The sequence below is a fragment of the Peromyscus maniculatus genome, chromosome 12 (genome assembly GCF_049852395.1).
Source record: "Peromyscus maniculatus bairdii isolate BWxNUB_F1_BW_parent chromosome 12, HU_Pman_BW_mat_3.1, whole genome shotgun sequence".
In the NCBI taxonomy this organism is placed as follows: Eukaryota; Metazoa; Chordata; class Mammalia; order Rodentia; family Cricetidae; genus Peromyscus; species Peromyscus maniculatus.
Genome location: NC_134863.1, coordinates 21,055,435 through 21,127,523, shown reverse-complemented (window position 1 = coordinate 21,127,523; position 72,089 = coordinate 21,055,435). Strand labels below are relative to the sequence as shown.

The following is a 72,089-nucleotide window of genomic DNA, read 5'->3' as shown; positions in this document are numbered from 1 at the left end:
CCTTTAATCTCAGGAAGTGATAGCCAGAAGCAGAAAGGTATATAAGGTGTGAGGACCAGGAACTAGAAGCTTTTGGCTGGTTGAGCTTTTAGGCGTTTGAGCAGCAGTTCAGCTGAGATTCATTCTGGATGAGGACACGGAAGCTTCTAGTCTGAGGAAACAGGATCAGCTGAGGAACTGGTGAGGTGAGGAAGCTGTGGCTCGTTCTGCTTCTCTGATCTTCCAGCATTCACCCCAATACCTGGCTTCAGGTTTGTTTTCATTAATAAGACCATTTAAGATTCATGCTACACATTAATATAGGAAATGTATTCTCTATCAGCTCCCCCATTGTTTATATATGTATGGTGTGTATTGGTTAACACTGATTACGGGGAGTTTGTGCCTGCCTGGGAAATCAAACCATAATTTGTGATGTTTCCAGGATCTAACTAATAATTTTGACAAGAACTTTCCAAACCTAGCAGAGTTTTAAACTGGGGACACAGCCCGTTTCACTTAGAGAGCATGGGAGGCCACTGTGGCCCTTGTGGAATGCTGTAGAAATGCTCCAAGCATCACCCAGGCCTGGCGTTTCTTGGAGAAAGAGTGGTTGAATAGCTGCGATCCATATCAGGGCCAGCTATATAGAGCGCTTGGAATGTTTCCAGGCACTTCATGCTTTTCACAGAGGAGAGGAGCATGTGGTTGGAGCATGCGTCCTCTGGTGAACAGCCTTCCTCTCTGCCTTTGCCGGGCTATATTAGGCTCAATTGCAGATTCAGTAGGTGTTGTCCAATTTCTACAGGCGTCAGGAAAAAATGGGCTTTTTGAACCAACCCGAGCAACGCTGAGCACATTAAGACAAGGAGGAAGGGAGGGAAAGAAGTAGAGGGCAGAAGTAAGGGAGGAAGTGAGGGTGAGCCTGACACTGAAGACCAAAAGAGACATGCGCTGTGCAATACTTCACTAAGGGAGCAGTGGAGAGAGCAGTGGAACGGGACACAGGAAGCTGTGTCGCCTCACACTGTATGGACACGCGGATCTGCGGGTCCCCTCCTAAGAAACGCAGCATTCCCGCTGCAGAGAGGGTTGTTTAAGGAGCGCTGATGAGAAGCATGTATTAAAGGGTCCTTTTGGATGGACGCCATTTCAGTACCTTTCAGCTTTGTGAAGGTAACGTGAAAGAGCAGCTTGCTTCCAAGGGGAGGCTGAGGCAAGCCTTTGCTCTGGAGGGTGTGACCAAAGTGTGTTTGAAATTTGCTACTTTGAAGACTTGCAAAAGTAACATAGCTTCCCCCACCCCCCCCCCACCCCCCACTGCCACCCCCAAGCCGGGATACCCCCGCTACATAGTTTCTATGCTCGAGCCTGGAGAACTGGAGGGCTGGAGGGCTGGAGGGCATGCTCCTTTATAATGGTAATGCAGCCGCCAAAGTAAGACAATTCACAATGCGATATCATTACCAATAATCTTCGGTTGCTACTCCTGTCTCGCCAGCTAATCATGCTTTCTATGAAGGGTGGGTCCAGCTCCTCAGATACAAGTACCCCTCCTGTCTCTTCATCTCCTTCACTCCGAATAGTTGTTCCCTTGGCTCCTGTAACTTTGACGCTCTGACTACTGCATATGGATTTTATGCAAATATCCCTCAGTTTGGATTTGTCTGATACTCCCTCCTGACTAGATGTAGGTCATGTGTCTCGGGCAGGAGCACCACAGAGGTGCTACGGTGTCCTCGCTATGTCTGAGAAGGTGGGGACTGATTCCCTGTGACCCCGTTCCTTGCGGGGATATTCATTTTGACCATGCAGTTAAGGTCTGCTTCATTGTGAAGTGACTACTTCCCTTTGCTGTCTCTAAGAATTGGAGGTGGAGGTGCTTGGGAATTGCACATTTCACATTTCTAATTAACTTTTCACCCGCGGGCTCCCTGTCTGCAGGTGCTCTGGATTGAAATACTTATTTCTCTATTGGTAACTGAATAATTGTTTTTAAAGTTTTATCCTTTCTTCATTTGAGGGTAGGAGTTTCACTGCCAGGAAAAGCTCTCTTTTCCATTATATTGTCCTCATGCACATTGGCATGGGCTTGCATTCCTGTTTTACTCAATGACTCCAGTGCATTATTATCATGGTTATAGTCCATTGTTATCTCCATCTGTCAATGTCATTGTTTATTTTGATAAATGGTCAAAATCATTGACCGGTGGGTACCCTTTCTAGCTGTATTTTTGCACAGCTCCACTGTGACGCTCTGGTAAGCGTAGTAGATTAGGGGATCTTCACAGAGTCTGAAGACCTCTGTTGTAGACTCCTTGGCTTCCTTCGTTTCTAGTTGAATCTCCTTGAGGGAGTGGCCCTTCTGCTCCACAGCTTAAAATAGAGGTAATTAGTGCCTGCAGCCATCTGGAGCGGTTGTTGTGAAATTCAGCCTAGAGGGGGAAATTATAATATACCTAACTCTAATTCCTAGAAACTTCTAGAATCGTTGCATGCGCCAGTGTTTCATAATGGCCTTGTCAGTTGAGGAGATACCCTGTGGATCACCTGTCTACTTACCTCGTTGGTAGCCTGAGTTTATTTCCATCCGGTACGTGTATGTTCTTGACTGTCTCCTTCATGTCTCCGTGTCTGGTGCCATGAACATGGCAAAGCTTTCTGCAGAGGTGCTCTGGACTGGAGGATGCTGAGTTCGACATTTCCCGGGAGGGTGAACCCCCAGTCCCTCCAGCCCCGGAATGATGTCTGCTTTATCTTTCCTGCCTTGCAAAGTCCATCCTTAGCTGACTCGGAGCCTTACAGACAGACGGAGGGAGGTACGGGTAGGCACAGGCCTCCAAGCCATGTCAAGGGAGTTGTGCAGAGGCAAGAATTCAGTCAGGAATGTCCCTGTGGCTTTTCCCAGGTGCAGGTGGCAGGTAGAGAGGTAAGACAGACATGCAAAGCCAAATTCTTTTGCAATCTGGCTTCCCAGCTTGGTTGCCAAGCCTTAAAGGAGTCTGCGGCTGGAGTGCCTGGTCTAGCGTGTCCTGCGACCACCCATCTTCACTCTCCCACGGCCAAAACCTTGGTTTGGTTTTGCTTTCACGGCCCCAGTCTTGCCCACCTGCTCACCTCACCTGCTGATGGTCTTTCATGTTTCCCCAGCCCTTCCAACCCAAGAACTGAGAGGTAAGCTTGAAATTAGTAACATGGGAATTAAAACCATCAAAAGGAAGCATGGTGTGAATCTTAGTGATGAGGAAAAAAAAAAAAAAGTATTTCCTTAGAGAGTAACCCAGGGTTAACTTTTCCTAGACTTCTGTGATGATTATTGAAAACACTGTAGAAAAAAAAATTAAAATCAAACAGTTTATTCACACGCAACTCTATTTAGGAACAATATTTCTAAAAGGAACTATGAATGTGTTAAAAATGAAAGGTGGTATTTGGTGTGAGTATGCCTCTGAGGTGTCTAAAGTGTCATAGAGGGCGGGTCAGTTGGCTCAGCAGGTGAAAATGTCTGCCACCAAGCCTGATGACATGAGTTCAATCCCCAGAACCCACACCCACGTTGTAGGTGGAGAGAACTGACTTCCAAAAGTTGTTCTTTGACCTCTACACAATACAGTAAATTAATGTGATTTTTTTTTTTGTTTTTGTTTTTGTTTTTCAAGACAGGGTTTCTCTGTGTAGCCCTGGCTGTCCTGAGACTAGCTCTGTACACCAGGCTGGCCTTGAACTCACAGAGCTCCATCTTCCTGTGCCTCTTGAGTGCTGGGATTAAAGGCACATACCACCACACTGTCCGGCCATACATTTTTTAAAAATTGGCAAAAATGACATGGAGCCAGGCTTGGTGGTACATGTCTACTCGGGCTGAAGCAGGGAGATGTCCAGTTGGAGTCTAATCTGGACTACACAAGTAAATTCAAAGTCAGACTTAGCTCTGTAATGAAACCCTACCTCACAATAAAGTGAAATACATAAAATAAAAGGGAGTGAGGTGTAGGCCCCTCCGCTCAGCCTTTCAAGGGCTCACCATGAACCTAGCTACATTTGGGCAGTGAGCCTATATTCCAGAGGGCAAAACTAAAGAGGCAGAATCCCAGAGTTCTGCAGAGAAGCAGCGAGCCCTGTGCCGAACTGTAGGTGTGGGCCTAGCTGATCCCCCCCATAAAAACAAACAGTTATCAAAATAAAAACAAAAACAAAAAAAAATGAAACAAACCAGAAACACAACAACAAAACAAAGCACCTTCCGGCTCTTGTACCCGTGTAGAAACCCCGCCTGAGGACGGCAGACCCCAGGATCTCTCTCCACCCTGGGGTCTGAGGCTGGTGCACTTCCCTGGGCTAGGATTCTAGATGTGATTTATTTAGAACAGTACTTTCTGCATAGGCCATAATCAAGGACTCAGCCTCTCTCATGGCTGGTGTCTCCTCTGAGAGGAAGCAGGCCAGTCAGGTTTTGTGAGCTGGCATTCTCTCCGCTTGAAACATAATTGAGGCCCTGCCCTGGGGACCAGATAGAGAGAAAGGCAGACTTCCTTCCCAGTAGTCCATTAGTGCGTCAGTCAGTAGCCTCTACCTTTAAGATTTCTATCCAAGAGAGGAACACTGGAGAGGAGGTGTTTTCACTAAGGCGGGTGTTACTTTTTCATGGTTACTATAACCAATGACTACAATCTGGGCAGCTCAGCCCTACAGAACTTTATTCTCAAATAGTTCTGTAATCTAGAAGTCAAGTTGTCAGAAGGGTCACAGGTTCTCTCCAAAGGCTGTCACAGAGAACCTTCTTTTGATTCTTTGTGCTCTCGGGTCTCCCGGTTTCATGATGGAATCATGCCAGCCTCACCTCTGTCTTCACTTCCTGTCTTGTAAGGCCACTTGTCACTGAGTGTAGGCTGTGTCTAGTGACCCAGGATGATCTCATGGAGATCGCCTTACTTAATTACATATGCAAGTACCCTTTTCCAAATAAAAGTCTACCTGTATGTACTTGAACATGTCTTCTGAGAGGCCACCGTTTAATCCACTACAGGTGATATGACTGCTGGGCCCATTGGCCTTCCCTGAGTTCTAGGAGCCCCCCAGTGATAGTGGTTAGAGGGGACCCCCGTTGACAGTGTCAGCAAGAGGAGAAGAGGTTTCAAGGAGATGTAGGGAGAGTCCACATGACCCTGCTGACTTTTGCTCATCCTAGAATCTGTGACTCTGCAGGCTAGTGAGGGCCGCTCTGAACACCCACATCTCTCTTATTTCCAGGGAAGAAGATGTATTAGTAAGTCAGGTTTGATTCTGCTTTATAAGTAATAAGTAAGTTTCCAAATCCCAAGATTTCTAACACTGAGGAGACCTTCTTGCCTGGCGCCCTACAGGTTGACTACAGCCCTGATCTAGTTTTCCTACACTGTTCTGCCTGGCTGATGGAGAGATGGATCTGGGGTAGGGCCAACCTTGAGGCAGCAAGAAGGGCTCTGTCTTAGGTTTCTATGGACGCGAAAACACCATGATCGGAAGCAGCTTGGGAAGAAAACGGTTTATTTCACTTTACAATTTACCATCTCTCACTGAGGGAAGCCGGGGCAGGAAGCTGGAGGCAGGAGCTGATAGAGAGGCCATGGAGGGGTGCTGTTTACTGGCTTGCTCCTCATGGCTTGCCCAGCTTGCTTTTTTATACACCCCAGGGCTGCTGCCCAGGGTTGGTACCATCCACAGTGGGCTGGGCTCTCCCACATCAATCATCAATCAAGAAAATGTCCCACAGGCCAACCTGACAGGGGCATTTTGTCAACTGAGGCTCCTTCTTCTCAGAGGACTCGAGCTTGAGCCAAGTTGACGAAACTACCAACCAGCACAAACTCTCAATAAATCCTTCCCAGGTGCTGTGGGCAGAGCTCGCCTACCTGCTGAGGTACTGTCTGGCTCCCCTCCTGCTTCTTCTCCCAGGTGTCTTTCAAGTCCTGTGCTGTCTGCATGTTTTGGCCGTACCCCTGGCCTTCTCCTTGCACTTTCTAGCCCCCCCCCCATGCTCCCCATCCCCCCCTCTCCCAGGAAAGAAAACAACTGAATTATATAGCTTCATGTTGCCACCCTGCAGAACCACTTTTGGGGAGTGCTGCTTTACAAACAGAGCCTTAACTGGCCGCCCGTGTATCAGTCATTTCCACAACGTCTGTGGGAAGGACACTTGGCTTCTTCTTCGACTCACAGAGCCTGCGCCCAGGAGTCAAGGCCTCTCAATTGCTTGAAGCCAATTCAGCAGGAGGAGCTCTGGAGAGAGGCAAGTTCAGTTTCCTTGGCTCTAGGGGTCCACAACAAAGGACCCCGTGAAGCCCCTACATGGTGAGGACAATGACATCAGTTTTGCAGCCAGCACATGCGTACCTTCTGGAGCCAGGAACCATAGCTTATGTTGGAATCCCAAAGGCTTTACGAGCCCAGGAAGATTAAGGATTAAGATGTCCACTCTAATCTCTTCATTGAACTGTTGATATCAGAATTGAGGTACGGACGGTTCCTTGTGCCAAATAGACTGACCTTATTTAAAAGAGCTCCATCCAAAGCTTTCCCCTGAACCTTGCTTTCTTTCAGTGAGCTAATTTCTCTACTATTACAATCTACTCTGGGAGAGAGGAGGATGCTTGGGAAAGTTACATTGCCTTTTAAAGCCACAGGGGTATCGTTTGGTACATTCCTGCCCAAGCAATTATTACCTTCTGAGAGCCTGCCGGGCCGCCTCCTGCCTTCCCTTTGGTCTCCGTGGGGACTCATTATGTTTCCAGCAGGCAAGTATGAAATCGTACAGTGCTGGTTTACCAGAAGGCTTTGCTACGGGAATTTCACAGACAGGACTGCTTCTGTCTTAAAGGAATTTACATCCCACGTAGCAGACGAGGGGATGATTGAGGCAGATCATGATGATAGGACTGCATTAATATTAAATGATGCCTGCTAGGCAGAGAACCAATGGATTCCAATAGCACAGATCTATGTATCACCCTCTCCCCAGGAAGCTCGGTTGGGGGGGGGGGGCAGTGTGGTATTTTCTCTCTACAGATTAGGAAAACATAGGCTCAGCATTCTGTTGTTCTCCTGAGCAGGAATTCTTAGCAAGATCCCCAAGTGAAGATGACTGGGGATTCCCGAAGCGATCTGCTAAGGCAGGTCAATAATCGATTTGTTCGTGGGTGCAGGGTGGGTGTGATTTTCCTTACAGTCTGCAGAATTCTGTGCCTGCCGATGATTCAGAACCACTATGATGGAGAGCCTCCTCTTGTACACTAGTTAGTAAGTATTATGGTTTGGATATAAATCCCTCTCCTGCCGTGGCTTGTGTGTGGAAACCTTGGTACCCAGCTTGGTGGGCCTAGTCATTTGAAAATTATTGGATCCTGAGGGCTCTAACCAAACTGGTGGATTATCCTTGATGGATTCATACTCTGATGGTATTATTGGGAGAGACAACCCCGATGGAGGAAGCATATGCTGTCTCCCTAACCCTTCCTGCTTCCTAAGGGCCATCACGTGAGTAGCCTTTCTTCTGCTGTGCCTTTCAGCCATGACATCTCTGCCTTGCTGTACACTTCAAGCAATGCGGTCACCTGACGATGGTCTGAAATCTCTCAATCTGTGAGCCAAACACAAAACAGGACAACCTATCGAAAACAAGACGAAATGTCCTCCTTCTAAATGGCTTCTGCAGGCGTTTTTATCACAGTGTTGGAAAGGCTAACACAGGAAGTGGGCCCCATCAATGTCCAAGCCTACATGTTGATGTCTTTTCTCTGGTTGCCAACCTTTCTAATAGTAGACAGAATTGGCCCTAAGAACAATTTTTTGGACTTTTGGAGGAGACACGTTTACATGCTTCCCTTTCCTAACTCTGTTCTGGACAGTTGGAAGTCTGGCTTCATATCAAATACCTGCCACGTCCAGTGGCGTTAGTTACTGTAATGCAGAGTGGGAAACCTCTAAAATCTTCAGGCTGCGCAGACGGGGAAACTGAGGCCCAGAGGGTGGCTCGTGTCCAGACAAGAAGTCCGTGACCGAGTCAGGCACCATGCTTATTCCTTTTTAAGGACTCCAGCCACAGTTGGATCCCCTTGCCAATATTTCTCAACAAACGACAGTACAATGTGACTCATTTTTTGACATTATGCAAATGAAAGGAACAAGACTGAGTGCCCTTCTGTCCAGAGAGCAGGAAATGAAGGCTGTCTGGGGCCGCATGTTCCCGGGGACATACAGTGTCACAAGGGGGCGCGCGGAGGGGGGAGGGGGTGTCCTGGAAGAACCAGGCCTTTGTTCTCTTGTGTCTTCGCTCAGCTCCTCTTCTCGGCCACGGCTAGCAGGATTGGCACCAAACCCACGCTCACAGCGTCAACCAGAGACTCTTAGGAGGACACTTAGGTTGTGCTCTCTGTGGACCTGCCAGCAGAGACTCCTTCCCTTTCAACTGCCCCCCTACCTCCCCCCACCCTCCGCTCTGCAGCCCAGCCCAAGGCAGCATTTGCTCTCTGGGAGAGATGTTTCTAACCAATTGGTCCCTCCCTCTATAGACAGTAGAGCCATTTGCCACAATGGACCTTATATTTTTGGTCAGAGAAGGACTGAGTTGGTGCTGTTAAAGTTTATTGGGTTTTCTTTTTTAGCCCTCTCTCCCCCCCCCCCACCCCTTACAGGATGACTTCATCCTGGCTGGAGTGCCCTCAACCCCGGAGGTTCCTGTGAGGGACAGTCTTTGTGCGAGCCTCGTGAAGCAGGGGTCAGTTGTGGAAAGTCTGGCTTCTTTCAATTAGGCATTAACAGTATTTCATCGGAGTGGCTTGTGGTGGGAACAGCCCAGAAAATGGACGGTGCTTTCCAGAGAGAGCAGGCAAGCTGGGGGAGCTTCTCGATCGAGAGCATTAGACACACGAGGAACCGGTGACCCAGGGAGGAGCAAAGGTCATGAGGTCACAGAGCCAGGTGGCTGCCACTGGACTACAAAGACTGGAACCTGGGCCTCAGAGCTGAGCTGGCACACCCTGGGTTGCACACCTGTCTTCCAAGATGTCTTCATACTCCTGATGTACACCATCAGGTTGTTTTTAAATTGCACTATTGGTTAATGTAGAGATTCGGCACCCACCCCCACCCCCGGGGGGGGAGGGGCAGTGTCAAACACTGAGGGCTGGAGAGATAGCTCAGTGCTTCAGAGCTCATACTGCTCCTGCAGGGGACCTGAGGTCGGTTCCTAGCACCCACAGAAGCAGCTCATAACCATCCGTACATAACCCCAGCTCCAGAGGAGCGGATGCTTTGGCCTGGGGCACCTGTACCCACATGCATGTATGTACACACAGACACATATGCACAGGCATAATTTAAAATAAAAAATACTTTTAAGGACCAAAGGATAAAAGATGTTGACTAACTTCTCAGGGGCTTTTGAACACACTCTCCTGGTGGCGGGGTGGGGTGAGGGGAAAGCCCCCTGCCGTCCCTTTCATCGGAGTCTTTACTCTGCTTTGACTTGAGTCCACTGGACCCAGGCCAGCCCGGCACCCGGGGCTGCTGCTGGGGGTTGGCTGTACCAGGCTACCCATGCCCAAGGGTCCACTGCTGCTCTTGGGGAAGCAAGTTCTCTTAATCACCTGCCACCAGAGACTTTCAAACCTTCCCTCGCCCCTCCCTTCCCGGCTCCAGCCTGGGAAGTGTTGTGCAAGAGCCAGAGGAATTTGTGATAATGGAGCCACATGCCCAGGCCCAACCCAGGCCCAAGGAACTTGACCTGAAGCAGGAGGGTAAGCAAGAACGTTCCTAGCTCCCAGGCTAGAAGGGTGGCCGGCCGGCAGCCACAAGGAAACTCCTAGTTCTTCTGAACGCTGCCAAGGAGAGGAGGCTTGCATTCTTATTTATAGCCTTGCGCTTGCAGAGGGGGAGAGCTCGATCTTTCTTGAGTTTGGCACATGATTCATTTCCCCCCGGGAGCTGCGGGCCGAGGCAGGGCGTGCGCTCCGGCAGCCTCCGGCCAGCCGCACACTCCGGTCTGCTCGTTTATTTATGGTGCTTTATCAGGGGCTGTGCACCGCGGCGATAAAGTTTATGAAAAGAGGCGGCGTCTCCGGCGGCGGGCTGGGCCCCGGCGCTCCTTTCCCACACTGATTAGGATCAGCCGGGGCTTTGGAAGCGGCAGTTAAGGATCAGGGTGCTGGGAGCTGGCTCTCCTTCCTGCCGCGCCCAGCCTGGCCGGCTGCTGGCCCGCGTGGGTGGGAGGTCCGCGCTGTGACCCGGCACGGGGCGGGCGCAGGGCAGCTTTGGAAATCCAATGCCCAGATCCCAGCTGAAGACGTGGAACCCGGCTCAGGCGCCATTTCTCCTCTGAACGTGGCAGCTCTGATCCTGTGGGTTTATTTTCCCACCTACCGATTCTTTTCCTGAGTATTTACTCTCCTGATGCGTTTGGGCCCATCCCTTCCGAAGACTCAAGTCTCTACTGTGAGAACGCCTTTCATCGCTTGCAGAGATAAATTCAGGATTACTAGCTCCGGTCTGGCCCCTTTCAGAGTCACAGAGGGTGGATTACGGAGTAACCACAGCCTAGGGTTATAAGGCTCCAAAGCAGGCACTGAGGCTGACGAATGCCTTATTCCCACTGACTTGCTTAATCTATGGTGACCTCAGGGAGGTACCATTTCTAGCCAGAACATTTCACCGAGTGATATAAGATGACTCAGAAAGGCAGTGGCTGAACTTCAGTTGGACCTTAGAGACAGGGGATGTGGCTCAGTGGTAGGTAGAGTCCTGGCCCAGGGCTTGATCCCCCAGTACTACACACACAAAAGCAGACAGTAGCAGAGCCCACTCAACTTCTGAATCTCCCAACCCCTCTAGCAGCGAGAACGCAGTGGCCAGGACCGCCATCCTGCCTGGGAAGGTCACTGAGGTGCCATGGTCTTCAAAAGGGGGCCATGTCTTCGCTGTCGGTGTGACTGGTTTTGAATCACCTACCAGATAAGACGGCGGTGACTTGTGGGGAATGGATGTTTTCAGGAAAACATCTTAGGAAGACCCACCCTGAATGTGAGCACCATCCTATGGACTGGGAGCCTGCCCTGAATTAGAAGGAAGAAGCGAGCGAGCTAAGCATTACTATTCATCTTTTCTCTGTTTCCTGACTGAGATAGATGCAAGGTGGCCGGCTGCCTCGAACACCTGGTGTCAAGCCTGCCTCGCTGTGGTGATATTCCTTCAGACCACAAGCCAAAATGAACCCTTGCTTCCTGGATATTTTTTATTGTTGTTATTGGAGTGGGAGGGCAGGAGGGCAGAGGCCCTGAATTCTGTAACAGTGGGGTTGACTTCATAGCCTACTTCCTTGATCTGGACCGTTCTGCCCACAGCTACTGAAATCCCACCACCTCAACCATCCAAGAACAACTCAATCTCCTCCTCCTATCCCTCCCAGACCCACGCCTTATCTCCCTGACTGAGAACAAAGTCAGTCCTTCCTTTTGCCTCCCTCATCCCAAACCTGCCTCTCTGCCCGAGAGCCCTGTGGGGTGGGGCTCCACCTGCCTGTGTTACTAGACTGCCCTGGTCCATAACAGTCCTCCTCTTCACACTTGCCCCAGACCTGGTTTGCCGTTCTGCACACAGGAGGTGCTTGGTAACTGTGGTTGGCGAATACATAGGGGCCTGTGTGGTGGGGGGGACTTCGGATCTCACAGGTATCTTATTTATTATCCCTTCGTGGATTTCACAACCAGGCAGGCTCAAAATGGACATTTGTGTCCCCACCAGGGAAGGCTTGGATCACTCTGCCAAGAGGACACAAAGACCAGAACGGACCTAGCAACCAGGCTGGCTGAGGCGAAGTAACCCAAGCTGCTAGCCCTTAAAATCCCTCCAGACACGAAGCAGGATTAGTCGCAGGGCCCGGACCTAGCGACGAGTCAACAAACGGAAGTCGTGTTGCCCTAGTTATGGGGGAGAGTGTTGTGAGGGCCTCGAGCCAGGCCTGGCATTGCGCAATCCACCTTGAATGCACTGAAGCATTCCATGGAGCCAGGGCATGCTGGACACTTGACTCCACCGGGCATGGATGGCATCAGCAATAGGCACTTTCCAGGCCCACTGCTAAGGGGGTTAGGGCTGTGTTTTGTTCTTTGTTTTGATTTTTTTTAAAGTCGATTTTTTAGAAGATTAACTGGGAAAGTAATATATAAATACACTTTTAAAAGTAGAAGGAGTGGCTAGAGAGCTGGCTCAGCAGCTTAGAGCATTGCTCTCCCAGAGGACTGGGGAATCAATTCCCAGCACCTACATCATGGCTCATAATTGTCTGTGACTCCATTGCCAGGGTATCTTGATACCTTCTTTTGACCTCTGTGGGTATCAGGCATGAACAAGGTGCACAGACATACAGACAGACAAAAGAGTCATAAAATAGTCAGTTTTGATTTAATAGGAATCAAGCCCTAAATAAAATAAAAATAATTTTATTTGGGGAGGCAAGGGCAGGCCTCTGTGATCTCTGTGAGTTCAAGGACAGCATGGTTGGTCTACATAGCAAGTTCTGGGTCAGCCAGGGCTACAGAGTGAGGCTCTGCCTACAAACAAACAAACAAACAAACAAACAAACAAACAAACACAGAGCCAAAGAGGTATACAAAGAAAATTCTACACCCAATCATATACAGTTTAACTAATCATCTCCCTCCAAGGTACAGCCATCACTGAGAACTTTTTCAGAGCTGTGGGTGTCAGGTTGTAGAGTATTTTCCTAACAGGAATGAAGTCCTGGGTTCAATTTCCACGTCCATGTAAAACCAAGCACAGTGACACACACCTGTCACACTAGCGCTCAGGAGACAGAGGCAGAAGGGTTGGAAGTTCAAGGTCATCCTCAGCTACGTAATGAGTTTGAGGCAAGTGCAAGCCATGTGATACACCCCTTCCCATGTCTCTCTCTCTCAAATAATAATTTCTTTTTTGAAAGATCTGATATGCATATACATATATATGTATACACAATATCTTGTGTTTTTATGACAATCTCAAAAGGTTGTTATGAAGCTTGTAGGCAATGTTTACAGGATGATCACTGGTATTCTGGAAACAAGGATTATGGTACATTGGTTTTGAAAATCGTAGAACTAGTCTTGCATAGACTGAATGATGCTAAGTATTAAGACTGTCTGGATTACTATGCTCTGGACCTCTCCTGCACTGCCTAGACAAGGCGGTGTGAAGCAAGGACAGTCGAAGAAAGACCCAAGGAGTCCCGGTTGGCCACAACGTGGATAGATACTGTTAAGCCATTTAGTAAGGGCCAATAAGCTGTCAGGATGGCTCACAGGAAGATAGCTGATGCCGATACAGCAATTACTTGGTGGGTAGATGCTCACTGAAGTATTTATAAATGTTCTGTGGTTACTCTGCTATGTCACGTTTGGGGGAGCAGGAGTCATGGCGATGAGTAGGAGAAGCCAAATGTCCTCATGCAATGAGAAAGCAGAAGCTGCTGCTTTGTGGAGCCGCTGTGCAAGCTGGCATCATTCAGTCCAGAGAAGGAAAGAATACAAAGAGGCACGGCAAAGTCAGTTCAGTTCACTTGGGTTCTCAAGAACCAGTGTCCTTCTAGAGGGTACTGTACCCCCACGGTCTTCCTAGAGCAAGAGCTGGCTAGGCCCAGGAGTTTCCCGAGTATCCCCAGGGCCCTGCTCCTATGGGGCTATCCAGCCATTTGGGACCCTGTCTTTCCCACTCCTGGGTGATGGTCCAGTATCAGAGCTCCCAGCTCGACCCCTCATGCCATGTTTCACACGAGACCTCACTAAGCAGTCCTGCCAGTTCTTAACTATGGTCTGTTGCTCCCCAGGGGGACTCAGACAGAAGAGCAAAGGGTACTCAGACCAGTTGCTCTCCCCTCCCCCCCCCCAGCATCTAAGACTGTCTTCCTGGATTAACTAGGGCTCTGTCTCCTGTCCCACAGCACAGGCTACTTCCCAGGAGACCAGGGCCTCACGCACAGCTGTCAGACATGCTCAGACATGTCAGAACCCAGCTCAAGTTCAGCCTGGGCTCTCGATTTGCCCTAATAATAACCAGCAAGTGTTCAGATATTTTGACAAAAGAGTCTAATGAAGTATTCTATAATGGGAGGCTCTGGGTGCAGACTGTTACAGGGAAGGATTTCAGCCAGTAAAGAAGGTTTTCTCTCCTCCCTCCCTGCTTCCTTCCCCCTTTCCCTCCTTCTTATCCTCCTCCCTTTACTTGTTTCTTCTTTTTAATAGTTCTAGGGATTGAGCCTAAGGTCTCATGCCTGCTGGGCACTGAGCTATAACCCTCCTTCTCCCTCCTTCCTTTGCTCCTTTGTTTTTGACACTGGGTCTCCCTGAGTTGCCCAGGTTGGCTTTGAACCCACTCTGGAGCCCAGACAGGCCTGAACTTGTTCTCCCCTGGGTCAGCCTCCCAAGTAGCTGGGGTTATAGACTTGTGGCCCCCCGACCTGGCAAAGGATCTCTTTCTTATATCAGCGTGATAATGAGGCAAGTTACTGGGTGAAGTCTAGTGTTTTCTTGTCCTCGGGATTCCTGGAGTGAACTGAGGAAGCCCGGCTTTGAAATGGAGCCCTCCTGGTCCTCTCCTTCACCCCATGTAACGGTCCCACATAGCTGTTTTCCACACATTTTTCTTAAGTCTTGAAGCTTTACACCTTCAGGCCACAGGTGTAAGGAACAAGCGGCGAGCATATATGAGTGAGGAAGGCTGGACATCATGCTGGACTGTGGCTCTTTTTAAAGGACATGCGTGTGAGGTTTTATGCAGCCGGCCCACAATGCAGACCTATTTTCTGTTAAAATTCTTCCTGGTTCACAGGATGGAAAAATAAAACAGACCGTTATTCCCTGGTGTCCCTCATGTTTTGGAAAGTATGCTGTGACTTCATTCTCTGTCACCCGAGCATACTCCAATGCTAGGCTGTAGGCTGAGGCTGAGGGACTGGATCCCTTCCCCTCCCCCCCCCCTCCTGCTGTTTGCACCATGGCCTGGACTGACTCCCCACCTCTGCCAGGCTAAAGATAACCTCTCCATCTGGGATATCACCCACGGGCTAAATTTATTCTCAGGGGTGAGTTGGGGCTACCCTGACCTGTGACCCTAGGCAAGTACTAGGGGGACTCTTGGCTCTAAGGCAACTGGAGAGGTCCAATGGAAGGAGAAGGGGAGGAACGAAAGATCCAGAGATTAATGGGAAGCAGCCAAAAAAGCCTTCAGAGAAAGAGGGCCACACCCGCACCACACGGTGATTTGAGACTAAGCCAGTGAGCCCCGGAGGATTTAACTGCTCCTGGCAATGGGCTCTTTGCTGTCAGTTATAACGTTACTGTAACACAATCCGGGAGGAAAAGCCCAGTGCTAATCAGGGCTCGAGAAGTCAGTGGACTTGATGTACAGAATGGGGTATTTAATTTTATGATGTGGCTATGGGTTCCATGGGAGACTCATAAAAGAACTCCATAAAACATGGCTTGCAGCAATGGGGTCACAGCTTCTGCCAGAGGGGCAGCTCGGCTCAGAAGTGGTTTCAGCCTGGAGCTGCTCTCTGGCTGGTATGTGCTGGTGTGGTCACTCTGGTTCTGAAACTCCTGCAACCCTTCTGTGCCCGTGGTTAAGGCACTGCGGCTCCTGGCTTCCCCGAGAGCTGCCCTGCTGACCCAGCCTGTCTAGCCTTCACCCCAGACATACTCAGGATCCAACCAGCAAATCCAGAGAGCCCGCAGACCCTGCCCTATACTACGTCTCTAATGTCACATGCCTCTTGAGAGAATAGTACCTCTGCAGAATTGTTTGGTGGCCCTTTAAATTTCACCCATTCTGCAAGCCTGTTCTTATGCGGCTGGGTCTTCCAGATGCCTGAGGGACAGATCAGGGACACAGGTCCGCAAGACTGTCTTGTAGCAATCCCTTAGCAACTATAGGCTTTCTTGAGGAGTGCTGCAAGAACACACCCAATCTTTCCCTTGAATCATACTTGGCAACCTTGAAGGGGAGCTTTAATAGGCCCAGAGATGACCTCAGGGCAGAGGAACACTTGGGAAGAAACAGACAATTTACATAAGATTGCCCAACTCACTGAGGTTGCCATATAGTTAGAATCAGGAGGATGCGTGCAACACCCTGAGCCCTCTATACAGCCAGCACAGACAGACCTTTCTGTGTCACTGTCCCAGGAGACTGATGCCTTCTTCTGGGCCACAACCATTGCCATGGAGCACAGCCCCTTCAAAAGAAATCTGCTGTGTGAACCAGCAGGGCCCAAGGCCTCCTAAAGAATGTCAAATGTGAGCCCTTCTGTTGAGCGGAAATCTTCCTATAAGGCTTGAACTTCAGGCTCCAGTCTAGATAGAACTGCAAGTCCAAGGTTGGCCACGGCGGAGCATGCCATCTATAACACACACTGTGTTAACCAGAGAGCGGAGAATGGATTTAGCAAAACCGAAGCGCTAGGCAACAGGTCTGGCCTGGAGTCACCATGAACAGGAAGTGATTCTGTTCTGAGAGAGCACAGGGCCCTGGAATGGTGGGAGGAGACCTAGGGACTTGGGCTGATCATCATCTTTGAACTCTGTTCTAAGCCCAGGTCCATCCCGAGTGACTCTAGGTGAGAAGCATCTATCCTCTGGTCCTCCTTTGATACCAACAGCCTATGAGGCCGCTGAGAAGATGAAGGCCTCATTTTATAGACTCTGGAATGGAAATGCCAAGCTCTGGTTACGCCTCCTCCACGGTGCTCTCTGAAAACTCCTATGAGACTCACGTGTCTACTTCTAATGAGTTTTGCTGAGTGAGCAATGGGACAGAATCATTCTTTTGTCTTTCATCAATAAGAAGCATTAGATGAGGTAGACAAGAAAAAGATAAGTGATTTATAAATATAACGTCTAATGATAACAGTGTGGTGTTTATCCATGCAGACTTTTCTTTGGTTTTATTTAATATACCTATAGATGTAGGAGACACACACATAATATATCCATACATACACCTTTTCAGCCGCTGATTTTCCTTATAAACACAATTTTAAATTTTAACTACATATTTATTTACTTGTGTGTGTGTGTGTGTGTGTGTGTGTGTACATGCACAACCATAGCATAACATGTATGTGGAGGTCAGAGATCAAATTGTAGGAGTTAGCTCTTTCCTTCTACCATGTGAGCCCTGAAGTTCAAACTAAGACTGTCTGACTTGGAGGCACACACCTTGACCCACTGAACCATCTCACTGGCCCCTAAACACAATTTTAAAGTAAATCCAACTAGCCCAGGATGTTTCTTTAACACACACAACTTTGTGTAGACGAATTTCTAAACGGTCTTATTTGATTGGATTAAGGGCGTGCGCTGCCTGACTTTGTTTACTTAAAATGGCTGGCCTTTTCCCCCTGATCCCCAGGCAAGCTTTATTCATCAAAGCACAAATAAAATATCACCACAACTTTGAAGATTTTTTTTTTTCCTCCCAAGAAATCAGAGGATAGAAGTTCAATCATATCAATAGCAAATGAGGAACTAGCCGGGGTCAGCAGATCAAGAGGGTCCTTTATATTCAAAGACAGGTTGTGGGCTGTCTAGGTTTTGTTAACTCGGTCGATTTTGTGCCTCCTTTCTCAGCTTGCGGCTGATAGTTCTGCTGATGGGAATGATGGAGGCAGATCCTGGAGAAGGGAGAGTGTGTCAGACCTTTTGTTGCTATGACAAATTACCTGACATAAAAAACAGAAGTGGGGGAGGTTTATTTTAGTTCAGAGATACAGAGGTTTAGGACCATAGTCACCTGGTCTGTTGGGTCTGGCTGGGCCTGTGGCGAGGCTGTGCATCGGTGGCCACGTGTGGCAGACTGCTCATTTCCTGGTAGACGGGAAGCAGAGTGAAAGAATGGGACCAAGGACCAGGGATGACAGTCACAGGCAGAGTCACGTCCCCCAGCTAGGCCCCAGCTCCCAAAACAGCACCGTCAGCCGGAGACCAAGCATTCCACACACCAGCCCAGGGCAGTGGATGGACATTTTATATTTACACCATTACAGAAGGCTATTTCGGCTTTGATGGAGGCTGGATGATGGTGGCTGGGGTGGGACTTCCTTCCCTGGGTACCAGTGCCTGGAAAGCTTAGAGATGATGCTCACTGTGGTGAGGCCTGTGCTTGGCTCCTTCATATTCATGACCCCAGGGGAAAGGGTGGTGAGCATCTGTGCTGGACAACCCTCACCAACTCAGCAGCAGAGAAGAAGCTGACCGCGGAGAGACAGCAGAGCACCTGATCCTGATATCTTGACCGGGACTAGAGGATGTTAGGATTCTGTACATGCACAGCTCCGGGGCTTGTCTGGCATCTTACGTCATCAGCGGGTGACCTTAAAAAGCTGACACGGACCCTCATGCTCTCTCTCTGCGCCTCTCTTCCTGTGTTTCCTCTCTCTGTCCCCTCTGCCAGGCCTGGCTCTCTCTCCCTCCTCCTTTCCCCCCAATAAAGCTCTAAAAAATAATACTGCGTTCTGCCGTGGCACGCGACTCCTCCGCCAACCAACCAGCCCCATTCATCCTTTCAGAGGGGACCTGTGTGCTGCTGCACTGCGGGCTCATGAAGCAATTCCTTCCGCGGTGTTTTGAAAGAGACTGGCCCACGTCGGCTCATCCATTTGGTGTCCCCAGTTGGTGGAACTGTCTGGGAAGGATTACGGTGAGGGCTTGTTGGATGGAGGAGGTGTGCCACCGTGGATGAGCTTTGAGTTTTAAAAGACTCTCACCATCCCCAGCGTGCTCTCTGCCACCTGCTTGTGGATCGAGACGTGAGCTCCCAGCTGGTCCTGTTGCCTCGCCTCTGCTCAGACATCATGGGCTCTAGCCCTCTGGGACTGTAAGCCCAATCCAATGCTTTCTTGTATAAGTTGTCGTGGGCCGGAGAGCTTGCTAGATAGAGGTTAAGGGCACTTCTTGTTGTGAAAGACACGGGTTCGATTCTAGCACCCAAGTGGTGGCTGGTGATTTTCTTGGGCGCCAGGTACATATGTGTGGTACATGTTAGAATTCTGCCCAGCTACATGACTGCACATGCGCAGTTCGGGGGGTGGGGGGGGGGTGGGAGGGTTTGGTCTTAAGTCATCAAGGGGCACTGGCGACTACGTACTCAGGGTGTGGTCACACAATCTGCGCCTTAAAAGCAGGATGCTCTACTCTCTTCCCCCACTCCACCATCTTTCTCTCTCTCTAGGCCTGGTTCTCCAACCCCAACCCCCTACCCCCCCCCCCCCCCCCCCCCCCCCCCCCCCCGTCTTCCCCTAAATAAAGCTCTCTGTAACCAGGTAGTCGTGGCCACGGCTCATGACTTTTCCATCGGTAACCAGCACTGCCACCAACACCGTTAATCATTCTTTCAGTACACAGACAAACTTGCAGGCAAACACTCATAACATTAAAATAAATCTAAAAACAAATGGTTTTGTTGTTGTTCTTGCTGTTTTTTGTTGTTTTTTAAGTTGTCTTGGTCATGATCTTTTATCACAGGAATAGAAACATGACTAAGACGCCTTGCTATTCTGGCAGGTTTCTTACGACGTATGGAACCTCAGGGCTGAGCTGCAGAGAGCAGCAATGCCTCTGTGGGACTCATCAGGCCAGGAGGGAAGAAAAGAAAGATAGCAAGAAGACAATGCACCAGGCCGTGGTGGTGCATGCCTTTAATCCCAGCACTCGGGAGGCAGAGGCAGGCAGATCTCTGTGAGTTCGAGGCCAGCCTGGTCTACAGAGTGAGATCCAGGACAGCCAGAGCTACGCAGAGAAACCCTGTCTCAGAAAGAAAAAAAAAAGTTTAAAAGGCATCCTAGAACTTAAATGAACAAAAATAATACATTGGATGACTTAAACGAAGTGATTAGAATATCAAATGCAAAAGTATCAGAATCATAGGAACCACAGGTAAAGAGATAGAAATTAAGAGACCATAGCCTAAGGAACTGGCTCCAGGGCATCTGAGGCGCCAATCTGGAGTTGCGGAAGAAAGAAAAAAAAATGAGCAGGTAAAGAGGGAATGACTAAACAGAGGAGGAAATAGAATTTCCCTGACTTAAAGATTCCGGCCTGATGTTTGCGTGGTTAGTGCTCACTCTATAGTCCAGGCTGACCTTGAAGTCACCATGGAGTCCAGGCTGACCTTGAAGTCACCCTGTAGTCCAGGCTGAGCTCTAACCTTCTGCACCAGCTCCTGGATTCTAGGATCGCCCCGACTTGAAAGAGTTCATAGCGTCCCTAGAGCTGAGAGCCGGGTCGGGTCCTCAAACTCAGTCAGGATGTTGTTGAACAGCCGGTGTGAAAAGAAGCTCAGGGTCCTTCCACACCAAGGAAACGTAACCCCAAAGGTAAGGGAGATGGTGTCGCAATGCCTCCCCTCTCTCTCCCTTCCAACAGTGGAGGCCAGAGGGGAATGCTGTTCGTAAAATAACAGAGCCAGCCAAAAATTCCCTTTCCCAGGCAGGATGTGTGTGTGTGCGTGTGCATGCGTGCGTGCATGTGTGTGTGTGTGTGTGTGTGTGTGTGTGTGTGTGTGTGTGTGTGTGTTAAAGCTCTTACATAGAATTGGTCTTGCTGTCCCATCCCAGAGCTGACTAGTTGGCCAGGATATTGCCCCAGGGCAGGGAGCAGGCCTGTGCTGAGATTGTTCCTTGGAGCTCAAGGCCATTCCTGCAGAGGGATTTGTACACACACTCAGCAGCTCGAGTGGGTGGGGCATGACCCTCGGCGCCCTTCTCAGGGTATGACGTGGTCATGTGCAGTATGTATGTAGATGTTGCGCTGTGCTGGGACCTTCAACAGGGGGCTCTGGGTGGAGGTGGGAGGAGAGGCGAGAGCTCTGACGTGCAGAGTTTACCGATTTTCTTTTTTTCCTTTTCTTTTTCTTTTTTTGTTTTTGTTTTTTTTGAGACAGGGTTTCTCTGTGTAGGCTTGGTTGTCCTGGAACTCTCTCTATAGACCAGACTGGCCTCGAACTCACAGAGATCTACTTGCCTCTGACTCCCCAGTGCTGGAATTAAAGGCGTGCACCACCACCGCCCAGCAATTTTGCTGATTTTCTGTGGTATAAATATTACCATCATGATGGATATCCGGGTACCAGTGCGATGTTGCTGAACAGAGCAGTGTGTCACCAATGAGCATCTAAGCAGGCTGTCTGTCGCTGTCCCTAATGAAACTTAGGGGAGTCACGAGAGAAGGCAGAATCGCTCATGTCCATCAGTAGGAATAGCTTCTTCTCCATTTGACCCACTCTGATTTTGTCCACCACCTTTTTTTTTTTTTTTTTTCCAGCCTCAGGTTATTTTGCCCTCTTCCACTGATTGGAGTTCCTTTCAGTAGCACTCTCAATGGAGTCTCAGACACTTGGTCACTGAAGGTCTGTCAGAAGCGGAAGATGCTTCTGGGTTGGTAGCTGTGGGGAGCAATGAACAGCCAACTTTATGCAAGAGGCTAGCAATGAACAGTCTTTGCTTGGGGGACTTGCAGTGCGAAGACAGACCTCCCCACAGGTTCTTTGGCTCCTTCTGTGTGTGCTACTGTTGTATCCTAACACCCAGAGAAGGGTTAATTATAGTCATTTCAAAGTCCCCAGTGGAAGGAATTGATGAACTCCAGGCTTTCAAACCAGCCAACTCAGAGAAGGGCGATAGGTATGCAGGGTGGTTGGGAATGAGACCTGCTCCATGCAGGCTTTCTTCTTTTTACCCAAAGTTTTTGTTTGTTTGTTTATTTATAAGTGAGAAAAGGAGAAACGTCGATTGAAAACCAAAAGCAAAATCCAAACCCAATTCTACCAACAAACTCCTTTACGTACCAAAGCCCTATTAATTCAACTAGTGGGGTATCAGATGTTGAAACGAACTCTCACTCACATCCATCAGCATGCCGGAGCACATACCCAGGAAGGCGGCAAGCTCCCAGCATCCTCTCTGAGTAGATAAGCTGAGCAGACCTAGTGCAGGAGCAAGAACCTTGACTTGACGTGGCTAAGAAATGAGCCATTCCCTGGCTTCCCAGCAAGCATGGCCCTGGAATGCAGACATGAAACCCAGGAATCTTCCAGTCACACAAATGGAGTGCCTAGGACCTGTCTTGGGAGTCTCTGTGCGCTCGACGGCATGCTGGCCCAGACCCCTGAAGCAATAGCTCCCAAATACATTTGGATCCGGTCTCTTTTCTCCTGGTTTCATGTTTCACGCCTTCAAATGAGTATATTAGATTTCTTGGGCAGCCTTATGAATTGCTTGTCTAGAATACTAAATTTTAGTTAAAAAACAAACAAACAACAACCCAGGGTCTGACCTCTTAACTACCTGTTTTGTAGTTAGTTAAGGTTGGCTGTGTGTGTTTCTGACACTCTGCCCCCCTCCACTACTACTGACTGATGATTGAAACTTGAACCCAGGGTCTTGTGTGTGATGAGCATGTGTCCTTCCCCTGAGCTATAACACGGTATAAATTACATGGGAGCCGTTCTGTTTGGGCCTCTAGTCCTCTTTGGATATGCATGTGTGTGTTTCTATATCAATGCTGACATTGGGAGAGATTTTTTTTTTTCCTGAAAGAAAGCCCTTGATTTATTGAATTTGACAAAAACTTGCTTTTAAAAATTTCAGAGTTTATGACCTCCCCCACAATTGCACACTAATTATTACCGAACACCATATTTCTTCTTATGGCATCCGCTAAAGTAATACCTTATTGACTTGCCCTTAGTGACCAGAAAACTCAGAGAAGAATTCAATATCCAGATGTGCCCACCCTGGTTTTGTAGCAATCAATTACCTTTTGGGGGTGACTCTTAATTTTCTGATTCATAATTTTATGGTCATTTTTTAAAGATTTATTTTTATCATTTTTATGTGTGAGTGTGTGTGGTGGGCGGGGGGTTGTACACATGAGTGCTCAAGGAGGCCAGAGACATTGGAACCCTCAAAGCTGCCTCGTGTGGATGCTGGGAACCGAACTCAGGTCCTCTGGAAGAGCAGTATGCTCCCCTTACCTGCTCAGCTATTTTTCCAGGTCCCTTTTCTGGCTATTTGGTGGAAGGAATGAGGAGAAGCCCATTAGGAAACATTCATATATTTATCTATTTAAAATCTTCAACTATTGTATTTTATATTCTACTGGTATTATATGACTCTAGGGCTGTTGTAACAAGATACAGAAGCAGCCTGGACAGGGTTCAGAGGGGTTATTTGTTTGGTTTGATTCTAAGGGAAGGGGCTACTGGACCATCGTTTGAGGAGAGTATTTTCTCCAGGAATATATCACAATTTACTCCTGCATTAAAGGAAAAGCACTAGGCAAAGCTGAAGCTTCACCATCACTGGCCAGTTCCACATCTGAATGTAGTGGTATTTGCTCCGCCCATGACCTTGGGCGATAGAGCCCAAAGGAGGTGGTGCTTCCTGTTGTTGTAAGTGACCGCTTATAAGGGGCAAATTCCACTACATCTAAACACAGCATCTCACTGCAATCAGCTGCCGCTCTTCACTGTAGACTCAGGATCGGACATAGGATGAGAGATGGTGTGAGACAGACTGTCTGGGAGTGCTGCAGCCCAATAAAGAATGTGCAGATGAAGGGGTAAGGATGCTCTCAGGGTTGCCATCAGCCACACTCATTGCTATTTGCCCTGTGGCCTAATGCGCCTGTTTTCTTATGATCCCAGGAGAAGAGAATCATTCAAGGATTATCATTCAAGGTGTTCAAGTGAGTAGGAAAAAACCTTTAGTCTAGTGAGGCCATGGGACAGTTCTTTGGGGTGCCCAGCTATTCAGGTGGCTGAGGCAGGAGGATTCAGAGTTTGGGTCCAGTCTGGGCAATTTAGCCAGTGTCTGCCTCAAAGTAAATAAAAGACCAATACTCGTATCTGCTCCAGATCATCTCCATATTCTATCCTTATACATAGTTGGTATGGGGGCTTGAATAGGAATGGCCCCCATAGACTCATGTGTTTGAAAACTTGGTCCATAGAGAGTGGCACTATTAGGAGGTGTGGCCTTGTTGGAGTGGGTGTGGCTTTGTTGGAGGTAGTGTGCCTCCAGGGGGTGGCTTTGAAGTCTCAGAAGCTCAAATCAATTCACTTCTTGCCGCTGATGGATCCAGATGTAGAACTTTCAGCTCCTTCCCCAGCACCATGGCTGCCTCCATGCTTCCCACCATGATGATAATGGACTAAACCTCTGAAACTGTAAGCCACCCCCCCCACCCCTCCCACCCCCCGGTTAAATGTTTTTCTTTATAAGAGTTGCTGTCGCCAGGCGGTGGTGGCACATGCCTTTAATCCCAGCACTCGGGAGGCAGAGCCAGGCGGATCTCTGTGAGTTCGAGGGCAGCCTGGGCTACCAAGTGAGTTCCAGGAAAGGCACAAAGCTACACAGAGAAACCCTGTCTCTAAAAACCAAAATATAAATAATAAATAAATGAAATAAAAATTTAAAAAATCTTTTTTTGTAATCAGTAGTTATAAAAGTGATTATAGTCTGTTTTGTTTTTACATATGTCCTTGACCATTAATAAATAATATTGTATAGAGATTTTAGTGTCTTTTTACTTACTTTTATCTAGATTTTATGTTTGCATTTTTTTCTATGTGGAAAATGGCAGTGCTAATATTTTTCTTACTAACATGCTACAGAAAAACCAGCAAACCAGAGAAGGGCTTGAAAATCATTTTAAGACAAATTTTATATATGGTCTTTATATATACTCTATGGGACTTTATCCATATTCTTACATGTATTTGTGTGTGTGTGTGTGTGTATAAGTTTGTCATATATATATATATATATATATATATATATATATATATATATATATATATATATATCATAGTCAGTGGCGTGTTTCTGATGCCCCCTCAGAAGAGCAGCCCCACATATAAAATGGTATCTTTTCAACCACTGAGTGGTGATGCTGGGTATCGAGTCCTTTCTTTGGGTGGTGTCCTGGTTGTTTTGTGGTACTGTGATCACAGTACCCAAGAGAAATGCCTGACAGCAGGGAAGGTGTACTGGGCTCACAGTTTCACAGGGATTTCATTCTGCCGTAATGGAGAGGATGTGGTGAGGTCCTGGTACCAGGACTGTGAGGTCAGTGTTCTTCACATGCTGGTTGTGGCGGTTTGCATGAGAATGTCCTCCCTAGGCTTTGTGTCCCCAGGCTGTGGCACAGTTTGAGGAGGCTTAGGAGGTGTGGCCTCTTTGGAGGGAAGTAGTCACTAGCGGCAGGCTTTGGACGGTGAAGGCCTCAAGCCGTTTCCAGTTTGCTCCCTCTCTGCTTTATGTTTTCTCTCAGCTTCAGGCGCTTGCTGCCTTGCCTGCTGCTTGGGGCCATACCTCCACTTCACCGCCATGGAACCCTTTTATCCCTCTGGAACCATAAGCCAACATAAACTTTGGTCACGGTGTTTTATCACTGCAACAGAAAATAACCACAGTGGTGGCTCATGACGCCGAGAACATAGACTGGGGACAAAGGTAGGTATAGCTTTCAAAGGCTTCCCTCCCTTGGCCAGGTTCCAACTCCTAATGGCTCCACAGCCCTTAAAAAGAGGTTTACAAGTTGGGGACCAGGCATTCAAAACATAAGCCTGTGAGGGATGTTTCAGATTCAAACCATAACAAGTAGCAGAGGATACGCAAGGGCAGTTCGCTTCCCATTACATATGCCCTTTGGACTGAAATGGACTCACAGCTGTAGCAAACCAGACCACGCTGCAGGCAGGAAGCTCGGCACTTATTTTCTCATGGTCTAGGCTCATGCAGCAGAGAGAGAGTCTCTAGAGCACAGTGCAGGTCAGCCACGGCCAATCCAGAACTAGAATCTCTCCTGCCTCTCTCCCTTTCTTCTTCTTCATTTTTGTGACTTCCTAAGACGTCAATAATCACTCGGCTCACTAGATTTGCTACGTTTTCCCAGAAGCCTCTGTTTTACCCATCTTCTTTGGGGCACACAGATTTCTGAGGGCACCCAACGAACAAAATTGGGTGTTTTTTTTTTTTTTTTTTTTTTTTTTTTTTTTTTTTAAGATTTATTTATTTATTACGTATACAGAAGAGGGCACCAGATCTCATTACAGATGGTTATGAGCCACCATGTGGTTGCTGGGAATTGAACTCAGGACCTCTGGAAGAGCAGTCAGTGCTCTTAACCTCTGAGCCATCTCTCCAGCCCCAAAATTGGGTTTTGAAGTCCGTTCCTGAGATGCCCACAGAGCATCATCATAGCAGTGCCTATCAGCCTTTTAAGACAGCGGACTCCAACAACTCCCCTGAGGTGAGTGTTGGCTTTATTCTGATTTTATGAACTTTGCTTTGCTTGACTGTTCAGCAGTTTGCTTGACATCAATAGATAGCAAGGCATTGGCCCCAAAACTCACACCCAGTTCCACTGGTGCCCACATGCACACTCCCGTGGAGAGCACTCGGGCTAACTTAGCTGTCGGCCAGTCATTAGAAAGCTGCAGTTGTAGTCCTTAATCATGGATGATCAGAAAGCCTGGCCCCAAATCCAGGGCAGGTGTTCAGCGGACAGGGCACAAGTGAGACATTTGTCAGAACACTGGATGGTGAGGCCACGAGAGTAGGCAAACTGAGAAATGGGAGAAAAACCTTGAATGGAGGCCAGGGCAGCCATCCTCTGGGTAAAATGGTAAGAGGGGAAAGCAGACTACTGGTATGGAAAGCTAAAGAAGAGGGTGGGAGTTGAGGGAGTTCATTCCCCTCCTCAAAGACCAAATTTAAGAACGCCATATGTTGTCTGTGTCACAAACGGCAGAAGGCTAGGCTTGATATGGTGGTGTACACCTTTAATCATGTCATTCGGGCAGGGGTAGGTGGATCTCTATGAGTTTGAAGCCAGCCTGATTTACATAGAGAGTTCCAGGTAAGCCAGAACTACAGAGTGAGGCCTTGTCATTCATATATATATATATATATATATATATATATATATATATATATATATATATATTTGTTTTCCAAAGGCTGTGCAGTTTCTAGGGTGATAGGCAAGGAAGAGTGGTATGGGGAGGGAGGGTATGACACTTACTTTTGACAATTTGATGCAGTCTAGAATCATCTGGTGTAGCAGTTCTTTCTCTGTGATAAAATACCACGAGCAAAGCAATTTACAGAAGGAAAGGTTTACTTGGGCTTCAGTTCTAGAGGGAGAGTCCATAATATGGGAAGGGCAGGAGAGGGAGGAAACATGGCGGCTGGAGTCAAAACAGAGATCGCCTCTCCAACCACGGACATGAAGTAGAGAGAGCAAATCCCAAGTAGAGAGAGGGTATAAACTCTGAAAGTCCATCCCCGGTGACCAGCTTCCTCCAATGAGGCTGCTCTACCTCTGCGAACAGTACCATCAGTTGGGGACCAAGAGCTCAAATACCTGTGTGAAAGGGGACATTCTTATTCAAACCACCACACCTAGGGAAGAGAGTCTCAGTGAGGAAGTATGTAGATTAGGTTGGCCTGTGCGTGTGTCTAATGGGGGATTGTCTTTATTATGTTGCGATGTGAAGACCTGCCTGTCTTAGTATGCTTTCTATTGCTGTGAAAAGACACCGTGATGTCAGTAGCTCTCATAAAGGAAGATATTTAACTGTGGCTGCTCACTTGCAGTCAGAGGTTTAGTCCATTATCATCATGGCAGGAAGTAAGGCAGCATGCAGGCAGACTTGGTGTTGGAGAGGTAGCTGAGAGTTCCTCCATCTTGATTCACAGGCAACAGGAAGTGTTCTGAGACACTGGGTGGTATCTTGAGCATATATGAGACCTCAAAGCCCACCTCCACAGTGACACACTTCCTCCAATGAGATTACACCTCCTAATAGTGCACTCTCTTTGGGAGCCGTTTTCTTTCAAGCAACCACACTGACCATGATGGGTGGGTGGCGCCATTCCCTGGATTGGGGTCCAGGACTGTATAAGAATTGAGAAAGTGAACATGCATGAAGTCATTCTTTCTATGTTCTTGATGGTAGATGTGACCAGCTGCTTTTCAAGTTCCAGCTGCCTGGACTTCCCCACAATGATGCATTAGAACCTGGAAATGTAAACTAAAATAAATCCTGACACATTCCTTTAATCCCAGCATGTAGGAGGCAGAGGCAGGTGGATCTCTGAGTTCAAGGCTAGCCTGGACTAGACAGTGAGTTCATAAAAATCTGCCTGCCTCTGCCTCCCCAGTGCTGGGATTAAAGGCATGAGCCACCACTGCCTGGCTGAGAAGTAATTTTTTTTTTTTTTTGGTTCATAGAAAAGCAATTTTTTCCATTATCAGCACTTACACAGTTAGTCATGGAGAGTAACAGGCCCGATGCTGAGACCAGTCAACCAAAACAGAGAGGGCATCAAACTACAGAGGTCAAGGACTGACCCCTAGAAAAGCAACTCTCATCGAGGATTAATTTATTTTTACAAACAAAGACAAACCAGCAATTCACTCTTTCTCAATCTGACAGTTCACCAGAGGTATGACTGTCAGTTGAAAACATAGACTTTACAACTTGGTAGTCCCAAGTTTAAAAAACAAAACAAAACAAAAGAAAACAAAACAAAAACCCACACACAACAAAAGCCATTTCACAGAAAGGAAAAGGATAATATGGAAACTACTCAAGAAATACACTAATGAGCAAAAATATAAGGGGAAGGAGGAAAGTGTTGTCTTAACTAAAGAAACCAAGACTCTGGTTTACATAGGAAAATGTGCATTTTGGAAAGCCAGGTGTGAGGACTTTAAACTCTATGACTTGACTCTTTCCTAATTCCTGAATAAAAATGACATCTTGCAATAGTTATACTCATGGCTCAGACACCTACCTCACTTGGCTCTATTCCTTATCCACTCTGGCCTCTTACTTGAGAATCTGAAAAACTTGGGGATATAGCTTAAGAAGAAAAATAATCACACGTAATATGCCCCATTTCTGAAGCTGCTTTAGACCTGGGTTGTTACTTGAAAATTCCTGAAGGAAAATTTAAATATAAGTCTGTGGCTTTGTTGATTTAAGTCCCCAGTTAAGATTTAGAAAACCCCCATACTTTGGGCTAATAGTTTTGTTGGTGGCACCTATTGTAGCCGGATGGGTGAACCAAGTCTGTGTCTCAAGCCAGTGTTCAATCCTTCTAGGGTTCAGAGGACAACAAGGGGAGTCCAAACCATAAGTGCAGACATGTCTAGGATCCTTGTCCTTCTGGATCCACACTTCCTTCAGGGTCTTCATCATTATAAATGTTCTCTGCCACCTGCCACGCTTGCATGATATTGTCTTCTGATACAGCACAAATCACCCAAGGTTCGTTGGGATTCCAGGAGAAATCAGATATCTTGGCAATGTGACCACCAAGAATAAACAACAGCTCTGGTGGGCCATCTTCTGCATCTTCTGGGGACTGTTCTCCAATGTTACTTAAATCCCAGACATTCAGCCTATGATCACTACCACTAGACGCCAAAATGGTCTCATTGTGAGGTGACCACTGAGCTTGGAATATTTCATCCTTATGTGATTCAAAGGAATGCAACTTGAATTTCAGATTTCTCAGATCCCACAATGCAACAGTCTTGTCAGCTGATCCTGTGGCAAGAATGAACTCACTATAAGGATCAAAACACAGACAGTTCACTTCAGCAGTGTGAGCATCGACCAAGTGGCTTGGCTTGGAAGTATTGTTTGAATGAGTATCCCAAATCATAAGTTTCTGATCATCAGCAACTGACTCAAACAGAAACAAGCCTGTACATAAGATGCACGCACAAATACATAATTAAAAATAATAAAAACCATTGACATTTTAATTCTGGTTAACCTTCATGCTACTAAAAGGTGCCAGTCCTTTTGAAATTGTCCAGAATGTTGTTCTGTAAGGCCAGAGGTGCTCCACTCCTGTGTGGAGTATGTGCAGAAGTTTCCAGAAGACCACTTTTTGAGCTTGGTCTTGTTTTTGCTTAGGATAGGGCATCATTCCTCAGCAGCTTCCCAGGACCCCTTGGCTGTGCACACAAAGAGAACCCGGCCTTTCTTGTTTGGGCCTTTGCTCCTTCCTATGTGATTGAATTTACAGAGGAACTGTTTGCCTTTGGCCGCACATCCTGAATCATAATCAGGATGCTGCTGGCACAAAACCTGCTCCCACCCTTGCCTGAAATAACTGAATAGGGAAGTAGAATTCCTCCCCTCTCCAACCTTAAAGAAAGAGACTCATAATTTATTGTGTTCTGGCAGTGCATCAGAAGTCAATTCCTTCAATTACAGTAAGGGGGGGGGGCAGAGTGACTATGGAGGGAGGTTCAAAACACCTCATCAAAAGGAACAAATTGTTCGGTTGACACCAGAGTTGCGAGGCTTACGTGTGTGTTAGCCAGAGTCCAGTGGCCTTCAGGGATGCCCCCCTTTTTGTAGGGTATGGAAAAGGTGCAAAGCCTCCTCTTGACGAACACACTTTGGCTTCCTGATGTAACTGGGGTGCACTAGTTTTCTAGGGTTGCTGCAAAGTCCTTATGTGTTTATTTTTATTATCTCTCTATTTTATTTATTTCTTCACAGTTCTGAAAGTTAGAGATCTGCTTCTGGTGGCTCCAGGCATTCTTTGGGTTACTGTGACAGGCGACACTCTAGCCTCGGCCGGTGTCTTCTCTGCCTTCTCCTTTAGCGTCTTCTCTGTGTATCTTGTGTCTCGACAGATACTTGTCATTGGATTCAGTGCCACTTGGTCATCCAAGACAATTTTCACCCCCAAGGCTTCATTTAATTTCACCTCTGGAGACCACCCCCACCCCTAATAAGGTTACTATATATGTGCTAAGCGTTAAGTCTTGCACAGATATTTCCAGGGTCCAACATCCAGCCAGCCACAACGGGGATGCAGGGTAGACAAGGACAAGGCTCGTGCTCTCAAGGGCTTCAGTCTAGTGAGAGAGACAAAGGGTTAAGTAACACTGTCAAAGCAGTACCCAGAGCTGAAGAGACGTCTCAGTCATCAAGAGTGCAGAGGAGGCACCCGTGTCTGAGATCTCACAACTCCCTGTCACCCCGGCTCTGGAAAGATCTGATGTCTCTGGCTTCCAGAGGCATTTGCACTTATGTGTACATACAATCCCCCTCCATGAGTACGTGTAGATGTAACCAACTGTCTTATTAAATAAGAAACACAGAACCAATGTAAAGAAGAAAGCCAAGAGGTCAGAGCTCAGAGCTAAAACCTTACCCTTCCTCCTGCGGTGGTCCTACCTCTCCGAAAAGAGACCTGCTTCCTGTGTGTTTGTCTTTATATAGTCTTTCTGTTCTGCCTTCTCATTGGTTGTAAACCCAAACACATGACTGCCTCGTCACTGCCTGTATGTACAGCCCTCCAGGTCTTCTATGGTATTGAGATTAAAGGCGTGTGTCTCCAATGCTGGCTGTATCCTTGAATATACAGAGATCTACCTAGCTCTGTCTACCAAGTGCTGGGATTAAAGGCGTGCACCACCACCGCCATGCTCTTGCTATGGCTCTAATAGCTCTGACCCCCCGGGGCAACTTTATTTATTAACATACAATTAAAATCACATTTCAGTACAAATAAAATACCACCATAAGTATGCATCATTTAAAGTAATAAAAATTGTGCTGGTTTGAATGAGAATGGCCCTCATAGGCTCTTATGTTTGAATACTTGGTTCCCAATTGGTTGGAACTATTTAGGAAGGATTAGAAGATGTGGCCTTGTTGGAGGAAGTTTGTCACTGGGGACAAGCTTGAGGTTTCAAAGGACTCAGTGCCATGCCCAGTACGTTCTGTTTCCTGTTTGTGGATCAGGATGTGAGCTCTCAGCTACTGCTCCCATGTTTTGTTTACTTGCTGCCATTATCCCCACTATGAAGGTCATGGACTCACACTCTGAAACTGTAAGCCCCAATAAACTCTTTCTTGGGTAAGTTGCCTTGGTCAGGGTATCATATCACAGCAATAGAAAAGTTACTAAGACAAACTAAATCTTTAAAAAGTATATATTTGGAAGGAAAAGAATGTCTACAGACAGAGCTATGTTCAGAGTGTTGAGAGTATCATCAATGACTTTGTGTTGCAAGTTGATATGGAGACTGTGGTGGGGAGGAATCGGGTATGTGCTTCTTCACCTTTAAACACTGTAATTTTCTGGAAACCAACAGGCTGGAACACAAGTTCAGTCTGAATAGGGAGGACTGATACTGGCCCAGCCAGATCTATAGTTGAGTTCGGCCAACCCTGTCAGTCATCTTGAGGTTTCAGACACTTGGCACTGAAAGGAAGGATGACTACTGCCATAAATGGTTGTGATCTAGGATGCCGTGAAGTAGGTCATTGGCTTCCTCTGCTGTAGGGACTGGAACAAAAGGAGTATTTGTGTTGGCCTTGGAGTCTAGTGGTGTGAACCAGGTCAGAGCATGAGTAACCCTTTAAGGGCACTCGGGCCAGAGCAGCTACCTACCAAGGTCTCCCACCAAGGAAAACTCTTTGGCTTTGAATCAATGTTCTGTCTGATCTTTAGTGTGTTGGGGAAGACAAGCAGTGCCCCGTGTCCAATGGAGAGAGAAGACAGAGTTTTACCCAATTCTGCTTTTGCAGAGCATCGTTTGCTGCTCTTCATACTCTCCTAGGATTTGACTTTCTTCATGATATTTGTTGTGCCACAAAGATTCTCAGCCCCAGACATAATGGAATTATTGCTGATACTTCTGAATGTCATTGGCTTGTTGTTTGAAAGACAAATGTTTTTATTTTTAGAAGAACATACTAAAGTATTTATAGGTGGTTTACTAATGTCTTCAATATTTAAATGTTTCAGCAAATGTATAATAGATAAACCTAAAACAAACTATTAGAATGGCTGGGTGGGTATGGTGGTGTACACTTTCAGTCCTAGCACTCAGGAGATTAAGGGAAGAGGATTTTGAGTTTGAAGGTAACCTGGACTACATAGCAAGATCCTATCCCTAATTATGGAAACAATAAATGAACAAGCGAAAAAGGCAAACAGGTAAAGAACTGCTAAGTCCAGGTAAGGTTTACTAAGCGTATGAATATTCACTGTTCTATGCTTTCCATTCCTCTCTGTGATGAAATGCTTCATAAAAAAAACTTGGAAAGGGAGTGAAGGAGGAAAATTTGTAAAGCGGAGTTGAGTTATGTAGGTTTCTTGGACCCAAGAAGGGGGTATGAGTGGGCTTTGGGGACCAGGAATCACTGAAGTTTATATCTTAAATTTTTTTGTATATGTATATGTATATGTATATATATATATATATATATATATACATATATATATATATATATATATTTCATTCCTTCTTCTGGAGGAAAGGATTATTCTTTGTAACTTTTCTTTGATTCTCAAAGGTATCAATTAGTTCCCACCCTCAAGGTTAAACATCAGGGCCTAAAAGGAGAGAGAAATTTTAATGCATCTTATCATTTGTAAACATATATACAAGAGAAAAATAGTTTATTGTTGATACATCACAAATACTTTGTTATAAAATATAGACTCTTTTTTTTTTTTTTTTTTTTTTGGTTTTTTGAGACAGGGTTTCTCTGTGTAGCTTTGCGCCTTTCCTGGGACTCACTTGGTAGCCCAGGCTGGCCTCGAACTCACAGAGATCCGCCTGGCTCTGCCTCCCAAGTGCTGGGATTAAAGGCGTGCGCCACCACCTCTAAGTATAGCTTTTTTGTCTGTTTATTAATTTTTCTTAAAACTTTTATCATTTTAGTTCAATTAAAATTCTTAGACTTTTACATAGGTTTAAATTATTGTCAACATTAACACATTTTCTAATTTTAAATTAAAATAATATATTTCTAGATTATAAAATTTACATAGACTCATCATATGCAAATTTTTAACATGTAGAGATGTATGAGAGATGACTCAGTGATTAAGAGTTCTTCTTGCTCTTGCAGAGGAAGGACCCAAAACGAGTTGGGTTTCCTGTACCCAATTCATGGCAGCTAACAACCATCTGTAGCTCCCCACAGGACTTGACCCTCTCTTCTGGCTTCTTGAGGCACACCCCCTCACACACACATAAATAAATAAATAAATAAATAAATAAATAAATAAATAAATAAATAAATAAATAAATGAATGAATGAATGAAGGAAGGAAGGAAGGAAGGAAGGAAGGAAGGAAGGAAGGAAAAAGAAAGAAAGAAAGAAAGAAAGAAAGAAAGAAAGAAAGAAAGAAAGAAAGAAAGAAAGAAAGAAAGAAAGAGAAAGAGAGAGAGAAAGAAGGAAGGAAAGAAAGAACTAGATCTTTAAACAAATGCATGAAGAAGGAAGGAAGCCACCGTTAGCCCATGCTCTAGAGGGAGTCACTATTAATTAAGCTGCCCCCCCCATACCTCCAGGTTTCACGTTGCCAGTTAATTGTGGTTGAAAATGTGTCTTTTTAAGATATGTCTACACTAAACCTGTCCACATACTTTTTTCTTTTTTGCGAATCCCTAAACAATACAATGTAGCAACCACTGACCTGGTGTTCTGGTTGTGCCAGGGATTTAAAGACAGCTTACTGTGTGGCAAGGCTGGAGAGAAGGCTCAGTGGTTCAGAGCTATTTGCTGTCCTTACAGAGAAGACCCGGGTTCAGTTCGCAGCCCTGCTACTCTGGCTCTGCTTGTTCTCTTTTGGCCTCCATGGACACCTGTTTTCATGTGCACATCAAAAGAAAAAAACAAAAACAAAAACAAAAACAAGTGATGGTGTCTTCGTTATATGCAAATTTAACCTATTACTTTGGTATCTATGTGATGCAGTGTCTTACATCCATTATCCTTCATATACCATATATCCTAATGTATTTCTTTCATATCCCCCCCCCTCCGCCGCCGCAAGACAGGGTTTCTCTGTGTAGCCCTGGCTGTCCTGGAACCAGACTGGCCTTGAACTCACAGAGATCCACTGACCTCTGCCTCCCAAATGCTGAGATTAAAGGCACATGCCACCACAACCAAGCTTTAAAAAAAAAATTTAAAGATGCATTTTACTATTTTAAAATGTGTGTGTGTGTGTGTGTGTGTGTGTGTGTGTGTGTGTGTGTGTATGTGTGTGTGCACATGTGTGCAGGATCCTAGAGGGGTGAGATGTAGGATCTCCTGGAACTAGAGTTGGTCATTAGTTTAGGCTTATCCCAGTAGCTCTTATAACTTAAATTAACCCATTTCTATTAATATACATTCTATCATGTGGCATTGCCTCTCTTCTGTCTTTCACCTCCTGTTTCTTCTCTGTGTCTGGCTGGTGACTCTGCCTTTCTTCTTCCCAGAGTCCTCTCTGTCTCCGCAAGTTCTGTTTAACCTCTTCCTGCTTAGTCATTGGTCATGTAGCTTGTTATTAAGCCAATCAGAAGGCCCCTTGGCAAAAACACATCTTCGCAGTGTGCACAAAGATTATTCCACAAACTAACTGACAGGTGATGGGAACAGAATAGTGCAAAGAGCAAGTGTTGTGGCTGCCTGCAGACGCCAGTAGTTTGCCAGCCTTCGGATCCCCAGTGTCGGGGGAGCCAGGGTGCCCCAAGAGGGAAAGCCAAGAGAGCTAGGGGCAGTGTGTTATTTGCCTTCCTCTGGCTTTCAGCACTTGGTAAAGACCTCATCACATTTTCATTTAAACCAGAATAGTTTGTTTACTTACACTTACATGTGTAAAGCCCCAATGAAGTATCTTGCACTTGATGAGAACAAAACACATCGATTTCCCCCAGTCCTAGGTGAGCAAGTGCCTAGGAAGCATTTGCATCACTCTGTGGTCAACAAGACTGGGGTGGTCTAGATCCAAGCACACCTGCTCAAGGCCTTGAGTTTGCTCCTAAGTAGCACTCAGGCCTTAGCGAACTTGCTCAATGACTCTGAAGCCGTTCTCTTACTTGTAAAATAGATTCGTAATAGTTTCCATTTTACTGAGAAAGGGAAAGCATTAAGTAGACATATCCTCATAATGACGGCTAGTATCCACCAAGAGCTTGCTTCCTAAAGGGCACTGTTTTCAGAGGCACTTCTATTAGTCAGTTTCTTATCACTGAGCACAGCAGTTTCGGTCCAAGGTTGGCTGGACTGCCTGCTTTGGGCCTGAGGTGAAGCAGGATACTGTGGAGGCCATTGCGCATGCATCATGGTAGCCAGGAATCAGGAGACAAGCTATATCCTTCAAAGCCACTCCCCCAGCGACCCTCTTCTCCAAAGAACCACTGTTCTCTGCAGTTCTATTGATTCCTATAGTCTGATCAAATTTTGAATCCGTCAATGGATTAATCCTCAAAACTCTCATGATCCAATGACTCCTAGAAGCTCTAACTCTGAGATCTGCTTTATCAGGGACCAAGATTTTAGTCCATGAGCATTGGCAGGGGTGGTGGAGGCAGTGGTGATGATGGTGGTGGTGAGGGTGGAAGTGGTGTCTGTGTGTGTGTGTGTGTGTGTGTGTGTGTGTGTGTGTGTGTGTACATACCTGTGTTAGTTACAGTTCTTGTTTCTGTGACATGAAACAGTGTGATGAAGGAAGGATTTATTTGTGCTCAGGCCATCCTGATGGGGAAGGTATGCTGGCAGTAATGAGGGTGCATGCTCGCATCTTGGGTGATCAGGAAGTAGAGACAAGGGAATGCCAGCACTTGGCTGGCTCTTCCTTTATTCTGATTTTATGTAGTATAGGTTCCAGCCCACGGCATGGTGCTGCCTACATGATGGGTAGGTTTTCTTCATTGAGTTAGTCCTTTCTGGAAATACCCTTATACACACACACACACACACACACACACACACACACACACACACACACACACATTCTTTACTGATGCCTGTGGCATTTTTTAATTCATTGAGGTTGATAATGAAGAATAGCCACCACAAAGCTATTCCTTCTCAACTTGACTCCCATCCACATCACTTTTAAGTTACAATGTTTGTTTGTGCTGGTTAGGTTTTTTTGGTTTTTTGTTTTTTTAACTCGACTCCAATTAGAAAGAACTTCAGTTGAGGAACTGCCTCCACCAGATTGACCCGGGGGCATGTCTCTGAGGCATTTTATTGATTAATGATTGATATGAGAGGGCTGAGCTCCCTGTGGGAGGGGCTACCCCTAGGCAGGTGGCCCTGAATCGTACAAGAAAACAAGCTGAGCAAACTATGGGAAGCAACCACTAAGCGGATTCCTCCATGGTCTCTGCTTCAGTTCCCAGCTCTGGGTTCCTACCATAGGTTCCCCTGATGACGGACTATAAACTGTAAGCTGAAATAAACTCCTACCTCTCTACACTGCTTTTTGGTCATGATATTTATTATAGCAACAGGGAAGCAAACTAGGGTCACATTCAACCCCTAACCCCCTTGGGCTCGTGGCCATCTCATAATGCAAAACATACTCAATCCAATTTCAAAATTCCCCCATGGTCTTTAACAGTTTCAACACCATTAAAAGTATAAAAATCTCTCCTGACACTCAGTCACACTCTTAGCTACATACCTCTTTTTTAAAAAATGTAACAGCCGGGCGGCAGTGGCACACACCTTTCATCCCAGCATTCGGGAGGCAGAGCCAGGCGGGATCTCTGTGAGCTCGAGGCCAGCCTGGTCTACAGAACGAGATCCAGGATAGGCACCAAAACTATGCAGAGAAACTCTGTCTCGAAAAACAAAAAACAAACAAAAAGTTACATACAATAAACAAGAACGCAGAGTAAATGTCCCCATTCCAAAAGGGAGAACTAGGAAAACAGCAAGGGGAGAGCAAACCTAAGCAAGTCTGAGGCCAAGTAGGGAAGGTGCTAGCCCTGCAGATGCCCATCCAGCATTTAGGATGTAGTAGCACATACAGCGTTTCTCTTGGGCTGGTTCTGAGGCAGGCGAGCATAGGATATAGTTTAGCTTGGGACCCCATTTGGCTTTCAGTTATACATACCACTTCCTTGTACTAATGCACATGCAAAGCTTGCTTCCTTCATCTGAACAAAGTATGTTCACATCCCTCTTTAAATGACGCCTCCAACAACCTCAGAACCTCTTGAGACACACCCCCACATCAGGCTACAGGTACTTCCATCTCTGAGGGATAGTGTAAGTTTCTCCTCTCCTGGTTATAATCAAATTTGTACAGTTTCTATTCTTGTGTATTCCCAACACACCTAGGTATTAAGACTGGAAGGGCTGATCTGGCCTGAAAGTGGTTTTGGGTGCGTACACAGTAGGGCAAAGCTTTGTATCCTCTTGTAACCTTTTAAGGGATAATACCCTATGTACCATCTCCTGCCTACACATAATTGCAAATGCATATAATTTAAGTCAGATTCATTATGGGAAGGAGCATTCAAAGTTAAAGAAAGTATTATATAACCTAATTTATTAATCAAAAATATAAAACCCACCCAAAACCACTCAGCAGCCAGCTCCTTCTCTTGAATTCCATAGAAGTCCTTCTCAGAACTCCCTTGAGTTCTGCCATTTATGTGGTCCACTGTCCATCTTGTCAGTGTATCCTTCTTTAATCTATACTGTCCTTTTGATACAATAAGTTTATATTGCATCTTTTGCAAATCTTTGTTAGCCTTTAGTGTCAATTCTGTTGTGGGATAATCTTGTACACTGTGAAGATGTGTTTCACCAAGGTGTCTTCTGAGTGGTTTAAAGAGCTGAGTGGCCAATAGCTAGACAGGGGAGGATAGGTAGGATTTCCGGGGAGAGAGAAGAAGAAGAGATGAATCTAGGTACATGGAGAAGGCAGCAAGACATGGACCAAGTCAGACATACAGAATAGAGGAGAGGTTAAAAAAAAAAAAAAAAGCTGTGTGGCAGAACATAGATTAATAGAAATAGGTTAATTTCGGTTATAAGAGCTAGTTGGGGACAAGCCTAAGTTACAGGCCAACTTTCATAATTAATAAGGAGTCTCCATGTCATTATCTAGGGGCTGGCAATCCAAAGATATTCTGAAGGGAAAGCTTGCTGCACAATTCTCTGAATAAGAGGCCAAGAGTCTGGAACACCCAGCTCAAAACTTGATCATGGGTAATGTCCACTCAGCGTCTGTAGTCTTGGTGAATGTCCCACGTTTCTAGATATTACGTTACATGATATAATAATGACAAGATCATTTTGTCTCTACTGCAACTTGGCTGCACGTACTCAGGAGCTCCACTCAGGCGATCTGCTTACATGTTGACTAGCTTTGGCAGCTTCCTGGAACCTTTGTGTATGCTTCTTCGACCCACCTCATTCTTGCTTCTTCGCATTTCTGAAAATCACTCACCGTGTGTATGATACTAAGTTCTTGCTGCCAGCTCCAGAAAGAGTCTGCGCCCTCGGGTCACAGCTGCAGCTGTTTGTCTGTGTGTCTTCCCGGCTGAACATGGAAAACACTTTCCTGAGTGGCTCTGATGCAGCATGATGATCTCGGTGTTCTCAGCTCAGTCTCTGTTTTCAAATGAGTTTGCACTGTCACACGCTTGCTTTGGATGCGTCTTGCCATCAAGGTACCTTTCCCTGTCTTCTCAGTGCAGAGTTTCAAGTTTCTCTTCAATAGCACTAAGTATAGATGCTCTTCTTCAAGCCTCCCATGTCTGAACCTTCTGGTGAGACTGCTTGAGGGTACTTGCCACCAACCCCAAGGATCCGAGTTCGATCCCCAGAAGCCACATGGTAGAAGACCGGAACTGACTTCTACAAGTTGCCCTCTGAGTTCACACACACACACACACACACACACACACACACACACACACACACACACACACACACGTTCTCACTCCTTACTTCACCCAACTGCACATTTTACATCCTTATCCTTTGAATTCTCACTGTAAATCTCATTAAAGGCAATGAGCAGTAACTGCGCCATAGTTGAATGTTATGCTACCTTGAAAATGCCTCTGTCAAACAACTTAGTTCATGACTTTTTTGGGAGACAGGCCAACTACGTCCCTATTATTTGCCAGATGTAAAATGAATGGCCCCTAGTCCAGTTCCCAATGGAGTCCTTATTCTTCTATGAACCCCCACGAGCCCGGCCTCCACGGCTTGCATTTCTCTTGGCATTCTGGTGTTCTACACTCCACAGGGATGCTTCATCAATCTCTGCTTACAGCATTCTCAGGCTTTGCTAGCCCGCGGCTCTAACTCTTTCACATTCCTCCTACAAACCAGTTCTAATGGCGTAAGAACCGCGTTCGGTTATCGTGGCAGGTACCCCACGCTCTGACACCAATTTTCTGTCTTAGTTATTTTCTTGTTGCTGTGATAGCATGCCTGATGAGAAGTGATTTAAGGAAGGGGAGGTCTTCTATGACTCAGGGTTTGAGGGCACAGTCCATCTTGATGGGGACAGTATGTAGGAACTTGAAAGGCTGCGTGCTCTCATCTCAGTGGACCAGGACATAGAGAAAGGAAAATGCCAGCACTTGCTTGGCCTTCTCCTTTTCCTCTTTTTATTCAGTCCAAGACCCAAACCCATGCGACAGTGCTTTCCGCATTAAGGACAGATCTTTTTCCCTCCGTTAATCCTCTCTGGATAGCCTCACAGGCACACCCGAGGGTGTGCCTTCCTAATGCCCTTAATCCAATCAGGTTGTCAGTGAAGGTCCATCATACTATCAAGACCTTAACAACGCTAGGTACTAACATCCCCATTTCATAGATGAGAAAGATGAGGCACAAGGGACAGGAAAGCCAAGTCAATCTCCCTTTGCCAGGTCTCTGCCTGAAGCAGCCATTAGAAGGCTCCAGCCGTCACACAGGAATGTGCTCAGAACCTGGGTTCAGGGTGAACCAGACCCCGGCTGATTGCACCTGGTGCTGTCAATACAAAGAGGGAAGGTCACTGCTTGTCTCCCTCTGAAATGATGCAGGCTATATCCCTGGCCCTGGCTTTCCCATATTCTGTACATAAGCTCCCACTGGGTTATGGGTAGGAATTAAAGGAAAGAGAGGAACTATAAGGAGAGAAGAGAAGAAGGAAGGAAGGAAGGAGGTAAGCTGGAGTACGATGATGTGGAGTGATGTGCCTAAGGTCAGGCAGCTATTGGATAGGAGAACAGGGTTTGTACTGAGTCTTCACATCTATTCACTTTGCACAGTGTCTAGCCCCCACAAGCTCTTCATTGGATGTTTACGTAACTAGCCAGGTCCCACCTGGTAAACATGCATTCAGCATGGGCACAGGACTGTCTTTCCAGGTTGGAGGAGAGCTCTGTGCCTATTCCCAGTGGATGAGAGGACACGCTCACTTTGAAAAAAAGGATGCATCTATGAGTCTAGTGTTTAACTCTTCGAAATAATGGCATTACAGCTCATGTTCGAATAACCTCACAGAAAAGGGCTTGGCCAGGTGAAGAACTTTGCTACTCACTGTTCCAGTCAGCTGCTGAGACTGGGCTGCAGCCAGAGTGATGACTCTTCTCCCATAGGCAAGAAGGCAAAGCATGAGGGTGTTACCAGGAATGGAGACCTGGACGGGCTTGCAGGCCTGGCACCCCGCCGAGTCACACCCAAGTGGTGTGTGCTTGCCAGCTTCTGGGCTAAGCTATTGCCCTGAGAGTCTGGGCAGGGCAGGCAGCCCTTTGCTTGCTGATTCTTCTGTCTCCTGGGCAACAGCCTGCAGCAGGCTGTGGTCACCCGTGGGAATGCTCCTCCTGAGTCAGCAGGGCCTGGAGTGTCCCAGGGCGTGGCGGTCTGCTCTTCGGGTCCTCTTTATCTTGTAGGATGTCGCTGCGCCATCACGGGTTCACAGCTAGAGCTGCAGGACACGGGGCTGTTTGGAGACCCCTGCTCTGGGGCCCCTTCTTTGGCTGTTGAGGCATGCGCCAATCATTTGAGGCTGGGGGGTTTTCTGACTGCGAGTGTGCTGATATGCCGAGCATCAGGCGGCAGCTGGAGGCGTTAGTTCTAGATCAGCCCCTCTTCTGGTTAGCTATATGAATTGGGATGATTCACATTCTCTTCTGGACAATTAAATAATGCCAGGCCTGTTTATGTCCCTGGATTATGTCGAGATCCAAACGAGATGCTGGGTGCAGGCTCTTCAATTCAGTGTTTGATGTTACACTGACTCAAGGAGCCTGTTTCCTATACAGCTCCATCTCCCTAATTCCTCCAGACGGCATGCCTTTCTGAGCATCTGGTCCATGGCTGGATTCTGAGATCCCAGTGGGATTCTTGAGAGGCAGGGGAACATTAGGGAGCAGGCTCTGGAGGCCCGGGGATTCAGCCAACATGTTGTAATTGGGGAACCTGCCTTTATCTCCTATTTAGGTGGTTGGGATCTCATTCCGTTAACGGGAAAGTGATTTCTTCCTCAGGGCCTCTCAGCCAGCCATCTACCAAGTGTTCGTGAAGCCTCCTGCTTCGGGGATGAGGCGTGCCCTCAGAATACAGATTTCCTTTCGGAGGGTGAAGAGCTGTGCATCCTGGGAACCAAAGATGATAGAGAGGCCCTGAGGAAGTTGGTTCTCAGTCCGGTCAGAATCATACCACAGAGGGAGGGAGCACAAGGGGAGGTTCTGCCAGGGATGGCGGCTGCTGGGACTTGGTTCCCTCCATGCCCCCTGTGCATTCATGTTAGGAGCCACACAACCTTTTCAGTTGGCTTGGGGCACAAGGAGACAGGGGTAGTATCAAGAGTCACTTTCCACGCGTCCAAGAGGGTCGCACTCCAGCCTGTGCGCGCGGATGGACACCCAGCTTTAGCTGTACCGTGACTTGTCGTGGTGGCGTGGGTGACCCTGGCTCCAGGACTCCTGAACGTCATTCTGACCGGAGGTACCCCCAGGATCTGAGCCAGGAGAGCAACAGACTGGAACTGGGCCCACAGAAGGCTGGGGGTTGGGGGAGCAGGGATGTTTAGTTTGGAACATCAGACTGCTCTTCGTAGACCCAAGGAGCCGTTAACCCTGTCAGGCTTCCGTTTCCGTTTTCACTTCTTCCACTCTCTAGGGGAAAAAAAACGTGTGGCCGAATGGAGGAAAGCTGTGCCAGGCTCTCTGAAGTGACGAGGAAGGAACTGGCTAAGCCGTATGACAGAGGCCGTGGGGAGGCTGTTTGAGATGTATGGGCTGAGCCTGGATCTCCAAGTCCTGGAGGACTTAATTTCACAGAGTTAGCGTCTGTTCCCACCTACTAGTCTCTTGACAGGTTTCCAGGGGTTTCTCTGTGAGCCATGAAAGTATTTTGAGGATGGCCCTGTAGGCTCCAGCCCCACAGTAGTGTGCCTGGGGGGAGGGGGACATGTCAGTTTCTCCTCCCTCTGGGTTTGCTGGGGGAGGGGGGGAGGATGGTTCACATGTATCATCCTGATTTCTGATGAGCACTGCCCCCCCCCCCATGTTTTCTATTCCTATTTTATTTTTGACTTCTTGTTCTTGGCACAAGAATCTGTGGTGATTTGCTCCTAACAATTACCTTCCGCCTCGAGAGTCGTGCAGATTGCTTTAGGTATGTTCGCTATGAATCTTGGGCCGTATTCTTTTTTAGAGGGGCTGGAAAAGTAACCAGAGGATTGCCACAGCACAGGCTCACTTCCTCAGCCTTGTGTCCAGACAACGCTCTGCCTCCTGATCTTAGACTCACACCTTGTGGCACATCCGCACTTGCGTGGACTCGATCCTTCCTCCTCGACGAGGACTCCAGGGTCTCTTCCAGTCCTGTGCTTTTATCGTAGAGCTTCTGGGCCTCTCTTTCCCTCCCAAATGCTACTTCTCCTTGGCTCCCTCTCTCTCTCACTTCAGTCCTCACCTCTTTCCTCTTTCTCCCTTTTAAAAATCTGTGGTCCTTGCACGGCATGGAAGCGGCTGTCACGTGCTTCCTGAAGAGACATGCAGCCCACCACCAGCATTAGTCGTATGTATTTAGTTCTTGGGGGAGGGGAAATAACAAAGGAGTGAACTCCAGCCGTCATTTTATTCATCCGAGATGGTAAAGTCCTAGTCCATTTCTGCACTTTGGCCTCTTGGATCCTTGTCTTCAAACTCTAGCGTAAAGACATTTTCTTGGTGCCACTGCTTTTCAAGGTTACATTTCTGAGGCCTCAGGAAAACGAATCAGGCGCGTGATTCTGTGGAAGTCTGGGTGAACTCTTGACGTCACAACGACTAGACGTTAGTGTAGGCACTGAGGACAAACTGACTGGACAACTTCCTACCTTCAGGCTTTCTGAGTCTCCTTCTGGGTGAAGACAGCTCATGGCACCCTCAGTGCTAGGCAAGGTGACACAGCCACCCCGCAGAGACTTGAACTGGGTTTGGGTAGAGGTGGACTAGCCAGGTGGCCTCTCAGATGGGCACAACCATCTGAGACTTTCAAAGGAAGACAGGGTGGTGTGGACAAAAGGAGGGGTTTGGAGCAGCGATTCTCAACACGTGGGTCACCGCAACCCCCTTTGGGAACCCTCTGCCTCCAAAAAATATTGATGTTGCTATTTAGAACAGTAGCAAAATTGCAGTGATGAAGTGGCGATGAAAATAATTTTATGGCCAGGCATGATCACACACGCCTTTCATCCCAGCAATGGGGAGACAGAAGCAGGCGGATCTCTGAGTTCAAGGCTAGCCTGGTCTACAGAGCAAGTTCCAGGACAGCCAGAGCTACACAGAGAAACCCTGTCTTGAAAAATAAACAAACAACAACAACAACAACAAAATAATTGTATGATTGGGCGTCACCACAGCCTGAGGAACTATATTGAAGGGTCACAGCATTAGGAAGGTTGAGAACGGCTGCTCTAGAAAAACAAGGGAACACGAGAGTGTTGACATGCTGAGACGCCAAAGGGCAGCTGGGTGCAAACAGACGCAGTGGAAGGGAAGAGTCACACCAGCTCTTGCATGGGGGGTCATGAAAGTCTGGAATTTGAGGAGGAGAATTTCTGAACCCTTCACCAGGACTTTCTGCAGGACACTCCCGATCCCAAATGGATTCCTTTCCACACTGGGAGGTGCCCCGAAGGACTACCCTGCTTGTGTTTTGGAAAACCCTTCAGGCTGCTAACACTGGGAGGCCAGTTCCTGGGACCTTACTGGGCGGACTTCACGAGTGGCAGGTTAGGACTCCAGTGTGCTGGAGGCTCACTGAGCACATGTCTGTACCACACACCCAGCGGCATGCGCCTTTACCCCAGAGCCATGTGGGCTCCGGTTTGACCCATGGTTTCTGTGGTTCCCCGCCACACCCTCAGATTGTTCATCTCAGCTGTCTGCTTGAAGAGACCTAGAATCATTTGGGAGATGTCTGTGGGGGATTATCTTCATCAGGTTAACTGAGGTGGGGAGACTTGCCCATTATGGACAGTATCACCCCTTAGGCTGGGATCACTGATGGCATTAAAAAAAGAGGAAATAAGCTGAATACAAGTATTCACCGCTCTCTGCTCCCTGACTGGGCACAGTGTGAGCAGCTGCCTGAAGCTCCTGCTGCCTGTGACTTGTCTGCCGTGATGGACTGATCCCTGGAACTGTGAGCCAAAACCAACCGCGTCTCCCTAAAGTCGCATTTGTCAGGGTATTGCATCACAGCAACGGGAAGATTAATGAAGACATCCCCCTTACCATGGCCTTCTCTTTACCAGAACATGTCCCCAATTGTTTAGTGCGGCTCTGATTGCAAGTGTACCACGCAAAGCCTCCTGGGCATTGTCCTGAAGACGCAGTGCCTACACAGATGCCCTGGGCCTCTGGTAAGGGAGGTAGAGGGTCTCTGTGTGTGTTGCTTGAGCTGAGGTCAGGCTTCCCACTTCCTTCCTACCGGTGTGCATTCTTCTCACCTGAGTCATGGATCAGTTGAACTGGGGAACCCGGCCTCTGTTGCTGCGAACTCTAAGGCTCCCTGCACCTGGCGTGGGAAAGGCTTCAGACCTGTTTCTACAGGCCTTCTGGCTGGGCTTTGGCAGGTCCCTACATTACCTCACCCAAATGAACATCTGCTCCTTCTTCCTGAACAATGAGGGAGGCTTCACGTGCTCAGCAGGCTTCCACCTGTGGGATGCCGGGGCCGGCAGGCCGGGCCCTTCACTCAGGACTTTCCCTCCAAGGCTTTAGACATGTCTGCCTGATAAAGATCTCATGGGGTCAAATGCCTTTGGGAAAACCGAAGCTCACCAATGAGAAAAAAGTCGAATTGACTTTTCAGCATCTCTTTATGAATTGTTATTTTTTAGTTCGCATGGAAGATAATGCATTTTGTGACATTTTTGCACATATATGCCATTGTGCTTTGGTGAGACTTATATTTCATTACACGCCACCCCCCCACACACACACACACTTTATTTTTTTTGGTTTTGGTTTCTTTTGGTTTTTCAAGACAGGGTTTCTCTGTGTAGCTTTGCACCTTTCCTGGAACTCGCTTTGGAGACCAGGCTGGCCTCGAACTCACAGAGATCCGCCTGCCTCTGCCTCCTGAGTGCTGGGATTAAAGGTGTGTGCCACCACCGCCCGGCTTGGTTTTGGTTTTTTGAGATGTGGTTTCTCTGTGTAGTCCTGGCAGTCACTAGGTAGACCAGGCTGTCCTCGAACTCACAGAGATCCACCTGTCTGTGCCTCCCTAGGGCTGGGATTAAAGGTGCGTGCCACCACTGCTGGCTCATCCCCCCTCTCGTTCCTCACTCCTTTCCCTTCAGCCCTCCTCCTCCCCTCCCATTCTTTCTACTCCTAAATTTCGATGTAGATTCTGCATCTCCTTCTCACCATCTTTAAACTGATACGACATAATGTGAGTCTCCCAGACATGCTCAGAGTGTATCTTGCCCAGTTCCTGTACCCGGTGCATGCGCTCCCTCAGGGCCCACCCTTGCCTTTGGACCTGCTTCTCTGCAGGCAAGAAGGCAGCGGAGTCGGTCCTGGGGGCTGCTAGCATCTATGTGCTTGGCTTTGGAGGGGACCGCAGGTAGGGAGGATAGAGAACAGGTTAATCTGGGGCAGTCCCTGCTCAGATGGGCTCCCCCGGTAGAATTATAATTGACACTCACTCCTTCTTCTCTCAAAAGTGCCCTGATTTGGGGTACAAAATGATATGATCCAGAGCCCAGGCACTTGGCATTTTGAGACCCAAAGAGCAGCTCATTGTTAGGGTTTTTCTTCTGCCCACAACACGGTCTGATATCAACCCCGTGACTCACCGCTCGCTCCCCGGCAACATCTGGTATTTGCCAATGGGCGCTGAATTCTTTCTCCCTTATTCAGCCACCCATCCTCACTCCATCTGGAAACTGCCTCACCAACCCTGACAGTCATCCTGCAACGGGGTGGAGAGAACACCAGTGCCCCCAGGAAATGCCACGTTCATGGCCCTTCAGAGTCGGTCACGGCATTTCTGGGCCCCTGGGCATGAGTGAGAGCTTGCGGCTCCGTGTTCGCCGGTTGGTTATGGAACCCTTACCATCCTTCTTTCTCATAAGCTTTGAGCCTGCTTCTGAAGCAGTTGTTTTCCTGCTGGCCGGGGCTCTGCAGGTGTCTGGAGTGGGAAAATGTTGGGGAGCCCTCTTATTCAGGTGAGGAGAGAAATGGGAGGGGAAAGTCAAGTGTGGAGGTTGGGGATCTGAGCTGGGTGAAGTAGAGGCTTGTAGACTTGATTGAGGAAACGAAATTAGACAGACAATTCCAAGGTAAATGATTTTTGTTTACTTTTTTTTTTCTGAGGCAGAGTTTTTCTGTGTAGCCCTGGCTATCCTAGAACTAGCTCGGTAGACCAGGCTGGCCTCGAACGCACAGAGATTCACCTGCCTCTGCCTCCGGAGTGCTGGGGTTAAAGGAATGTGCCAAGGCCCAACTCTCTCTCTCTCTCTCTCTCTCTCTCTCTCTCTCTCTCTCTCTCTCTCTCTCTCCCCACCCCCCTTCGTCCCTTCTTTCTTTTGCTTCTGTAGACCAAACATAGCTGTTTGAAAACCAAAATGTAGATAGATGCTTGCCTTCTCAGACTCCTTAAAGTGGCACCATTTATAGGAAAAATGCTTTCCTTTTATTTGACAAGAGTAAATAGTGTGAAATAGCTTTAGTACTGGCAAAAACCTCAAACAAAACAAAACAAAACAAACCTAAAAGAACAAAGCCCCCCCTCCACCCCACCTCCCCATAAAAACCCTCATCAGTTAGAAACCAGGAAGGCAGTGCAGTGCTGGGTGTCTCTAGTGTGAGCATTAAAGGTGTGCAACACCGCCCCCCCCCCCCAGATCTGTTTTGTCAGGGACAGCTTCAGGTGGAAATCTAGGACCTGACTCTTACTGGGTCACCTCAGACAGTTCCTGTGGCTTCTGTGTGGATATTTCAGTGGCCGTACACATCTGGGACAGACCCTTAAATCCAAGTTTTTCTTGGAATTTAAAGGAAAAAAAAAAAAACTTTTGCCTTCTAAGAACAGTCTTTGACAAGTTGTCGGAATAGAGATCTTATAAAGTACCTGTCCTTTTGATTGGCCATTTTGCATTTTTTTTCCAGCCTCTTCTGTCCCCAAGGCTGCTGTATAATTTGCTTCATCTTCTGAGCATGTTGGAGACATTCATACTTGTTTTTTCTTAATTCCTTTGCTATCCCCGTTAACTGGTATCAACCCCAGGCTCCGTTCGCTTATATGTGTGTTTGCGGTAGATTCAAATTGGCTTTAAATTCCACAGTTTTTTAGCTTGTTCATGTGTTGGAGTCTTCACGATTCCTCTCATCAAACCAACTTATACTAAACAAAAATCTAATCGATCCAACAAAAGCGGCGGGGGCATGTTGGTGGCTTTCAGCGTCCCTCTCCCTCTGTGAGATAACCAGGAGCTCCTTCTTCCTGCTTCTGATTTGAAGACTGTAAGCACTGAAATGTGTATCAATATTTTGTTTCCAATTCCGTTTTAAAAGATGCTGGAGCCTCCATAGATAGCTAATGAAGGGAAGACCTTAAAGAAATATTTATACACGGAAATTGAAATTAAACCCTGCGTCTGCAAGCTCCTCTTCATTGGGCTGATTTATTTTTAGAGGGCAGGCCATTTAATTTAGAAAAGTTCTCCTTTCTTTCTTTCCTTCCTTCTCCTCCCCCCTCTGCTGATTGTCTCCCCGGACCAGGAAGTTTATATGTAAACACAAGCAGTAATGGACCCCTGACCTGCTCTGGGCTTTCAACCCAGTCAGTCCACAGAGGGATTAACCCCAAATACCGACTTGCTCTCAGAGGTAAAATTGTTCCCCAGGCGGGTATCACCAAAAGGTTTTCTCCCCTCTGGGCTTCGCCATTCACCCCACAAATAAGGTCCTCCTCAAAGCAGAGCTTAAAGACACTAGAAAGCAAATTGGCGGCAGACTGGAGCCCGGAGGGTGCTCTGCATTCCCCGAGTCCTCAAGTCCTTTTACTCAGCCTTCCTGGCCCCGGGGATGGAGGGGGTGGGGCTGAATTACGTGGTCTGGAAGCACGTTCTCTCTGTAGTCCTTGATACACTCACTTGGCGTCGGGTGGACTGTTGCCCCCGCCCCCCATAGGGGCTCCCCTGGCCATCCCAGACCTGCTGGCAGGCAAGGGCTGTGCGGGTGCATAGATTAGCATTTATTTGCCTCTGGGGGAGACCGGAGCAGTGGTCCAGGTTTGTTGTACAGAACCTCAGCTACCGGCCTATGAGGAGAATGTCTGTAAACCCTCCGGGTTTACTCTCTGATGCGCTTGTACCGTCCCCTCCGAAAGCGGGCACTGAGAACGGAGCATCAAGCTCTGGGCCGGGTTCCAAGGCAGTCTTAAAAAGAAAAACACTACCCCCTTGCCTTCACTGCCTGATCTGCAGCATTGCTGGGAGTTAGGGTTCCTGTTCTGCATGCAAGCCAAGGAACCTGCAAACCAGGAGAGTTCCTTAGTTACATGGGAAGCATGAAGCTCACCAGAAACAACGTACCTGTGTTTCAGAGTCTCTCAGTTGCAAGTGGGTCCAGAAGTTTCCCATGTTGTTAAGAGGGGGGTGGGGACGGAGAAAGGGCCCGGTGAGGCTCCACACTCAATCGCCCCTAACAGCTGTGGAAAGTTTGATGCAGCAGGGGCACCCAGACAGAAAATTAAAAAACTAATAAAGTCCTCAGTGTGGGGCGCTGGCATCAGGACAGTTTCACTTCTCCAGACACCTAATAAAGAGACATTCCGGGACACTAACTCATAAGGGGGATCTGCAGGGGTCACCGGCAACAGCAGAAAGTAAACCATGGAAACAGCAGCCACTCCATTCGCTGCAGGAGGGTTCGCGGCTTCTCTTCTTCCCCTGCCCTTCGGCTTTTCGTTTTGGAAAAAATGGCAGGACAGAGGAAACCCGGGGTGAGTGATGCCAGGAGCCAAGGCCGTGAAAACCTCTTTCATGGCAGAGTGAGCGCAGGGCTGTTGTTTGACGCTCCAGGACGTGAGGTGATGGTCACTACAGTGATGTTGATGATCCAGGATGAGAGGTGATGGTCGCTACAGAGATGTTGATGGTCCAGGACGGGAGGAGATGGTCACTACAGAGATGTTGGGTGGCTCCTCAAATAGCAGGGGTTTTGAGAATGAAGGTTTGTCCAGCTGCATTTGATGAAGCACCTTCTTCGCAGAGGGTTCCTCCCTCGGATTTTCCCACTGGGCTTACTTGGTTATCATGGAACTGAGTTTGGAAGGGCATTCATGTTGTTTGATTTGGTTTTCAAGTTGGTCCATATCATTTCAAAGGAGGAAAAAATGGTAACTTAGGCCTTCAACTAACCCACCAGTCTAGTTACAATAGTTCCCCTTTATCCACGGCTTTGCTTCCTGTGGCTTCAATTACCCGCGATCAACCCACACGGCTCAGAAAATACTAAACAGAAAAGTCCAAAAGCAGCTAATGCTTTAGGGTGCACACCACTCGCAGGAGTGTTGATGAAGTCCTGGACTGTCCCACAGGGCGCCCCCCCTCCCCCAGCTGAATCTTTCCTTTGTCCCGAGCGCTCATGCTGTATTTTTGACTCACTGGTCACTGGTGATGGCCACTTAGTCACCTTAGTTATCAGATAACTGCAGTGCTTGTGGTCAGTTAATGTAGTTGTTCTCAAACTGTGGGTCCAACGGGGGTCTCATCCCAGATACCCTGCGTATCAGATATTCACATTAGGATTTACAACAGTGACAAAATTACAGTTGTGAAGTAGCAACGAAAATAATTTTATGATTGGGGGTCACCACAGCACGAGGAACTGTATTAAAGGGTCACAGCGTGAGGAAGGTGGAGAACCACCAAATTATTGCTTATTCGATTTAATAATATCCTTAAAGTACACATGCAGGGATGTCCAGGAGGGACCAGAGCATAATTATTAAAGGACAGATTAACTCTGGTCCTATGTGGCAGTGTGACGGGGCAAATGGGAACGACTTCATGAGGTACAGGATTCACTGCCCTCCTACTGGTGGTTCGGAAGGTCCCCAGAGATGTGAAGGACTGCCATACTTGGTGCCTGTCTTCTCTCTCAGAAGGAGAAAGCGCCAGTCTGTAAAGGAAAGAGGAAATCCCAGTTGGTGTGGTTTTCTGGTCTTCAGCGTTGAGTTCAACCCGAGTCTTTAGAAATACTCAGGGTAGCTGTCATTTTCTGAGCAGTGCTCCAGAGACTTTGTCTCCGGGAAGGTCTCCTCAGCAGTGGCTACAAGTGCGACATGTTAGCTTTAGAAAAGCACGGTTCTCCATCGTAGGAATCTGTGAAAGGGCTTCTACACACCCGCTCACCTCCAGAATCCTTGTGGTCTTCTGGCGTGAGAGAAGGGGACAGGGGACCTGGGCCACCCCATCCCGCCCTGCCACTCAGAGGGCACAGGTTGTTGGAACAAACAGCTTCAGGGACCTCAGTTCCCTGCGCAAGATGGAGGGGTGGGAAACGGCTCCGGCACCCCTGTGGACTCCCACGCACTCGCTGACTCCTTGAGGTTGGAAGGTTTGGCCGGGGACTGTATGCCTTGCTTGCCCCTGTCAGAAAGAATGTTTTCCTTCTGGCTTTCTGCTCGGCTGTGGCTTGCCAGGGCCTGAGCTGCAGCCTCTGGGTGTGATGTAGGGAGGTCTGTGGTTTGGTGAGTGGAGTGAAATGTGGGCGTTTGAACTTTGTGTGTCCAGGCTCTCTTCCCCCACCTCTTTTCCTCTCCCTCCTTCATTCCCTCCCTCCCTTCTTCCGTCCTTCCCATTCCCTTCATCCCTCCTTCTCTCTCTCTCTGTTTTCAAAAAAGTCACGGGTCTGTCCATGAGAGTAGCCTCACATTTAAGAAAAGGACAAGCTGCCATGAGGTAGACCCTAGGACACAGGCTGCCTTCTAGAAAACAACTCTCTAAGGGAGACCAGCGAAGCATCTAGTATAATGAATGTTAAAATTCGAAGCGTGGGCTGGGCGGTGGTGGCGCACGCCTTTAATCCCAGCACTCGGGAAGCAGAGCCAGGTGGATCTCTGTGAGTTCGAGGCCATCCTGGGATACAGAGTGAGTTCCAGGAAAGGTGCAAAGCTACATAGAGAAACCCTGTCTCAAAACAAACAAACAAACAAACAAACGAACGAACAAAAAAAAAAATCAAAGCGTGGTAGGGACCCTGGGCTTCTTGATAAATCCTAGTCGATTCAGCAGGATTGTGGTGGATTATAGGACTCTGCATTTCTGAGGAACCCAAAGATGCCATCTGCCCTTTGAACCACAGTTACTAACAAGGGTAGAGGACCCAATCCGTACCTCCCCCAGGCCCTCAGGGAACAAAGCTCCTGGGATGTGGATACTGTCACCAGGATCTCCAGACAGGGTCTCTCTTTTTTTAACACAGGGAGTTTTGTCCCCTTGAAGGATGTCCTGACCCTCCGCCATTGGACATGAGGGCTCTTATGGCCTTTTCCCCCCTTGCCTCCCCAGCCACCAGGAGAAGAACCGGATGACAGGATGAGAAGGCACAGTGCTTCAGTCAGTGGGAAAAGCCACAGTACAGGATTGCCTGAGCTCCGGATTTGGCTCCTAACAACACCCTGGTGCTGAGCAAGACCGGAAGTGATGTTTCAGCAAAGCGGAGAACTGCACTTCATTTAATATACCTTTCTTAATTGGGCTGCACACCAGGGGCACCCTCTTAATGGTGTTATGGTACCAGTGACCTCATTAGGAGGAAAGGACTGATTTTATGACAGGTTTTGGAAATTAAAACAGCAGAGAGACATCTTGTAGGGGGTATTGTTTCTGGATTCTGGAGCTGGGCGGCAGCAGGGGTGGACTGGAAAGGCCTGGGGACTGAAAGCAGTCTGGGACGCCTGTCTGGCCTGACCCTTCTTGGACACCAGATCTGGGCCTCTCTGTGTGTTGTTAAGTCAGGAACGTTAATCCCAGGGCTCAGGTTCTGTAGTGTGTTCAAGGGCTGCCGGGGAAGCTTTGCAGATTCGGTTTCTAGGGCCACACCCTGTGATTCTGACCCAGAAAGCCTGCATGGGGCTTCGGTTAACTGCTCTTCAGATAAAGGCCTTGAGCAGGTCCCAGGCAGGAGGCGCAAAGATGCTGTTTGCGGTCACTCATGGAGGGTCCCGATGACGATGACGCCAGCCAACCCCGGATGCATGTATCATCTTCTTACACCTCCGGGGTCTGTATCTTGCCAAACCCTGGACCAAATGAGATCCCCTGCCATGCCTCTATCACAGCTCCTTTTCTCATCCTTTATGGTTTAATAATGGGGGTCAAACCGGGATTCACTGGTCTCTTGAATGCTAGCCTGCTAGGTTACTGTTTCCTCACTTACAGAACAAGAATGCTACCCTCAAATGTCTAGGTGGGACTGGATTTCTCTTCCTGGCAGTCATTCACGTTTTCCTCCCCTGCAGTCACATGAACTCCAACCTCCAGATTCTGTGTAAATACTGCATTTATAGCAATGGTTTTGCAGGGTGTTCCAGTGTGCCGGGTTGATGATTAATGTGGTTTTCTCAGAGAGCGGCATGCTTTTCTGGCCAGCCAAGTGAACTGCATGAAGGCTCTGCTAGCTCTGCTTTTCTTTATGTCGCCTTGTGGAAGAGGGAATGCGTTGTGTTGCCCGCAGGGCAGAAGAAGCCTCGGTTATGAAGAGGCAAAACCGGGCTCATCTGTAGAGGATTTCTTAATAGTTAGAGGGACCTCCCTGGTTCCAAACCTTTGCTGGCTGTACACTGCCTGCAGACTTCTCCACAGAGCATCCAGTTCTCCATCGTCTGGCTTTCACGGGCTTTGGTAATCCTGTGTCCTCTCCCCAAGTGACTAGAATGGGGCGGCTCTAATTCACTTTGTGACAGTGACTCTCTCAGCCAAACCAGCACTGCTGTATACTTCCACGGAGCCTGCCACATTTCTCCAATGATCTGGTCATTGCTGCACACTTAAAATATTCTCAAGTTATGTACATTTACTTAACCTCGATACCTCCTCATCTATCTTATTTCAATCTGCGAACACACGCTCTCAGGAATGAAAAATAACTGGTGAGACCCCTCACTAGGACCCATTGCTCTGAAATATACCAGAGTTTAGACATAAGAACTCCACGTCTCACAACCTGTATTACTTCCTCTTCCTGCAAATCAATAATAAAACTCTAGTCTTTATGGATTTTGGGTCCGGTTAAATTTGATGTGCAGTGGAGATTGGACTGTTAGCAAATCAGTTTATTAGCAAGAGGCAATAATTAGAACTGCTCCTTGGTAAAAGCAGGATTTAAGCCATTTATATTTAGTATTGCTGTTGCAATATTGGTTTTTTTTCCATCGGCCAGGCTTCTCTTCCTTCCTTGCTTTCATGACTGATAACTTACATAACTTTATAATTCTTTTCAATTAAAATATAATTGCATCTTTTCCCCCTTCCTGTCCTCCCACCTGGTTCCCTCTTGAGTTCATGGCTTCCTTCATTTACTATTGCACACACACACACACACACACACACACACACACACACACACACACACGGAGTCATTGTTGTTACATAATATATGTTATTGTTACTCATGTATAAAATTTATATACTTATTAATATATAAATACAACCGTTTGAGTCTCCTTAGTGTTGCTTAGTGTGCATGATTTCAGGGCTAACCATTTGGTGTTAGATAACCAATTAGGAGGCATCCCCAGGTGTGGGAGCCTAGCTGGAGACTGACTCCTACATTTTGCAACAGGGTACTCTTGAGTGAGGGATAAGATATATTAGATAGAAGGATAGAGAGGAGAGAAACAGATAGAAACACAGGACAACCTCAGGAGGGCCTGGATTCTTATCTACCTGCCCCTCCTGTCTCTTCCAAAGGGCCTTTTATAGGAATGCCAAGGGGTGGAGCAAAAGACCTCCCCCTAGCACAGCCAAGTGCAGACCCTTCCAATCACCTAGTAACCACCCACCTGGCCAGGCAATCCTCTAATGCAGCCCTCTGGGTAAAGCAAGCTCAGAACTCACTAGGAAGCTTTTGTGGGCCTCCACACCTGGGGAAGACTTAGTTCTGATCTCAGAATCCATAGCTTCCTGTAGTTCTTTGTCTAGGGTGGGGGAATGAATTTAAGGATTAATCTAACTTTAGAATTCTTGACTAGCAAGCAATCTCCTCTCCTCTCCCCTTTTCTTTTCTACTTTTAGATTTTTGGACTTGAATTTCTTACAATCCATGTTGATCTGGAATTTACTATGTAGCTAAGGATGGTTTCTATTTCTTTTATTTTTATTTTTTTAATTTTATTTTTCGTTCTATTGAGAGAAGGTTTCTCTGTGTAGTTTTGGTGCCTGTCCTGGATCTCACTCTGTAGCCCAGGCTGACCTCAAACTCACAGAGATCCGCCTGGCTCTGCCTCCTGAGTGCTGGGATTAAAGGCGTGTGCCACCACCGCCCAGCCGGCTTCTACTTCTTATATGTTGGGACTGCAGATGTGATCCACCGTGCCCATCCAGCTTCTATCTTCTTAGAATATTTTCTTATTCTTTAATGTTTTAGGGCCTGTGTCGTTTAGACTTTTTTGGTTTTACACTAATAAAATTGAAGATAATGGTGTTATTTTCAAAATCTATTTGGACTGCCTTGAAAAACATTAAAAATAAATGAATCTATATTTTCCTAATTATTCTTTAAAAAATGTTACCTATTATCTCCTATGTCAAAAACAAACATTTCTCCTCCTCTTCCTTCTCCTCTCAGTTTCCTGTTTTGTTTAATCTTGGTTTTGGACTCAGATTTTTCTTTTCATTTTCTTCAACGTCCTTTTTACTGACAAATTTCATATATACATGAAAGTTGGGTTTTGTAATTAATAACATTTACTTTCCACCATTATTATTCTATTATACTTGCATTATCATGAATCTATCCTTCTACCCATTCATTAGTTCATTTGTGTGTGTGTGTGTGTGTGTGTGTGTGTATGTGTGTGTGTGTGTTTCATGACCAGGGAGATGGCTTAGTTGGTCCTCAGTTAGATCTCCATCTAGGACCTATGCTTTGAAAGCTAGTTGCAGGGGTGCAAGCCTGGAATTCATGTGCTGGGGAGAAGACCAGTGGATTCCCCAGCTCACTGGCCAGCAGCCTAGCCTCTTGGATGACTTCTAGGTCAGTGAGCAATGATGTCTCAAAGAAAAGGGGAGTGGGTGGATGATACCTGAGGAATGCCACCGGAGATTGTCCTCTGGCCTGCATATGCATGCACCCACATGTACACACACACACACACACACACACACACACACTTTGATTAATTGAAATTGACTAAAACACTATACTTCCTCCTCAGTACTTCAGGACAAATATCCTTAATTATATTTTAGTAATTGCTTGCATTCTGCCCCCGCCCCGCCTTTAGAGTAATGTTTTAAAATATTGAAACATGCATCTAGATATATAAAAATAAATAAGAGCTACTACTTTCAACATTGCTTTTTATTTCCAGAATTACTATTCTGTATTTATAGACATCTTTCCAGCCTGGCATGGTGGCCCACATATTTCCTCCAGGCACTACTTGGGAGGCAGAAGCAGGCAGATCTCTGTGAGTTTCAGGCCAGCCTGGGCTACAAAGTGAGACTCTGCCTCAAAAAAGAAGCAAAAAAATACACACACACACACACACACACACACACACAGACACACCTACAAAAAACAATGACTCCTTTACAAACACATTTTTATAAAAATTGATTTCAGTATTCATCATAAACTCAGAACATTTCCATTTTTTAAAATTGTATAACAAATACTTTGTTTTTCCTGGAAGGTGAGAATGATGTGTCCTGGGAATCTTTGAGTAGTGACAGTTTCTTATATTTACTTTCAGGTATGAGTGACAACTCAGACAACTTTGGAATTCTTGACTAGCAGGCTTTTTTTTTTTTTTTATACTTCAAACCACAGACATTTCTCTGTTCCCCTCTGTTTATTGGCAGAGGGCAATCTGAAGCTAGGCTGATACTGCAAACTGTATCTGTAAGTTGACTTTCCTTCCTTCCTTCCTTCCTTCCTTCCTTCCTTCCTTCCTTCCTTCCTTCCTTCCTTCCTTCCTTCCTTCCTTCCTCCCTCCTTCCCTCCCTCCCTCTCTCTTTTCCTTCCTTCCTTCCTTCCTTCCTTCCTTCCTTCCTTCCTTCCTTCCTTCCTTCCTTCCTTCCTTCCTTCCTTTCTTTCTTTCTTTCTTTCTTTCTTTCTTTCTTTCTTTCTTTCTTTTTTTCTTCACCTAGATAATTGTAAAAATCTTTTCTAGTTCCTGACCTAGGGTATATGTAGCAGTTGAAATGTCTGAGGTAGTTTTTCCGGGTGATGACTAAATATTTCAATCCACTGATGCACATTTGTATTTAATTATGGCAGATGTTGGGAGTGGTCCCCCCCATTCACATTTTCCCCCTTAGTAACATAATTCTGATATTCAGGTAGATATATAACTGTCTGAATAAAGACGGCATTTATATCAGCTGAGGAAATTTTTATTTATATCCATTTTCACTTTTATTTTTTCTGCTTCCCCCCCCCCACAAGTCATCTCTTATCAGTATTTTCTGTATTTTCTCTCCTTCCAGCCCAACAACTTTCGTCTCCTCGATTCTAACCCTTTGGCTTTCTCTCCTTCCCATTTCATGGCAGCTTTTGAAGGTTCTCTTCCATGTCACCAATTCCAACATTTAGGAGTGTGCATTCTGCCAAGTTTTGAATTAAATCTTTAAACACACACACACACGCACGCACGCACGCACGCACGCGCGCACACACACACACACACACACACACACACACACACACATACACACACGCTTTGTACTTTTGCCTCTTCAGAGTCAGCGTGCTCTTCACTGCTGACTCTGTTTCTCATTTTTCACCCTACTTTTCTTGAATTTTTATGAAAGCATATCAGGGTTTTAAAAATTATTTTCCAGAAGCTGTGATGAGTTTTGCTTCTTCTTCTTTTTTTTTTAAATAGTCTTTTTGCGTATTTTGAGCTCTGGCTTTACCTTTTATAGTCTCCATACTGGTTTTCACTGACTTACAAGAAATAAGGAAAGGTATGTCTACTTCTCATGCGTGTTCATAAATAACATGAACAGCCTTGCCTGATGGGTATGAATTTGTATGAGCACTTTGGAGGTCCTGTTGACAGAGGCAAGAGGAGAAAAAACAGGGGTGGGGGTGGGGGAGAGGCGGACAGGGGAAGATGGACTCCCACTGGCTCCGGAAAAGATTGGCTCTCTTGGCACCGTTTGTCTTCACCAGCTGTAACCTTGCTCTGCAGCTTCCCTGCCAGACGTGACATCCATCCTGGGAGGTGGCTGTATTCTGTTGTCTCCCTCCAAGAGTTGTTCACAGTTTAAAGCTTGCTTCCTTGTGATATGTGTGTGTGTGTGTGTGTGCACTCGTGTGTGTGTGTGTGTGTGTGTGTGTGTGTGTGTGTGTATACATATATATACATATACATTATATACACATATACACATATACATTATATACACACATACATATACACATATGCATTATATACACATATACAAATACACATATACACACGCACATATAGATTCTTTAATGAATGTGCTTAGCCTGGGGCCCCCTGGAGCTGCTGCTTCTGCAGCCAGGGTAAGTCATGGCTCCTTAGATACCACACTCCCTTTGGTTCTCTACATTTGACAATACAAGGGGGACAGTGTGCTCAGTGGGGGTCATGGTCTTTCCGCCACTTCTTGTACCCGCCATGCTTTCTCTGGAAGGTCTGACCCCGGTGTCTACCTCCTCTGGTCTCTTCCCCGCCATCCAGGCAGGGTGGCACCATGTTCCTAGCATGTACAGGGTACATGTTATTTGCATGCTTCTTTTCCCTCCCCAGGCAGCTTTGGCTTTATGGACTCCCAAGGGTCACATCACAGGGGTTTGTAGCGTGGAGGAAATTAGGCACTGACCTGCAGATGTGTGGCCAAGTGTCCCATAAGGCTTTGGAGAGCATGGACTGCATGCTGTACGTTTATTAGACTCAGTCTGAGTCTTGGCAGTGGAAGAGTAGCAATGTAGGACCCAGGCCGCCACTCCAATGCCGTTACCTATGACCCACATGGTCTTGGGTGGGAGTCTTCAATTCGCCTGTTTGTAAACTGAGAGCAGTATCGTGCATTGACTGAGAGGATGGGAAGGAATTATTTTTTTTAAGCTTTTAAAACAAAACAAAAAAAGACAAGAGTGGACAGTCCTCCATTTGTTTTTCTTTTTGCCTCGTGTAAGCTGGTAAGTATGGGAGGCCTTACGTAAATCCCTTATTGGCACTTACTGGAAATGAACATCTAGAAAATTCTGAAGACCAGCTGGAATATAAAAGGAGCAATGGGGAACTTGAAGGTGCCACTGTTTCCCCCTTTGATGCTACGTTTACGCTGTGTGTCCCTGAACACGCAGGGCCAGATCCCAGCTTCTTACATTATCTCTTTAATCTGTCCTTGAAATCCTCCTGCCTATTCTCCTCACACTCAAATTTTATTATCGAAGGCAGTCTTTCAAAGGCCCTTTAGAAAACGTAATTATCCATGACTCAGCATCACTTCTAAAGCCGGTCCTTGTTACTTCCTGGAAGCCACAGAATCTATTTCATTTCCAAATGTTCTTGGATTCGGGAAGGGGTTGAGGAGGACATCCCATAGAGTGTCTGAGGAGACTGCGCTGAGTTGTCCCGGATCATTGATGATGGGCAATCCTGCAGGCGTATCAATACCATCCACTGGGAGTTCTCCGGTGAGTATCCCGACATGGCTCCATTTCAGTGTTACATTCTCAGAAGTGAGTTAGCTAAGCCCCCCCCCGCCCCCCCCCCCCCCCGGCCAGGCAGGAGAGCTTTGCTTCAGCATCAATAGCATCAGTATGAAATAGGTTTTTGCTTGGTTAAAAAAACGGTAGGATCCATCAGCTAAATGAAGAACCTGGTTCTTTGAAGTGTACATGTTATTTCAGGCCTATGCGGAGTGCTGTGGACGTTAAACAGAGTGGAACTTCTAGGCTTGTTTGGGGGAAGTCATTTTTATTATTTTTTTTTATTTGTACTATTGTTTTCAGATGGAAAACATATCACATACATTTTAGGCCAGTTTAGAAATGCATGACCAGTTAGAAAGGAACACTTCAGAGTTGCTTCTTGGTAGCAGAAGCGTTCAGATCGGGCAATCTTGAAAGTATTTACGACCCAGGCAATTCTGGAGTGGCAGATCTGTTCGTGCACTGTATCGTGATCACCCAGAGAGGCCAATTTTGGTTGTGTCATTATTTACAGAAGAATAAAGTTCAACAGGCAGGAAAACCAGAGGGCACCCCAGGGAGCAGGAATTGCACTGAGACCTTGAGTCTGCCCAGCATTGTGTGCAAGCAGGTGAGGAGGCTCTGAGTGGGATGTGCCTGTGGGAGGGGGAGGGGCCCTGAGGGATGGGGTGAGAAATGGAAGATCTACCCGAGCAAAGCCGCAGAGGGTTCTGAAGGCCCCGTAAAGTACTAGTGATTTTGTCCCTGAACCATGGTGTCAGGTCTAACTCTACCAGGATTGCTCCTTTTGTAGACGTAATGGTTGGATCCACACTGACCGGAAAGAGACCAGACTCAGAATCTGAGATGTGATGACTCCCGAGTAGCTTTGGACAAGTCCCTTGACCTCTCCGATACCCCGTTTTGTCTCCTGTGAAAATGGGGTTGGTGAGGATTAGGTCGGAAAAGAGAGGTGCAGGCCTCAGCGATGCCCACCTTTTCGGAGCATCCTTAGATAGTCATAACGCTTAGGCAGGACCTGGGAAGCTGCATGTCTAATTTCCCTATGCTGCCACATGGACCATGCCTGATGGCCACTGTCCCTTCTCTCTTCTCTGCTGATGGTGTCCTCTGAACCCCTAGAGAAGTGTGGAGTCTGTTCTTTTATTAACTCTTGGATCAGAGTAGTTATGATGGAACTTCAAATTACTTACTGTCACTGGTGATATTTTCCTCGGTATATGAAGAAAAATGTTATTGATCTCAGTGGAAGTACCCAAGTAGTTCACTCACTCATTTTTTTTTTTTTTTTTTTTTTTATTTTCGAGACAGGGTTTCTCTGCGTAGCTTTGCACCTTTCCTGGAGCTCACTTGGTAGCCCAGGCTGGCCTCGAACTCACAGAGATCCACCTGGCTCTGCCTCCCGAGTGCTGGGATTAAAGGCGTGCACCACCACCGCCCGGCCCTCACTCACTCATTTACTCACACAGGTTTTTATGTAATATTTTCTGTGCTACAGTATTGTTAACGTCAAACTTTCTGTTCATATAGTAATTCAAAACTAGGATCTGAGTTACAAAGGAGAGAGAAATCAGCCCATACAGATGAAATATATTTATCTCATTGTTATATAGGTATTTGTTAATGTGGGTATGTGATATGTATTGTGTGTGTGTGTGATATGCGTTTGTACTTGTTTCTAATTAGCATAATTGTAAGCGTATATAGACTCATTTCTATGTTTTGCATCCTACTACTATTTCCTGGCTGAGGATTTCAACTTCCCATCTTACCACTGTTTTTGTATTTTTTTTTTCTCTGTGTAGTCCTGGCTGTCCGAGATCTCGCTCTGTAGACCAGGCTGGCCATGAACTCACAGAGATCCGCTTGTCTCTGCCTCCCAAGTGCTGGGATTTAGTCTTACCATCAGCAACAAGGTAAGAAACCACACTGTGCCGTCTTCCCTTCCGTTGAGGAGGAAGAAATCGGTAGGCCTCTGTCGGTTCTGAGTTTTACCTCTGCCGCTACTGTGTACCACATGGACTTGGCCATTGACTTTGTGAGCAGTTTATTCCACTCACATTAACTGTGCAGTGTCCACCTCAACCTGAGACGAGACTGATAAACTCAGTACTTGATCCTAAGGGACCCATCATATGTAAAAGACACACACGGATAATTGACGTAACATACGGCAGTCAGCGCTAAGTATGATGTGAAGAATAAATCAGAGTGGAGAGGGAGAGAGAACGGGAACCTGGTGGGTAGAGAGTGAGAGAAGTCTTCAGTGTCGCACTGTACGTGGGTTCCTTGCATCATGGATTTTGGCCCAGGAGGCTAATGAGCTCATCACGGAGACTGGAATAATGCTTATCAGTTGAGATCAGATCTCGTTAGAGCAACACAAAAAGGTGGTCCCGCACTGGAGTTTGCTGTAGGTTTTTCACTGACAGCCCATCGGCAGGGCTCACAGGGTCTAGGTGAGACGCCTCACATGTTGGGTTGTTCAGAAGGAGGCTGCCTCGTAGGCTTTACAATAACAGCGGAGAACCGCTGCCTTCGCCGCCCTTGGAAAGTGTCCATAGACTCTTGGCTCAGGAAGTGTTTGGGGTGCATTTATAGAATGCTGTTTCTTTTCCCTATAGCACAAAGAAAGGAAGGTGGAGGGAGAGGAGGGGAGGGAGGGGGGCGTGAGAAAGCAAACCCGTGATCAGTTCCTCAGTTGAGCCCCTTTGCGTTGTCCAAATGGACAACATGTCCCCCCCCCACCTCAAGTTACAAGCAGCTGAACCGAATTAGGAAACCGGCCCCTCGGCTGCTGAGACCTGGCCTGCCAAATTCTCAGCTGGCCGGAGTTTTATGGCTCCGTTATAAACCCCTGAAAAGCGAGGCAGAGAATGGAAACATTGACATAACCTGGACTCCCAGGAGTGCTTGTGGCACCCTAATTATCCTTTGGGCTCGCTGGCCCCAGTTTCCTCTCCCTGGGCTGGCAAACACCACTGCCGTGGCTCTGCCTGTCTTGGGCACTGGAGGTTGGAAGCTGGGGTTTGCAGGGAATAATAAGATAGTGTCTGCTGGTGGGAAGCTCCCTGTTCCATACATGTGAGCCCCTCCCTCTCGCCTCCCCTCCCTTGTTCCCCCCCCCACCTCCGCCCCGCACCACCTCCCCAACCCCACTCCCCCTCAAAAAGGCAGAACAGTTCAGTTGGTTGTAAAAATTAATGAGTTCAGATACAGACTTGCCTTATTCCGGTCCAGCTGCGTAACCAGGGCGATTCCGACCAGCATTCTAGACGCTGACATCAGCTCCACACCCCGGCACAATGCTGCTCTGTTTGATCTCAGAAACAGATCAGGCTCCTGGGCTTTGTACATCCTGCTTCCTCCCTACGTAAACTCATTTTATGACCCACCAGGAGAACGCATCTTGGCTGGTCTCTCCCCAGGCCACCAATACCAGAGGATCTGGCCCCGCGGTGGACTCCTCTTTTACCAGCTGGACACTTTGGTTCCACTTTCCTGGCCTTCCTGAGGTTTTCTCCTCACCCCCACCCCACCTCCAGGCGTTGACAACTAGTGGAGGATGATGGTGATAATGATTTCACTACTTTCCATTTGCACAGCTCTGTACCATGCACTCAACATGCTGCTGAGTGTTTTCCTGATTTGCGGCGCAACATCACCCTGGGAGGTAGGAGCACTGTATCTACTATGTAGATAAAGGAAGGTTGGTAGAGCTGGTCAGGGCAGAACCAGGAGCAAATTCCAGCAGCCCTGACTCCTAGTGAAGTCCTCATGCCATATACTTGGTGTGATTCCTTGGTGCAGGCTCCTGGGACTGGAGCTGGAGGGAGGCTCTGTGGACTCACTTTCTGTCGGGCTGAAGGAGAAGGGAGGTGACGATGTGTGTGAAGGCGCAGCCGCTCACGCGCCATCTCCACCCTCCTGCAGAACGCTGCCTCCTCTTCAGCTCCCTCCCCTGGAGCACCAGGCAGACTTCTTGCACACAGCAGCCGGAAGCGCAAACCCCAGAGAGGTGTGTTAAGTGGCTCCCTAAAGTGATTCCAGGGGAAGTCACTTGAATAGAGGCCAAAAGCTTTAGAAATAACAGAGGGACGTAAACCTGGGTCCAGGCAGAGTTTGCAGGAGTCTTGGGGTAAATGCTATAGAAGTATGCAGAAGAAGAAGGGATACTAGGGTGTCTGTCTGTCTACCACATCTGCCATGTCTAAGTGCTAAGCACGGAGAGTGAGGCTTAAACAGTTCTGAAGGCTGGGAGTCTAGATCAAAACACCAGCAAGGCCATGTTCCCTGGGGACTCTATCAGAGTCACCTACTCTAACTTCCGGTGGTATCTGTCAATAGGGACTAGTCACGTTGAATCAGGGCCCCACCCAAAGGTAACAAAGTCATACTAGATTGCTGATTGGCAGTGGCCAGGAGGATATAATCCAACGATCAGGTCCATATAAGAAGAGAGCATACCTTCATGGCACTCATTTACACTTGCCAAAGATGCAAATTGACATTGATAGATTCTGGGGATGAGGGGTGAGGACCTCGACCTCTTTCCGTGGGGAACAGTGGAACCCTGGATAGATCTGACGTCTCTTTCATGGCTGCCCCATGGCTTGTCCCTATTCAGAAGCTAGGGGATTGGTTTGGCTCCCAAATAGCCAGTAACAGGAGTTACGGGACACTGTCCTACTTGTTCACGTGTTTCTACCTCTTTCCTCACATACCCTCAATCTGTGTAGCCATCCTAGACACGGCAGAGCTTAGAATTCCCATTTTGCAGTCGAAGAAATGGAAGGAAGAGCCGTTGCTCCTGGCTTGAGGCTGGTGATACTGCAGATGAGTAGTTTCAGAGCGGCAAGTATCAATTCCCACTCACCAAGCGCAGCTCCCGCCCCCCCCCCCCCCCCCCCCCGATTCTACAAGAATGAGTCTCAGAGAAGTCAATGAACCTGCCATGGACCCCCACAGGGAAACAGCTGGAGTGCAGATCCCATAGCCCATGCTCATTCCATTTCATTTTATCTTAATGTGACGCTGACCTCACCTTAACCCTGGCGTAGATGCTGGGAGCCAGGGCCCCCGCATAGCCATCTCTGAAAGCCTCTGTGAGCACAGTTGCAGAATCGACAGTTTCTGGAGCTTTCCTTTCTCGCGGTCCTGCTTCAGCACCACCGGACAGCATGGCTCCCTTTCAAGTCTGGCTCCCTTACGTGGGAAGCATAAGGACTATAAGGACTCCGGGGACACTGAGGTTTTAAGGCATTTCTGAGAGTGTGTAGGTTATAAATATCCTGTCTTCTTCTTTTTTTTTTTTCCAGAAGGTTCTAAAGCATTCTGGAAAAGACCATGTTTCAGCAACCAAGACACATTGTTAGATTGCCTCTGGTCTCAGGCGCAGTTGTCCTTCTCAGTCTCCCATAAGCCTGTGCAAGGGTTGACATGGGAGCGATGTGGCTGCCAATCACCGAAGACCCTCCCACCCTGACACTGGCGCTTTTGGCTGTGTTCTGCCAGGGTTGTGATGGATGAACCGCTGCGTGAGTTCTGAGCTTTATCCATATGGCTGGCTGCCCTTGGTGGAGAACGTTCTCTCTTTTTTTGTTGTTGTTTTCTGTCATCTTTAAGTTATGTATTGCTTGTTTATTCTTTTAAAAAAAATATTTATTCATTTATTATTTATTTATTTATTGCCACATTTGAAGCAAGCTTTAATTAAATATTGGACAGGTCCATACCCGGGTTCCCTGGAAATAGCCCCCCCCTCCGTTTATTCTTACAGGCGCACAGTCCCATAGAACTGCAATCTACAAACCCAAAGTGTGATATATATGAATTTTGAGGAACATGATCCTATGTGAAGCAAAGCCTATATGTTGTTGCTTTTGAATTTCATTGTGGATGAAGAATGTGAGGACAATAATTCTCATTTCTTAAACAAATAGCAAGATTCCACTGGACACAAGGTGCTGTGCCTGTTTGTGTTCTGAGTGTGCGTGTGTGCGTGCGTGTGTATGTGTGTATGTGCGTAGGTGGATTGGGTCAGGTCACAAATGGAAGTAGAGTGAAGACAAACACTGCAGGAAGCTGTAAGAGATGAACAACCAAGTCAGGGGAAAGGCTGTCATGGTTCTCTGAGGACAAGAGAACTTAGGAAAGAGTTCACACATAGGAGGATGGAGAAGAGGCCATTTGGAAGCACACAGGAAGGAAGGGGGACTTGGGCATTCCAAACTGAGCCAATAGCTTGAACACGCAGAAGCTCAGAATGGAGGGAACTGAATCCATGGGCCAGGGTGTGCTCAGGGAACCCCCTGCTTTGATCAAGGAGGACCTGGACTTCTAAGGTCCGGGATCCAAAGGTGACTGGCAGAGTCACAGGGCTGGGTCCTAGCTCCTTCATGGCCTGGGTTGGTCCCAGAACAGGCCCAGGAGGAACAAGGTCTGTTTACTTACGCTGCTTCCTCGATGATGAAGCAGAGTCAGAAGCAAATCTTGCCACAAGCAGCCATCGGCTAAAGCAAGAAGAGATGGGTTTTCTGGGTCAGCCTGCTCCTTTTCCTGCCGGGTTACACTGGGAATTCGGTGCATGGACCATTGTATCTGAAGACTAGAAACCGTCCTGCCTCACATACTTTTGTTTACACCTAATTATTGTAACTGATCTCTCCTTGAGGAAACACCACTGAAGAAAAACATGCAAACAAAGGCAAAGGCACATATAATGATTTTGAATTGTATTGTTCAATTATTTTCTTTATTATTGTTTTTTTCCAAACACATATATTTAGTTTTATTTAAAAATTAATGTTGGTTTGATTTTAGAGAGCTATTCTCTAAAGGACGTTTTAAGGTTTGTTTTGACTTTTTTTTTTTTTTTTTAAGAACAGTTCTACTAAAGAAGTTTTCTGTCCTATTGCCAAGCTGTTTTCCATTTGTGGTGGATTTTCCTTTTCTAGCCGGTAATTATTTCAGGGCTGCTGTTCTGGTTTCCAGGCACAAGAGCTGAAGGGTCCCCTGAAGAAGGATGAAAAAAGCTGCGTCTGTATGGGGACCCGCCACCAGGAGCCTCAGAAGGGAGCACCCCACCCACCTACTCACTCACTTCCCACGGATTAAGCCTGGGTTTAGTCCCAATCAGAACATCTGAGAACCAGCAAGACAGGGCTGTCAGGAGGGCCCACCCTGGCTGGGCTGAGGCTCTGACCAAGTAAACACGATTGGAAAGGGCCAGCGAGCTTAAAAGTAAAACTGTAAATGATCCCATCTGTGAGTCTTGGCTGATTACTCCTCTGGGGTGGACCAGAGAGGGGGCACCAGAAGAGAGGGTCTCTTGTGCTTTGAACAAGATGCGGCTACAGTCTTGCATCAATGTTTGGGGGTGTTTTCCAAGTGAAAGTTCATTAGGGAGACAGGAAAGCACGTTCCACTAATATCCATCAAAGAAGGGGTTGAGTTTCAAAGCTTAGAGGAAATTCAATAGTGCTGAAGTAAATGGCATGCAAAGGGATCTCCTGCCCCTGAAAAGCAAAAAGAAGCAAGGATGTGACTTGGATTATTTTTTTTAAGCCGACTTTTATTTGGGACAAATAAGTGCATCTCAGGAAAATGGGTGTGTCCTGGGCACTCTTACTGGGGCAGCTCGAACCCAACAGTCTAGAACCTTTGGGTTTTCTCGCCTCCTAGTTTCTTCTGTGGGTAGCAAACCTGAAGGGCTCAGAGTTCCCCACACTTGGTTCTTCCCCGTCATGGCAATGGTTATTAATACTTATCGAATTAGAGAATAGTGCCAGGGTGAGGTCTAAACTGGAGCTGGGCATTAAGTGGGCTGCTGAATAGAATGTAAAGAGAGACACCTGAGAGACAGGGCACCTGAGCGGCTCCACAGAGACCCGGGCTTGGGAGCAGCATGACTTTGTATCTGTCCAGGAAATGGGCCAGATGCTAGGGAGCACTAGCCAGACCCCTGACTTGAGGGGTGGTCTGAACGGGGTGAAAATGCCCTTCCCAAGGGCTGGCTTTGTCATCAAAGGTATGGTTTCAGATCCCAGTGTTAGCTCTCTCTGGTTATCTCTGTAAAATGAAACATCATCCCCTTGAGTGAGCAGATATGCAGAAGGAATGTGGTACTGTATGTGTTTACAAATCACAGTGCTGGGCATACAGTAAGTAGGCGGTAACTATGTAGCAGGTTTATTTCCTGTGAACTTTTTAGAGAATGGGGACACCAAGGTTTGGGGAGTATCTACCCCATGTTCACATGCTAAGATAATAGGCCCTCTGTGCTGGGGGTAGCGCTGGCTGTTGACTTAAGGCCACACTGGTAGATACCTGACTGAAGGAGCTGAGCATGGAAGAGACAAACACCACTTGCTCTCCAGTGACTTCTTTATTTGTCCCAAATTCATTTTGATACCGTGACTTGCAATGGCAGCTATGATGGTAATTTTAAGTATATGAAGAAGTCTATGACTTTGAATTTTCTCCAGGCCTTGGATCTTACCAGTGTGTATACTCAGGTTTCTGCAGAGTAAGGAGTTCTCTCAATCTCCTGTAGAAAAGCTCATTAAGACAGGAAGTAAACAATTCAAAGTAGCTTCAGGAAGTCCCCAAAACTGACCAGTTTTTTACTAGGTCCCTCCCTCTCCAAGAATATATAAACAGCCAAAAAGAGTAAGAATCACCCTCAGACAAGTTAATGGCAAAGAAGAGTGCTGTGGGATGTCTTTCTGTATGCTGTGAATATGGGTTGCTCTGATTGGTTGATAAATAAAGCTGCATTAGCCTATGGCAGGGCAGGATAAAATTAGGCAGTACATTCAAACTAAAGACAAGACGAAGAAGGGTGGAGTCAGGGAGATGCCAGCCCACCGCCCAAGGAGCAACAAGATGCCAGCAGACAGTAACACCATGGCCACATGGCAACATATAGATTAGTAGAAATGGGTTGAGTTAAGTTATAAGAGCTAGCTAGCAAGAAGCCTGACCCATAGACCATATAGTTTGTAAGCAAAATAAGCCTCTGTGTGTTTACTTGGAACCAAGCAGCTGCAGGCCAGGCAGGACCAGAGAAAATTATGGCTATGGAAGAATCTTAAACAAGACAAGCTGGGGCTGGAAAGATGACTCAGAGGTTAAGAGCACTGGCTGCTCTTCCAGAGGACTTAGGTTCAATTCCCAGCACCCACATGGCAGCTAACAACTGTCTGTAACTCCAACATTTGACACCCTCACACAGACATGCATGCAGGCAAGACACCAATGAAAATAAAATTAAAATCAAAAAAAGAAAGAAAAAAAAAAGCAGAAACCAGCCGAGCTGCCCGGAAGAGGTTTAGACAAACTGAATTACCTGGAAAGGACACTCTCCAACCTGTTGAACCATCTGCAGGCTGTGCGTTGTGCTCCAGGTTCCCAGCTTTTGTGAGCTGTCACTCATGCTGGGGTGGGCTTTGAACCTATGCCTGTAAGTAACCCCTCACCCATATTCTTATATGTCATCCCAATAAAACTCGGGGTTTACTAAGTTGTGTTTCAGTGGTATCTGTGCTTTGTATGTCTGTTATGGGCTTCCTATCTGAGGTGAGTTGGTGTGTGTGTGTGTGTGTGTGTGTGTGTGTGTGTGTGTGTGTGTGTGACAGAGAGAGAGACAGACAGACAGGCAGGCAGACAGACAGACACACAGATACACAGACACACAGACACACAGAGAGGTCTCCCCAGGAAAAGTCTGTCACAACACCAGGTTAAGGAGTCAGCCTCTCCCGGAGGTTCCACTCTCCGCCACTAACATTTTCTCACAGCCCCTATCATTCAGTATTCAGAGTCTCAAATCCTAGACAAACTGTCCTGATTTGTCTTGTTGGGCAACTTAGAAAAAAGTGGGGATTGGAAGAGAACTGAAATAGGTCCATGAGAGAAGACCACCACTGAGTGTGTTGGTCAGCTGCCATTGTTAGAAACGCACTGCACACCAGCTCCTATACAGTGTCCATGCTGCAAAGATGAACTAAAGTTTGTCTCTCCTCTCAAAATGAGTGGCTTCTTTGAGCTCTTGATGCTGGTTGAAATCTGAAAGCATTTAGCAAATTGCAATAGTAAGATTTAAACATACATTATTCTTCAATGAAAACTTTGGTTTTGTTTAAAACTATGGTAGCAAATGGGGACATCTACTTAGATAATTCTAATGATAGACACAGAAACGCCCAGGAGTGGTAGGAGAATGGTAAGGCAGGTGAGATGTGTTTGCATTTAGATAAAGCTTTCCAGAGATGCAGCTTGGGTAGGATTTATAAATCAGTTCCCATGTGAAGAGCAGGCAAAACCCACTGGAAAGTGGAAGCTGAGACTTGACTCTGTTGGAGGTAGATGGTGACCTTCGTGCTACCTCTGGGTTTGGGTCTCAGCTCTGTCCTTTGTCCCCTGAGAGTACGTGGACAGAGCTCTTTGTCTTCTTGGGTCTCGATTTCCAATGCACATCTCAGTGGGGGATAATTTTAAGATTCTGTCTACACTCAAAATGGATTCTGTGTCCTGCCAAAGCCTAGAGTAATGATGCCTTCTAGGGGTAGAAGGGCTCTTGGTGGCTAATATGCCAGCTCCTGGCATCTCCTTTCTACTCATGGAATCAGGAGTTGATATTGCTATGCTCCCGCTCTGTGCTCTACGTGATGGTATGGTGATGGATTGGGGGTGCCACTGTGACTGCTGGGGGGGGGGGGGGCGCCCAGCTTTCAGAATGTATGCAGCTGTCATGGTTTCTGCCAGTCACAACCCCAAAGAAGTCGAGGGGGAGAGGTTTGTCAGGTGTGTGGTTGATCTACCTGGGTGAAGGAGGTGGGGAGAGTGGTCGCTTGGAAAACAGCAGCAGCACGCCACCAGCTTAGATGTGCTGAGGACTTCACATTACTCAGAGGGGTGAGTCCCTACCCATTTTAGACCCAAAGCAAATTCTTCAAGCCCTGTTGTAGTTGGCTAACAGCAATCCCCAAACCACAGGCTCCAGAGAGATGAGCCAGCGTTCCACACGAAGCCACCCACCCACGGGAGAAGAGAGTCGGGGGAAGGAAGCCTGGCCCAGGGTCCTGCGTGTTTGGAGTCAAATAGCTTTTAGAGCTTCAGGGTGAGTCCTCAAGCAAAATCCAGTCCATGTTCACAACTGGGCCGGGGATTAGTTGGCCCTCCTTAAAGTCAAAATCCAAGAGTTGCCAATCCATTCTTCGTGTCCCCAGACAGTGTCCTGCCAAGGAGGTGGGCCTTGGGAAGTTCTCTACATGGTAGTCAGATTGTTCCCGTTCCACTTAGATGTTCTTCAGACTTCGTTTTGAAAGATAATTCTGTTAATATAGTTGCTCTGGAGTGGAGGAAAGGCTTGCCATTGTCTATGAACAGGCTAACGCGAGAAATAAAGCCTCCCTGGACATGACTGTGCACGTCTTTAATACCAGCGCTCAACAGACAGATCTCTCTGAGTTCGAGGCCAGCTTGGTCTATAGAGTGAGTTCCAGGACAGCCAGGGCTACACAAAGAAGCCCTGTCTCCATAAAATGAACAACAGTTTAAAAAATAAAAAGAAAGAAGAAAAGAAAAGGGAAAATAAGAAAAGAAAAGAAAATGAATGGATGGATATCTGAGTGTCTCACAGGCAAGCTTCACTGAGAAGCTCCTGGGGATCAGTGCCACAGCAAGAGAGAAAACACCAAGGAATCACGTGGGTCGGGTGCCTTTGTAACTTCTCAAATTCAAAAGAAACCTCCATACCATCCATTTAAAGCTCAGCCTGAGAAGAGATCACACTGGATTCCCAGGCTTCAGACCCTGCAGACTTTGAACCTACTTGTGGGTGCCGACACACACACACAC

General features: G+C 47.1%; 1 long non-coding RNA gene across 1 annotated transcript; it reads left to right on the top strand.

The window, feature by feature from the left end:
- Positions 1 to 20,123: 20,123 nt before the first annotated feature.
- On the top strand, positions 20,124 to 53,175 carry LOC143268104 (uncharacterized). Its single transcript, XR_013043706.1, has 2 exons — positions 20,124 to 20,374; positions 52,877 to 53,175. It is a non-coding gene; the product is annotated as an uncharacterized LOC143268104 (long non-coding RNA).
- Positions 53,176 to 72,089: the final 18,914 nt, after the last annotated feature.